We start from the raw sequence: 69,201 nt of genomic DNA on the forward strand, positions 1-69,201 counted from the left end.
CTGTCCCCAGTGAGCACGGATTCTCCCTCCCCCTCCCCCAGCCCCTGGCTCCCACCCATCCCCCTTCTGTGTCTACGGTTCTGCTGCTTGAGGTCCCCACGTAAGTGTCCCTGGTGTAATGTCCTCAGACTCATCGTGTCACAGCAGGCGTCGGTTCCTGTCCTTTTTATGGCTACTCTTCACGTGCCACCGGACATCACGTCCATCGCCTTGTCAACGGGTGTGTGGCTGCTTCCGTCCCTCGGTCGCTGAGTCGCCGTAATGAACAGAGGCGCCAGTGGGGTCTCTGCCAGAGGTCGGGGCCCACGCCCACCAGCGGAAGGACACGGTGGCTCTCGGTGGGGCTCTGCCAGACCGTGCCACCCTCTCCCTCGAGCAGCCCACGCGGGTGCTGATGGCAACCTCACATGTTTTTGTTTTTGGTGACGACCATCCTAATGCATGTAAAGAGACTGACAAACTTTCTTTAACCCAAAGGTATTTGCCAGGGAGTCAAAATGAAGGGACCCCTGTGCCCTGTGAGCAGCCACGTCTCTCTTATTGCTAGAAGTTCGTAAAGCCGGTTTGAAGAGACTGGGAGAGTCTGGCCGTGAGGGTCTTCCAAATGCTCGGTTCACAAATGGATTCGCTGAGCGTTACCGGGGAGGGAGGGAGGAGGAAGGAGCGTATGGCACCCTGGGAGGGGAGGAACCCACTGGAAACAGGCCGGGCTGGAGATGCCACCCGGGGAAGGGGGACCAGCAGGGCCGGGGCGCGCTCAGCCCCAGGCCGCCCCTTCCCGCGCCCTGCCCTGAGCGCCCAGCGCCCGGTGGGTCGCTACTTCCGGGGGAGGGCAGCTCCGGGCGGCCAGGCTGGCGGGGGAGCTGGTGCCACCGCCCCCTCTCTGAGATCTGAAACCGGAGGGCAGCGGGAGGAAGCGGCTGGGAAGGACGGCACTCCCACAGAGACGAGCACGGGGAAAAGGCAAGGTTCTTCCCCCAAATATTTTATTTAAATATTAAATTAAAAAAACATACACCCGCTAATCATTTGGCATACATTTCTCATGTTAACATAAGAAATAAAATAATTAATTCCGTTGTGGTAAAAAAAAAAAAAAAAACCAAACAAACCAAACTTTGTACACCTTAATCGGGCGCCGTGGCGCCTTCGCACAGGCTACGGCCGCCAGTCTGCGCACCGGCGCTGTGGAGAAAGTACAGAACGCACGTCGCACACACCTAAACACAAGACGCAGAGACACGACTCACAGCCGGAAAGAAAACCTCCGTGAAAGTAAAGTGCTTGTCACGGCTCCGAGGCCTTTGATCTGTGGCGTCACGACAGCAAGGAGTCTAACGAGGGGACCCCGGTCTCGGGGGGAGTCGGCCGCGCCGCCTCTGTGGATCCGGAGGCCCGGACGCCCCCGGGGCCCTCGTCACAAGTCAGCAGGAGGCTTTGGTGATTTCTCTGTGGCCAGGCGCGAGGACAGTGCCTTCCCCGACTCTCCGGCGACAGCCACGGGGAGGTAGCAGCAGCGGCCGTGGCAGGGCCGGTGGCCGGTAGCAGGAAGCCTGGCAGGCGCGGACACGCGGGCCGCGGCCCCCCGTGCACGCGGCCGGCCCCCTGCCCTCTAGGAGCCCGGGGCGGCGGGGGGGGGGCGGTGTCCTCGGCTTCTCCCAGCGCCCTCCTCTCCCCTGTTAATACTGTAGGTTGTAAGAGCCAAAGTGAGCTGAAGGCACCTGGGTCGGGTCGAGGGACGGGGACTGACTGGTGCAGAGGGGGTCGGGTGGCTTCTGACCCGAGTTCACCCGCCAGGTGAGGACGCGCCTCGTCTCCCCCCTCCGCGCCGACCTGGTGCCGGTGCTTGCTAACGTTACCAGAGAGCAAAAGTGACACCAGGAACACAGAAGTGTAGTAAAAAATATAAAAAATAAGTAGTGTCTATCTGTCTGTTTATATACATGGACAGTATCTGCTTTAAAAAAGGAACAAAGCTTGAACAACACTGATCTGACCTCTCACTGCGGTATTCTCGAACGAAAGCCTGACGTGTGCGGCCCGGATGAGGCAGGGCTACCACGGGCCACGGCCCGGTGGCGGCAGGCGGGCGGGGCCGCGCACCCGCGACCCCGCTTTGCGCCTGCCCCTGCCCGACGGCCACACCTGGCCGTATTGCACACCCCCCGCCCCCCGGCCCTGGTCAGTTGTTCATTTTGGACCCTGATAATGAAATGCATAAAAACTTAAATTAGCAGCGGAAATAAGATGGGCAGCAGGAAGAAACCTCTCCGGGGCCCTCCGAGGCACGTGGGGGACTGAAGCCACGTGATCCGGGCCGGAGCCCCAACCTCAGTCACCCACGGCTTCTAGTCTCTTCCTACGGCTCCTCTGAAGGATCCTGGAAACCGACCTCGAGCAGTTGATAGATAAAAGTTCTCATCTAAAATAAGAAAACACCGTCCTTGGGGTTCTGATTTCAGGGTGGAGAATTCCAGGAATTTGTAGATTATTTTCTCCTGGGCCGGCCAACAGAGCCTTTTTAAAAAAACTGATACATAAAGTAGAAAGTTCACAGTCCTCGTTCTGAAGCGTAAATGTTTCGGGGAGTGGAGAATCGTTCACCAAAACAAACAAAAAAGGCTACCGAACACACACGCACGCACGCGGATGGACACGCGGCCCACGCCACGGTCTCTCCCGAGGCAAGCCCCGCGTGGCCCCCGTGGCCCCCTCCCGCCGCCCCGACCGCAGTGGCGCTGGCCAGTCCAGCCAAGCCCTGTCGCCTCTCGCCCCGCCGCCCTCCTTCCCCTTCCCGTCCGCCCACCCCGGCACGCCCCTCCATTATTATTTTTCTTCAGAAAGTTTCCAGGCCCTGCTCAGAGTTGCATTTGCTCAGTGCAAGGGAAAAAGTAAAACCAAGAAGAAAGTAAAAAGCCAAAACACCAAACGTATTGCTTGTTTCGCTTCTAGAAACTTATTGGCTTCGAGTCCGGAAACGTCTTCACATACTCTGAAATTATTGCTTCGAAGGGCCGGCCGGCCCGAGCCGCAGGCGGGGGGGTCCTCACTGCACCAGCACGAAGGTGCCCAGCCGGCCCGAGGTCAGGTCCTCTATCTCACAGTCCGCCTGCGGCAGCCCCGCGGCCACAAAGCTCGGGGGCAGCGTGGCGGCGGGCGGCGGGGCTGTGGCGCTGCCGATGTGCAGGTGGGTGTCCAGCAGCCGGGCCGCCGCCGCCACCGGGGAGCCCCCCGCCTGCAGGAAGTGGGGCGGCAGCAGCGGGCCGGGCGCCAGCCCCAGCTCCTTCTGGAGTCCCGACACAAGGAGCGTGCCGTCGCACGGGGCGAGGACCAGCGGGGCCGGGGGCGGCTGGGGGGCCTGCTGGCAGCCGGGCGGGCCCGCCGGGTGGTGCTGGAGCTGGAGCAACCTGGAGGGAGGGAGGGGGCGGGTCAGCCGCCGGCTGGGGCTGCTCCCCACACGCGAGGCTGTGCGTGACTAATCCCTGAGCAATTCCTGACATTTCCATTCTCCGTCTTGCTTCTGCGGCAGCTCAGAGATGCCACCCAGACGCGACGTTCTTATTCGCTGCCCCCCCCCGCCCCCCACTCACGGGCGGGCCTCAAAGTGAGGAAGGCCGACTGCTCCCCCCCTCCACCCCCATCCGCCGGAACGAGGCCCCACCGGCGGATCCCCCCACACTAGGGGCCGGCAGGTGCATGCGTCTGATTCCACGGAGAGGGCGAGGAGCTCCCGAGATAAGGTTACTCCAGAAACCCAGACGTCCTCGAGCCCTCCCCAGGGGGCGGTCACGGGAGCGAGGCGGGGGGGGGGGGGGGGGGGGTGTACCTCTGCTGGTGTAGGACCTCTTCCAGCAGGCTCCGGCCCTCCCGGCTGCCGGCCCCGCCGCCGTGCGGGCCCGGGCTCGGCGTGGGCAGCTGGAAGGCGCTCAGGCCGCCCCTCGTGGCCCGGCTGGAAGAGGAGGGCGGGCACACCTGGCGAGCCAGCCCCTTGATCTTGTTCAGGCCCAGGAGCCCTTTGGCCCTCGTGCTCTTCCTCAGCTGCTGCCGGAAGGCTTTCAGCCCTGGGGGGTGCAAAATCAAGCCGGTCCGTGGGTGGCCCGCAGACCCCGGGCCGGCGTGAGCAGGGAGGGACCCCATGCAAACGTGAAGGCATGAACGGATGGCTTTCCCGTGGGGGTTAAGGGCACTCTCTGGTCATCCGATCGGATGACCCCTCCCGGGGCTAAGTCCTCTTTTCTTCAGAGTTTGATTTGGGGCAGCAGCTCCAACCCCGAACGAGTCTGGGCAGGGGTCCTCTGTGGACGGAGGCACGAGCGGGGCGGTGGGCTGAGGGAGGGAGCCCAGGCAGGCAGGTGGGGGCTGCCTCTGTGGAGGGTCCCTCCCTGACCTGTCCCCTCCTCCAGGTGAGGCGCTGTGGCCTGGCATCCAAGTGTCTCCTGGGCTTTTAGGACCGGCCACTAGGAGACCCTGTGAGTTCATCCCAGAAGACGGGGACATCTAGAGCTCCCCGGCCAGAGACTCGGGGCACGCCATCTGCACCGGGACAGGGTGACACCCTCCCAGGGGCACACACAGCACCTTCTGGGACGGGTAGAAGAGGAGCAGGAAAGGTTAGTCACCTTGAGTGAGCGAGGTGTCCGACGCCCTCCGGCCTTCCTGGAAGCTGATGGGGAGCAGAGTGACCCCTCCTGGGGCCCCCTGAGCCTGCAGCACTGGGGTGGCAGACTGGGCCCCCAGGAGCGGTGAGGCCAGTCTGAGAGGGGAACAGGTGCCCACCAGCCCCTGGGCGGCCAGGCGTCCACTGAGCCCCGCTGGGCCGTCGCCGGCCGAGAAGGTCAAGCAGCTGTCGGAACTGGTGCCCTCCGAAGGGCTCGCGGCGGAGGAGGAGACGACGATACCTGCAGAAGAAGCACGCGCTCCTGAGGGGCCTGACGCTCCCCACGGCCAGAAGCAACCCACCAGCAGCCAAGTTTTCACCGGAAGTCAGAGGAAAGAGCAGGCACGGACACTTTCTCCGTGCCTGGTGCACAGCCCCTGGGTCTTGGGACAGCCCGTGGGGCCAGCTGACAGGGGCAGACGGCGGTGCTGGCCTCCCTGTGCCTACCCTCAACACGGGGCAGGAGTCTATGACGGCCAGAGGCTGTCAGAGGCGTCTGGGAGCCATGATGGTGGCCGGCCACCTTGAGGGTGCGGCTGCCGCCGTAGCTGACCGGTGGGGCTCAGACAAGGACACACGGGGGCCTGGGCTGCGGACCGGCCCTTCCGGCCCCCGGGGGCAGCCAAACCCCAAGCTGTCCTGCCACCGGAGGACCACGTGCAGTCTCGAAGTAGGATCTGCGTGGCCTCGGGGTTAGAGCAGAAGGCAAATCCGGACAAGGGCAATCGGACGCCCACCAGCCAATAAGGTGCACTCTCCATCGGCCGGTCAGAGTCTCCACCGCACGCCCGCCCCCTGGCCGGTGCCCCGGGCCGCGTTCCTGCCCCACCGGGCACTTACACGGAGGGGCACTCGGGGAGAAGCAGGTGGAGACCTCGGCCAGCGTGTGCCTCCGGCCTGTGCCGCCGGACAGGGGCTCCTGCGGCTCCCGCTCCTCCTCCAGGCCCTGGCCCTGCCTGACCTCCTCACTGATGCTCGCGTCTAGCAGGCCGCTCGGGGAGGTGGGGCGATTCCGGAACACTCCGTTGCAGTTGGCGTCCAGGGGGAAGAGCAAGGGCTGGGGGGACAGACACAGACCTGTAACTCCTGGGGCTCCACGGGACGCGGGTGGGGGGTCGTCACCACGGCTGGGAGAGCCCCTCCCACGCGACGGCTGCCCAGTGTAGATCACACACCTGGAGTGAGCTGAGGGGGTCACAGTCTGCGTCCGCCTGCAAGACAGACTGCCCGAAGGCCTGGGGCTGTGGGCACAGCAGGGAGGGCTGGAAAGAGTCACCAGACAGGCCTTCCTGAGGCACCTGCGGGCAGACAGAGGACAGACGTCAGCAGGGAGGTAGCTTTGGGGACAACCGCAAACAGCGTCACTAGGAAGGCCCCACTGGCTCTGCCACGGGGCTGACAGGTCAGTCACCAGCTGCCTGGGCTCAGGACATATGCACCTTCCTCTCCAAGGCCATGCCGCCCAGGGTGACCAGGGGAAGGTGTCAGGAGGCCAGACCGGGGACAGTTAAGGAACAAGTGGCTGCAGGGTAGTGCCTGACCCGCAGCGGAGCGGCCGGCACCCCCTCTGCTCCATGTAGCCTCTGGTTCGTGGCTCCCACGGGAAACCCCCCCCAACCCCCATGCCGCATGGGCAGGAGACAGCACCCGGGGGCCGGCGGGCTCAGCGGGCGTCTCGGTCCCGGGCCCGTCTGGGTGAGGGACCGTAACTGGCGGGCGCGGGGGTGCACAGTCTGGGCAGAGCTCGGGAAGGAGGCCCCCCCCACCTCAAAGCCGCCGAGATCCGAGCTGCGCGGCCTCTGCTGCCGGGCCAGGCCGGGCCGCGCCGACGGCTGTGTGTGCCGATGCTCCTTCAGCCGCTCGAGGAGGAGGTAATAAATGGCAGCAAAGTGGTTGTAGCTGCTGTTCTGCAGTGACTGCAGGAGGCAGAGGGAAGCGGGGTCAGAGCGGGGCCAGCACGGGGAAGAGCGCGGCAACAGGGCTCCGCGGCGGGCGATGCCTCCGACGCTTCCCGAGCGGCTGAGGCTCCCTGACAGGCCTGTTCCCAGGGTTATTCCTGGGTGGCCGAGAATATCCTTTAGAGGAGTGGACAGCTGGCCCTTAAATTAGCCCATGTTCCCGTTTTAACTCGACTGGCGAGCGCCTGCTTTTCCTCGGAGTGAGCGCCTCTCCTGTCCAAGCCCGCGCGAGGCCGGGCGGTGGCCCTCACCTCCACGGTCCTCTGCCGGTCGATGCCCAGGGTGTGCATGATCCCCAACACCTGCTCATCGTAGCGGCCCAGGCTGGCGTTGTAGCTGAGCGCAGAGAAGGCCGTGCAGGCCTGCCGCGGCACCGGGGGCTCGGCCTGCATCCACCTGTGCTGCCGGATCTGGGCGATGGTGATGCGCTTGCTGGGGTCCACCACCAGCATGCGGCGGATCAGCGTCTCACAGTCTGGGGGGTGAGGGAGGCCCGCTGAGCCCGGGCGGCCCCCCTGCGTGCTCCCACCACCGCCCAGCTGGGTCCCGCAGTGGCCCCGCTGGGGACCAGGCTCCCCTCCTGAGCACGACACACGAGTGACCGTCCTAAAGGACGCCAAGACCGGGGGCGGTGGCCCCGGGCTGCCGCTCAGGACCTGCCACCAGGAGAGCCAGCAATCGAGGGGACGGGGTCCTGCCGACCTGCCCCAGACCGAGGACCAGGCCGGCCGGCATCCCAGAGACTAGGCCCTCTCGGGGGGACCGCAGAGCCTAGGCCCCCCCCCCCCCCCCCCCGCCCCACAAGTAGGGCACTGAGGAAACACCCAGTGGGCTGGGCTTGTGTCGCAGGCGGCAGGGAAACAGCCCGCGGTAACGCGGCGCTGACTCACGGACCTGACGGCACACCCAGACACCGTCGGGCAGGCGTTTCGGGAACTAAACCCCCGCCCCCTGTGCAAACCCCTCGTCCCGGGTCGCCCACCTTGAGACATAAAGAACGGGATACGGAAGCGGCCCTCCAGCACCCGCTGCCGCAGCGCCGGCAGGTTGGGTCCGTCGAAGGGGAGCGACCCGCACACCAGCACGTACAGCACGACGCCGAGGCTCTGCAAAGACCACACGGACGGCCTGGGGTCAGCGCCCGCACGCCCGCGGCCGGGGCCCTGGCGTCTGACGCGCGCCGCCCACGCGGGCTCCTGGCTCCTACCCAGATGTCCAGCTGGGGGCCTTCGTACTCCTTCCCCTCAAAGACTTCTGGGGCCGCGTACGGGGGGCTCCCACACCACGTGGACAGGGGCTCTCCCGACTTGTAGAAATTCCCAAATCCAAAATCTGAGGGACAGGAAAACGGACGGTGAGGTCACGGCAGAAACGGCAGGGCCACGGACACAAAGGCGCGTGCGCCAACAGCGAGGGGCCTCGTGGGCCCTTAGGAGACCGCGCTTCCTGGGCTTGGGGACCACCCCCCGCCCCCCAGCCCCGGAGGGCCCCTTGCCTGCCAGCTTGATGTCCATGCTGCCGTCCAGCAGCAGGTTCTCGGTCTTCAGGTCCCGGTGGACGATGTGGTGGCTGTGGCAGTACTCCACGGCGGACAGAATCTGCCAGAATTTCTTCCGTGCCTCGTTCTCGCTGAGGTGCCCGTTGGAGGTCAGATAATCTGAGGAGTGACAAGCCGAAGCTCCAGCCCTAACGTCCAGAAGTCTGGCCGTCGTCTGGAGCGCGAGTGAGGAAAGCCGTACGACTTAAAGACGGGCAGACCCAAACGCCGGAGGGCGGATGCCTGACCAGCTAAACCCTCCGCTTTCAACAGATGTTAGACACAGGCGTGACTTACCAAACATTTCTCCATTTTTCGCGAATTCGGTGACAATGTAAAGCATATCCTTTGTCTCCATAACCTAAAAACACAAAGACCCAACGTTCAACCACACGGGAAGAGAACATGCCAACGGTATAAATAATCTACTCGAACCCCAGTAAATTTTTAACTTCCCCAAGGACGAGTGTATCCATTATCTTTAAAAAGGAAAGAAAATAAACACTTCTGTGTTAAAGAAACAGATACGGGGGTTCCTATTCAGGAAAAGAATTTAAAACATCAGAGGTGAATTCCTCACTAACCTGTCTATCCGAACGCACTAGAACCTTCCTGTATCACCGTGTTAACGCAACTGCCTCACCCACCCGCCGGCTCTGTGAGGCCTCAGAGGTCTGACACCCGCAGCATGCACCGCTAGGGCTTTCTTCTAGAAGCCTAGCAGGCAACAGATGATTCGGGCCAGCGCAAGCTGAATAACAGATAACGAACACCCCTTCCCCCATGCGTTACTGACATGATGAATTGGGCGCCGAGAAGCGGGTTCTGCCAGGTTAAGCCACGACAGACCGCTCTTTATACGGCAAACTCCTCAGCATGTGTCAGTAGCAACAGCCGAGGTCAAACACACCCTGCAGGCTCACTTACGGGTCGAGAATTTTACTTCACTGTGCAAACAATTTTAAAAAAGAGTTGAAAATACAGCTAGCTAAGAAACAAGGTAAATTTCACATCTTTGGTCCTAAAAGAAGGAAATCCAACTCCTTCCCAGGCGTTTTACAAGATTTCAAAGGGAGACACAGAGACAATACGTGCTCACAGGAACAGATTTCTTTAGGGTTCGAAATACAGTTTTTCCATAAAAAAGACACTTCAAAGGCAACTGGTTTAAGCCGTAAATCTAACAAGACAGCAAACACAGTGTGTGTGACCAAGAATCTCCAATGTCCTGAAGTGTCCTGGCCCTCCACATGTGCGGTAGAGGCCTGAGCAGGAAGGCCGAGGTTCGTCCCTCTCCTCAGTTCAAAAGAGAGCCGGAGAAAGAATTAAGAGTAAACGTGTTTGGGGTGTTGGGAAACCTCCAGGCAAGAGTGTAGTGTCTCAGCAAGGTTCTGGGGCCTGGGCCAGCTGGATGAGAGTTAGACACCAGCGTAAAACCCCGAGGAATGACATGCATTGCTGTCCCTATCACGTCCGAACAGTTAAAGCGACCCAGACAGCACCGAGAGGTTTCACTCGGCCAAAGGACCTCTCACTCTGATGCTGGGGGCGATGTGCTGTCTAACTGGGCTGCTCCACACAATGGGCCAGCAGAGGGACAGGAAGACCAGGAAGGTACACTCTGGCTCATCCCTCCAGCAAAGTCAAAAACAGGGCTCGGGCCACTCCTGCGGAAACAGGCCAGGCACATTTCTCAGGCACTGACATCAGCGGCCACGGAGGAAACTTCTTATCAAAGCAGCACAACTAAAAATGACACAGAAACAAAACACAAGCCCGAGCGTATGGTGGAGGGCTGATGACTGCACTCAGTGACTCTAAGTGAACTGTCATTCAGGGGAACACAAGCCCGGTGACACTACTTCCGTGGGACAGTTTTCTCTTCTAACGCCCTCTCCTGCCACGCTGCCCGCCGAGCCTCGCCGTGGGCACACACACACCCGCACCGTCCCGTGTTCCTCTCAGATTCGGGAGGCTTCACGAGAATCCCCAGAAGGAACTTACACCCGGCACAGCTGGATGAAATACCGAGCATTTGCAAAAAACGTAGCAGCCGGCATCTCATCTGCAGAAGTGGTCGGGTAAGAGTTGCTTTACTGCGCTCATTAAATCAGCGCTTGTAATATTCCAAAGATATGATTTATTAGTTAAAACACGGTAACGACAATAACGTCACAAAACAAACCGACAGACGGATAGGGCGAGGCATGTTCTTAACGCGGATTCAATGACAAGTTCTCTGTTCTCACCACGGCAAAAGTATTTTCATCTCTCCGTTTTTGACGGAAGAGTTGAAACGGGAAGACAAATGCCTTTGCAAAGAGCTCACGGAAACTGGTAAACGCAGCCGGTTTTAAAGTTGAATAATCATCTGCAAAGGGGGAAGCGTCTCCTTCCACTAAAATCTGTCCTATGCTAAATGCTTGACATGAGACAATACCTACGTCTGGTTGTTTGTTTTCTTAGGAAAGTGAATCTAACAACCGACCTCTACGCATTTAAAACTGGAGCGAATGACAATACGAAATAAAATTTTAACGAGGCAAATCTCAATTATGATCCAAAAGCAAGAAAATAATTGAAAACGCATCTGAAGAGCTTACAAAAATCAATCTATTTACCTTACACAGCCAACCCCCTGCCTCCCACACACACCCAAAGAGAGGGGCAAAATTCAGAATCGCAGACTTATTGTTGAAAATAAAAGGTAATAAATACACTTGCCAGAAGTAACAGCAAAAGGCAAACTTGAGTCCTTACCTGATAAAGCTTTATGATGTGAGGATGATTCAGAAGCTTCATGATCTGAACCTCACGATATATTTTCTCCAAATTACTGGAGTCTAATCGAGTTTTATCGATTATTTTTATTGCAACCTACAGTTTAAAAGAAAGGATATTTTTGTCCCCAAACGCCTTTCATTGACATGTTTTGTTTTTTGCAGCTTAATTTCTGTAACACTTTATGTCCCCAAAGGTCACAAAAAGTTGGGGGGAAAAAAAAACAAGTCACCATTAATGGGACTTAAAGTTAAGGAAGTATCTTAAATGTCTTCTAGCTCACTTTACAGGGCCTCGGCCTGGATCCCAGAGCCCCACACTCCTGGGTCATCCGGTCATTACTCTCTCTGCTGCCCCCTAATATTTGTCAAAATTATTCAGAATCATAACATAAAGCATTTTCTCCTCGTGGAACTGAGAACTGTCAGCCCTGAGACATTGCACGATGAACCCTGAGGACAGGGAAACCACCCAGCCGCCCCCAGGGAGGGTCCTCACAGGCCAGGTCTGGCACACACCTGGGTTTTGGTGACTCGATGCCGGGCCAGCTTCACTACGGCGAAATTGCCCTTGCCCAGGGTCCTCTCGACGTCGTAGAAGCCCACCCGGAGGGGCTTCTGCTGGCTCTGGCTGGAGCCCGCGGGGGCCGCACTCAACTCTGACATGATCACCATGGCTCCGGGGCGCACCTGCGGGCCACCCGGGAGCGCACTCAACACCGGACCTGCCTGACCCGACCCGGGGCGGCGGCTCGCGCTCCCCGCCGCCCCCTCACTCTGCTCCTTTCTAAACACCTCACCTCGCCGGGCGCTTGCCCGCTCCCACGCCCGCTCCCACGCCCGCTCCCGACACTCCGGCTCCCAAGACCCCCAGCCCTTCGGGCGTGTGGACCCCCTCCACCCTGCGATCCGCGGTCGACTCCATCCCGACCCCCCGACCCCCCAGCCCCGCGGGGCGCGTGGGCCCGCTCCCACCCTCACCGCCCCCTGCCGGTCCTCTGCTCCATCCCGACCCCCGACCCCCCAGCCCCGCAGGGCGCCTGGACCCGCTCCCACCCGCCGCCCTGGGGACACTCCATCCCGACCCCCAGATCCCTTCAGCCCCGCGGGGTGTATAACCCGTTCCCCCGCCGCCCGCTCCATCCCGACCCCCGACCTGCAGCCCAGCGGGGCGCGGGGCCCGGCTCCCACCCCGCCGCCCGGGATCCGCTCTACACCGACCCCGGGCTCCCAGTCCGGCAGGGTGTGTAACCCGCTCCCACGCCGCCTGCGGCCGGCTGCGTGCCGATCCCCGGACCCCCAGCCCCGCAGGGCGCCGGGACGCGCTCCCACCCCTCCGCCCGCGGTCCGCTCCATCCCAACCCCCGGAGCCCCAGTTCCGTGGGGCCGGTGGACCCGCTCCCACGCCGCCCGCCCCACAACAAAGGGGAGCCCGGCGGCGGCGGGGCGAGCGGCGTCCCGCTCCGAGACCCCCACGCGCGGGCCTTCGGGCCCCGGAGCCCGGAGCGGCAGTCGGAAACCAGAGCCCGGGAGCTCCGGAGCCCCGGCCCGGCCGCCGCGAGCCCGGCGGCGGCCACCCCGGCCTCGCCGCCGCCTCACCTCCGCCGCCCTCCGAGTGCCGAGGCCGGGCCGCCGCTCTCCCCGCGGCCCCCGCCGCCCGCTCGGTCGCTCGCGCTGCTCGGGCGCCTGCTTCTCGAGCGCCTGCTTCTCGGGCCGCCGCCGCCGCCGCCGCCCGGGCCGCGCCGCATGTCAGCTCTGAGGCCGCGCGGCGCGCTCGGGCCGCACGCGCCGCCCGCCGCGGGCTCCGCCCCGGCCCCGCCCCGGCCCCGCCCCGGCCCCGCCTCCGGCCCGCCCCCGGCCCTGCCGCGCCGGCCCCGCCCCGCCCCGCCGGCCCCGCCCCCGCCGCCGCCGCCGCCGGATTGATACATCCCCATTGACGTCGCTTTGACGCCAGAGCGACGCGCGGCCGAGCGCCAGGCGAAGGGAGAGCGGGAGATCGGGCGGTTGCCAAGAGACTGGCGGCTCTGACGCGCGCGCTGATGGGGCCGTCGCCCTGGCGACCGCGGGGCGGTGACGTCAGGGGCGCCGGCCGCCCGAGGCCCGCCGAGGCCCGCCGTCCCGCCTGCGCTCGCGTTCCCGCCGGCGCGCGCCCCCTACCGGACGCCTCGGGCGCTGCAGGCGGCTCGGCCTCCAGTCCCGGGGTGCAGTTCTCCGCCTGCTAGCGCGCGCAGCCGCCCTGGCGCGGCGCCCCCACTTCTCGCGCTCTTCCCAAAGGCTTGGTTCTGGGGCATTTCCCAACCCCCCGGAAGTGCAGCACCGCGGTTGCTGCGTCCTCTTTGGACCCGTAGTCCGGGGTCCCCGTTATCGGGGTACAGGGCCCCAATTTCTGTCGAAAGTCCTCGGACTTGGCACCTCTATTAGGAGAAGTAGCAGGTGGGGCTCGGGAAAGCTCGCAGACTCGCAGAATAGGGCCACACGGGATGCCAGGTGACAGCCCGCCAGCTCCCACTCCCTGAATTGCCCCCCCCCCCCCACCGCAGCCCAGAGAAGCGCCAGCACCCCCAGGGACCCTCTGGGACTCGGCAGCTGCAGACACGCAAGACCTGGGGGCAGCCCAACTCCGGTTACCTTTGTTCTGCACAAATCTATTGTTTAGCGAGTGAGAAACTTAAACACAGGAAACCTGGGCAGCATCTTCTGGCACGGGGAGCCCCGGGTGGGATGGGTCGGCTTCTCGTCCTGGGTTTGCCCTCCGCCCCCTCAAGGCGCGCCAGTGGCGTGGTTCAGCCCGCCCGTTCTCCCTCAGATCTTCGGGTCAGCAGCTGGTGACAGACCAGAGGAGGCTTGGGGACCTTTGTAAGGGAATCCACGGGTTCTGCTTTGACGAAGGCACCTAGGGGGATGGAGAGAGGTGGAAAGGCCCAGAAGGCCGGTTTCTCGGCGGGCCAGAGGTGTCGGTGGGAATGGGTTCTGCCCACTGAGGTCTTCAAGCTCTTGGGACCAGCTATGGGGAGCCCAGTTAGCAACACCTTCAGTGAGGTGGTGATGGTTCTCCGACAAGTCCCCGATGCTCTGCATTCAGACAAGGGGAGGACTCTGCTCCTGGGGCCGTGGAGGGGTGGGGGGGGGCAACGGGTGGGGTCAGCTCAGGCCATGACTTCCTCCTTGGCGGCAGTGGACAGGGCAGGTCCTGTGGACTTAGTTACTTTCCTCTGCTGCCTGTTTCCCCAGAGCTGCCTGGGACAGTCCTGTGTCCCCCCACCCCCCCCCCCCCCCGGACTGGTGCCCGGCAGCCTATTCCCTGTTAGAGAAGAGGCCGGACAGGATGACAACGGCAATGGGTGACAATTGCCGTTGGTATTGCTGTTCACTTCATGTCCCCTTGTGCCTCATCAGAAAATAACACGTTCTCTAGGGAAGACAGAGGCTATGGGTGAATGACATTTTTTGAACATTAGGCATTAGGAAGGCAGTGGTTTGGGATTTGAATTTTACGTCTAGCCTAGAATCATTTTCCCTTGTGTTAAATGAAAACACTATTTCATAGGAGGGGGTGGGGAGCAAAACTTAAGTAAGATGGATGCAGAACTTAGAAGCCTTCTTCCAGAGGCTTCCATGCGTGGCCTGGAGAGGTGGCTGGACTGGTGAGGGCACCATGTAGGACTCGGATGTGCTTCTCCTGATGCACAGCCACCAGCCAGACCGAATATTTCCCAATCACCCCTCCCTGGGCGGTTCTTTGTGGGTCAGTTTGTTTTGAAAGGCCTTTCGGGGACACCAACAATTCCAGAATTTTCCTTAGTCTTTCAGAAGTGCCCTGATTGTCTGTCCCAGCTATATCCGCCGAGAATTTGGAGGAGTATTTTTACTTTCTTCCAGCTGAATAGTTCACAACTGCTTTTCTTCCCTTCTGGGGGTCCCACTAATCTCCTAGGAGAGCAAGATGCAGAGATCAGAAACCGGGGATCTGAATGCACTCACCTGCGGCCCCTCATTCTGTGACCCCAGAACGTTCCTCAGGCTCATCCAAAGGGACGCCCAGCAAACCGGGGCCCCTCCACCCCCTCCCGTCCCAGGTCTAGCCAAGTCTTTTGAAAGGTCATAGGTGTTTGCAAACACCTGGCTGGCTGTTTGGAAACATTGTGTCATCGCTGAATAAAAACGTGCAACCAAAAGCACCAAAGCTGCCTTCCCAGAGAAGGTCCCTGGACCCAGGTGCACTTGTCCCTTCGACCCAGTCCTTCCTGAGCTTCCAGCCTTCTGAACAGCCCCGCGTGGGCCGTGGCCACCCCTCCGCCCCAACCCTTGGGTGGAAAGTCTGCTCTGCAGAGAATGCAGGCAGGGCAGAGGCAAAGTCTGACCCCAGAACGGCCGCCACCTCTCCCAGTGGGACTCTGGCTGGCACCCCTGGGAACTTGCCGTTGACGCGTCTCTGCTTCCAAGGATCTTCGATTATTCTTTGCATCCTTGGCACACAGAGGCCATAATTCCTTCCAGAATCCTTGACTTCTTTTCAGATTTCTCGTCTTGCATGCTCTGTGTGCGTCATGAGGGGGGGGGATACACAGTGTGTGCTCCAGGAGAGGTAAGCAAACAATGGGAGGACTCCCCCACTCGCCATAACGGAAGAAACGCTCTCAGCGTCTGCAAGGATAGTGTCTGTTTTGTAGATCTTCGCGGATTCGGGAGAATCAGGAAGTCGGTTTTCTTTTCCATTTGGAATTTCTTAAGCCTGTGATCTCATGGCAGTCTTTCTGGAGTTCACCTTCCTCTCCTCAGGTCTTGAGACAGGAGACCCCGTCGGCAGCAAGTGGGTCCCTTCGATATTCACACTTTCCTGGCTGGTGTTCTAAACCCGTTCCCTCCAGACTAAAGGTGGTGGGGACAGCAGCGCCCCTTGTAAGGTGGCTTTCCCCTTGTCGCCATAGGAAGGCGAGGTGATTTTCTTCCTGGACACTGTCCTCCTAGATACTCAAGGTCCTTCTCTGTCCTCCTGGCTGTCTTGTTTGGTTTTATGTGGTTTATTTAAGGGGTCAGGCCAATGATTTCACATATCAAAAAATAAGATTGGCTGCCAGCAGCATTCTCGGGCTTCAGCGTTGGCCCCGGTCCCTTCTGCCGTCTGTTACATTTGCAGATCTTGACATGGACACAGGAATAGACACTCCCTCACTGCCTCAGGGAATCAGTGCCCCTGGCCTTGGGCTCAGCAGGTGGGAAGAAAGCACTCACCCTCCTCCGTGGACACCTCGGCTCCAAAGGTATCACCTCCTACGCCACGGTTCCTCTGGGTCCGTGACTGCCTCGTTGGTGCTCAGGTGAGGCCCTCCACAGGCTGGGAGAGGAGGAATCCTGGGTCCTGGGGACTCTGGGACTGGCATATGTGTCCCGAGAGGTCCCAGAGAGGGAGCCATGGGACAGGCAGGGCAGAATTCTAACACACTGGGCTTACACACACACCAGCAAAAACTTCCTATTAGCAGACCAGCTCTTGAATCCAACGTTCTAGGACTCTGGTTCCCATTTCTGTCTCCCACCAGTGAGTCCTCACTGATAATGGGGCTAATGGGGCTGCCTGATAGAAAGCAAGGCTGTGGTTGGTGCCACACCCGAGGACCCAGCAGGCCTTTGGATGTCTGTCTCCTGATGGGCGTTCTGTAGACAGCTGTCTTAAGGAGACTGGGGTGGGAGGGGCCGCAGGACTGGGCAAGGGAGCAGCAAGGACCTGAAATGTACCTATCGCGGGCTCGTTTAAGAAAAGCAACATCCAGAAACTTGGTGGGGGGCGGTCACATGTCCTGGTCGCGTTCCCAGAATAAACCAGCTGTCCTCAGGTGGAAGGAAGCCGCACCTGTAAATGCCTCAGTTCCCGCCGTCTTACTGGCGGTCCCAAGCAAGTGGGGAGAAAAGTTCCCACTCCTCCGTGTTGTAGAGCAGAGGCCTCTGGGGTGCCCTGACCTCGTGCAGACCAGGCACCGGGCCCAGGAGCCACAGTGTGGTCACACCCCTCATTCTGGGCTTTCCGCAGGGGCTGCACAGAGCTCCCGGACCCCTGCTGGGAGATGTTGGACTTCTAAGCAGTGATTCTCATCTGACTGTCATCGAGCACGCTATACTGTCTTCTTTACGGCTGTTCACTCATTCAGAAACGATGTGAGTTTCTACTCTTGGTCAGAACTGTGCAGGGGTGTGCCCGGGCACCATGGACAGTGACGGATGCGCTGGCAGCGACCGAGCGGGGGGCGGGGGGCGGGTCTGAGAGGGCGGGGAGGTGGCGAGGCGTGCGGTGCCTGGGGGGTCCCCCCTCAGGCGTCCACCCAGAGTCACGGAGCACCTGCCGTGTGCCACGCATATTGGGCACGTGAGCACAGCAGGAAGGGGACAGACAAGGTGCCTTCTCTCCAGGGCAGATGCCTCGTTAAGAAGACAGGCAACAGGGGTGCCTGGGTGGCGCAGTCGGTTAAGCGTCCGACTTCAGCCAGGTCACGATCTCGCGGTCCGTGAGTTCGAGCCCCGCGTCGGGCTCTGGGCTGATGGCTCAGAGCCTGGAGTCTGTTTCCGATTCTGTGTCTCCCTCTCTCTCTGCCCCTCCCCCGTTCATGCTCTGTCTCTCTCTGTCCCAAAAATAAATAAACGTTGAAAAAAAAAATTAAAAAAAAAAAAAAGACAGGCAACAGGATAAGGCAATAAGGTGATGGGCAGAGGGGTTTGGCAGGCATCCCACGGGGGGCTCCTTCTGTCTTCCCGAGAGAAGGTGGGGACACAGAGCAGGAGGCCGGCGGAGGCAGCTGAGGAGAAGCCGGAGAGGGGGATCCAGGCCAGCTCCGAGGCTGGAGAGGCAAACGTGGGTGGACGTGCTCAGCATCGTCAAACGCCCGTCTGCAAATTATTGCACAGGTGGCCTTGTGACTCTTCCCTGGAGGTGCTCCGGTGAGGACCGTTGTGGCATAAGTGGGTATCTGGGCTCAACCAGGGTTGGGGCATTGCCAGGCGAGGAGTGACGGCAGGGAAAGCAGCCAGGATGAGGGGAGAGGAGGTTGGGATGTTTGCGTGGAGCGGACCCATCCTGGGTGTGGCTTCCCCACGGGGGAAGGAGGGGGTGAGGGCAGCAGAGGTCCGCTGGGCAGCACAGGAAGTGTAAGTCGTTTGCCCAGCCCAGACCCTGGGGCGGTGGCAGACGACTCCCCCATTCCGGGTGTGAGCCGTGGGAGGAGGGACAGGCAGTGACACAGAGGCCCGGACACTGGGTCTCTGTGCGGCCTCGGGATGGATCCCAGCACGTTCAGCGGTGTCTTCTGGGCACACAATCGATAGGAAATTGAGAAAATGCGCAAGTCCGGAAAGATGAAAACAGAAAACCCTGGCCATGCTACCGGCAGTGTGATCTTTTTCCATCCAGTCTTTTGATGAAAACCGTGCGGAGACCCTGTTCCGCCAGCCTTCTTCACCAGCCGCGGACGGCAAGCGTCCTGCCAGGCATCACGGAGCCATCAGAGCGGTGGTTTTAGCGTCTGCCGGGAATTCCGCTGTGGAAGTGGCCGTGTGGTCCCCGATTTAACCCCTTGTTGTCCTCCCCTCCACGCGGACATCGTGGTTCCTGTGCTATGAAGCTTTCCTCTGACATTCCCCGGGAGGCTGGCTTGGGGGTGATGTGGCTGTTGGAGAGGCATCCAGGGTCAAGGCTGGACACCTGGCCCAGACAGCTCAGGACGGCGCAGCCCGGGGGTGGGGGGTGGTCCCTGGAGGCCAAGGGCAGAATTTCGAGAGCCTCAGGGCCTGCAGACACGCCTGGGGACCCGCAGGCACAGGCCACCGCAGCAGAGCTCAGGAGCACCTCGTCCCCCCATTGCCAAGGTGACACGGAGGCCTCTGATTGCCCAGGAGGAGGCCGGCTCTGCATCAGGCCTTTTCATAGCCTGCAAAGGTGTTTTCATCCCCTCTGACCTGGTTTCCATGGTTTCCGGTGTTGTTGTTACGTTGTTTGTTTAAAAAGAAAACACACAGACTTACGTCACGAGGAGGCAGAGACGTCACAGCCATCAGCTAATAAAAATGACCGAAAGCTAGTCCCCAGACCACGCACCCGCAGCGACGTCTCCCCAGTACGGCGGGACAGCTAATGAGCCGTGCAGAGACGGGACGTGGAACGGAGCCGGACAAAGTCTGGGGCGTTGGCACCCCGCGGTCCTGCTCACGTCTCCGTGGTGGTCCCTGAGAGACCAGAAAGGACAAAAATTTGGTCGGGGAGAAAACAAGACAGCTCAGGCCACAGCTGCTCAGAACATAGAGAGTTTGCAGGTGGGCAGAGCCTCTCGGGACCAGCCAGACCGGGAAGAAGGTCCAACCAGATCCCGGGGCCGGGGACTGGTTAGTGGCAGCTGAGCAGCGGGAGGAAGCTGGCCCGTCCGCTCCGGGGCCGGCCCGCAGCCCAGCTCCCGCTGTCCCCCCTCGATGGTGTGTGGTCCCAGGGCCCTCGAGCTGATGTGAAGGGTACCTGAGAGGCTTTGGAGAGCCCAAGTGCAGGAAAGGCCCAAGACGGACAATTTAAAATAATAGGGCAAGGGGCGCCTGGGTGGCGCAGTCGGTTGAGCGTCCGACTTCAGCCAGGGCACGATCTCGCGAGGTCTCGCGTGATCTCGCGTGAGTTCGAGCCCCGCGTCGGGCTCTGGGCTGATGGCTCAGAGCCTGGAGCCTGTTTCTGATTCTGTGTCTCCCTCTCTCTCTGCCCCTCCCCCGTTCATGCTCTGTCTCTCTCTGTCCCAAAAATAAATAAACATTGAAAAAAAAATAAAATAAAATAAAATAAAATAAAATAAAATAAAATAAAATAAAATAAAATAAAATAATAGGGCAAGCTCAGTAGTGGGATATTCCAGAGAAGCTGGCAGCAAGAGACGCCTGATCTTGGGGCCATAGGACTGTGGGGGCTGTGGGGTAGCGGGATAGTGGGGCCGGGGGGCACTGTGTGGTGAGGGAGAGACAGAGCGTATGGCTGGGGGAGGCACAGCTGAGCAGGGCAGACACGTGGACTGTGAGGCAGCTGGGCAGGGGCATGGGGGCCGTGAGCCAGAAACAGGAGTGTGCAGTGACGGGTCTTGTTTTTCCGTGGCCTCCGGCCCCTGACCTGAATTTACCCCGACCTTGACTGCTCCCCGTCTCTCTCCTCTGGGAGTGCCCTGCTCCGGGTCCCCCCACCTAAAGCTGAGCCACTCAGAGAGAGAACCCGGACAGCGACTGCCTCCCCTCCCCCTTGCCAGTCCCTCCACCCCTCCGGGGTGCTACCCCAAGCTCCTGGGCCCCAGAGTCAGCGCTGGGACCCTGCCCCTCCCAGGCCTGAGCCAGCAGCCCCCCAGAGTGGTCCCCGGGGACACTCCACAGCACCCCCAGCCCCAGCCGTTGCAAGGCATCTAGGACGGGCGCTCTCTCGCCCTCTGCCCCCAAACCAGATGCGGGAAGGGGAGGAAGGGTGAGCAGGCAGACATTCAGGTTCTAGAAACAGAAGTCCTTGGCTGGATTCCTACGGGCTGCAGGACGGGCTTCAGCGGCTCTCAGGACCCCCTTCCTCCTGGTGATTCGGGAGGCTGTGCCACACGCCCCATAGCCCGTGTTTTGAAATGTTGACGGTGAAGCTGGGTCATTCAGGCCGACGTAGCTCACTCTACCCCACCCCACCTGTCCAGTGTGTCTGAGGGTACCTGCCTGGGGCAGGGTCCCCTGGATGTGCTCCGTCTCAGGCCTCCATTCCAGGAGCCCCTCTCTGGTCCCAGCTGACACTCAGTCCTAGTCTGAAGGGGGTTGACTCTCCTGGCTGGTGTCCTTAGCCCTTGGGTCAAAGGCGACAGCCTCTAAGCCTGCTGACCTCACCTCTGAAGAGCGTGGACCCTCCGTGCACTGAAAGCCAGCTTCCCGGGGCAACCAGAGGGCTGGGCCTCAACCTTGAGTTGTTTCTGTACTGGCTCATTTACATACATACCCCTCACGTATAGGGGTGAGGCTAGAACAGGCGTCTAAAGACTTCTACACCTGCACAGAGTAAGCTTTCTTTCTTCGAGGAGGTCATGCTGAGTGACATGGGCCAGTCACCAGAGGGCAAATATTCTACCGATTCCATGCGGTCAGATTTGTAGAGGCAGAAAAGAGCACAGTGGTGGCAGGGGGCCTGGGAGTCGGTGTTTCGCGGGGACAGAGTTTCTGGTTGGGAAGATGGAAAGTTCTGGAGATGGATGGCGCTGAAGGTTGCCAAGCAATGTGAATGATTGTTTGTTTTTTTTTTTTTTAATTTTTTTTTTTCAACGTTTATTTATTTTTGGGACAGAGAGAGACAGAGCATGAACGGGGGAGGGGCAGAGAGAGAGGGAGACACAGAATCGGAAACAGGCTCCAGGCTCTGAGCCATCAGCCCAGAGCCCGACGCGGGGCTCGAACTCACAGACCGCGAGATCGTGACCTGGCTGAAGTCGGACGCTTAACCGGCTGCGCCACCCAGGCGCCCCAGTTTTTTGAAAAATTTCTAATGTTTATTTATTTTTGAGAGAGAGAGAGGGAGAGAGAGAGACAGAGCTCGAGCAGGGGAGGGGAGAGAGAGAGGGGGAGACACAGAATCCGAAGCAGGCTCTGGGCTCTGAGCTGTCAGCACAGAGCCCGACATGGGGCCCGAACTCACGGACTGAGAGATCATGACCTGAGCCGAAGTCGGATGCTCAACCAACTGAGCCACCCAGGCGCCCCGGCATTGGGAATTACTTAATGCAACTGAACTGCGCACTTAAAAATGGTTAAGGTGGTAAATTTTATGTATCTTTTATCACAACAACAAAAAAAAATAAAAAGCCACGTCCAAGGGTCCAGCAAGACCCTAAAGCACCACAGGACCACCCAACAGCCCTCCACCCCCTTCCTTACAGACCAGAGGCCGCCTGTGGTGCCGAGGCAGGCCCAGAACGTGTGCCCTCAGGCTCGTACCGGCCACCAGGGAGGTGTGCCTCAGACCCCACCTGCCACTCTGAGCTGACGCCCGCAAGGGCTGTTCCCAGGAGCCCAGAGCAGCTGGGGGACACCGCGCCTTGGTCTTCCCCACCTTACCCTTCCCTCCTTACCCTTACCCATCCAGAGTGAGTCTCCCCAGAGCCACACTGTTCCTACAGCGGGAGCCACTGCTGTCCCCTGCTACCTCTCCCCCGTCGCCTGTGTCCTGCTCCGGCGACCCTGCGTTGAGGCTGGAAGGGCCCAGAACCAGGGAGGCAGGCCCTGCTGAGCAGACGGAGGCTGGGTCCCAGCGCACCTGCTGAAGGACCTCCATGTACGGGAGGGAGGCGGCCAGGCTGGAGGCGGGGCTTTGGCTCACCCTGGACCTGTGCAAGTCTCAAATAGCACAGACGGACCGAGGCCCTTCCCTCCACCCTGGATAACACGCTCCTCTCAGGACCACAGCATCTGGACACGAGCTATGTGGACAGGTGTGTGTAGGTGTGTGTGGCTTGAAGGGCTGTGGTGTAGGTGTCCATAACAGTGTGCGTGCAATTTAATGTGTGATTTTCAATATCCTTACTAAGATAGGTTCTTGCTTTTATGTTTATGGGCCATTCGTATTCCTCGTGACTATCAGGCCTTCTTTCCTGCCCTGTTTTCTATCAGTGGGTTTTAGCCCAGACTCCCTTGGTTGCGAAAAACAGAAATGCAACCCAAATGGCTTTAAGCTAAAAAGGAAAGTTCGTGCTTTCAGGTCAGGCTTCAGGCTGAGTTAGATCCAGGTGCTCGTAAGAAGTTTCTCTGTTCTCTTACATCTTGCCAACTCCATCTCCCAGCTCAGCTGCCCTGTGTGGCCCTTCTTGTTTTCCATCAGCACATTCCGTCTTGTAGCAGTGATGGCCAACACCATGGGAGAGCCTGCCTCCTGCTCTGCGGTTCTGGCTTGCAGCCCAGGGTCCCCCTTCACCGGCCCGGACTCGGCCACACGTCTGACCTCTGGAGGGGAAGTGTAGGTCAGCCCACTGAGTCTCACGGGCTGAAGGTGAGAGAGGGGTGGTTCCTGAGGTGTTACCCGAGGAAGGAGCCACGGATGCCTTCGGGGGAGGAAATCAAAGCAAGTCCCCGAGTAAGGCAAATGCTCCTTATTTGTTCTGAGAACTCTTTACATATTGAGGATGTTAATCCTTTGCATCTTTGTTCCACATATTTTTCTCAAGCTCGTCTTTGTGAGTCTCTTCCTGGAGGCCAGTGCTGCCTTTTGGGTTGTGTCACAGCTCGGGCGCCCTTGCCCTACAGTGTCCTTGTGTGATGACATTGCGTGAGGGGGGTTGGTTAGGCCACATTCCCCGGGTGTAAATGATGCCATCCGACAGAAAAGGAGGAAAAAAAGCGTGGCTAGGACTTCCGTGAACGACTAAGCATTTGAAAGCTTATCTGGGCACAGACGTCACGGGCGAAGGCCAGAGGGAAGGAACCGCCACTCACCTAATAAAAGCGTGGCCGCACCTGTAACAGTTACTGAGGTCACGCAGTAAAAGAAAGGGCGCCGAGGACGGACGGTGCAGGTGCAGGGCTCTGGGCCCTCGCTCGCTCTCGGCGACGTGATAAGGAGCGTACTTGGAGCTCGTTAACCTGGTGACCGGGCTGTGGACTACAGGCAGATAGAACGGGCGGCCTAACCCTCCCACAGGCAAATCCCAGGCAGGCCCTGGATCCAGTGGGTCCGGAGGTCCAGCTCCAAGGCACCCTCCCCCCAGCCGGCCCCCTGCCCTCCCCTCCCCCACGCCCTCCCTCTGCTCCTTCCCAACCTTTCCAAGGGGTAGGTTCTAAAGTGCCAGGGAGGACGGCCCGGTGCACACTGTGCTTCCCCACCCCCACCATCAGGCTCCCAGGCCATGTCGTCCTTGCCGTGAGCTTAAATTCAAGGGCAACAGAGCGCGGCCGGGGCTCCTGATAAGGGGCTTCTGCACGGCTGCCGGGAAGGAGTGCCCTGGGGCCGGGCCTGCGGCAGGGAGAGCATCGGGGCGTGGGGCAGGCTCACGGGGCACTTGTGGCCCACCTTGCTGCCCGGAAGGACGCGTCCCTGGAGAGCCAGCCCCTCAGGGTGCGGGCCAGCTCTGCTAGGGGCGGTGCCCCTTTCCCAGCCTTCTGCCCGGGAAGGAGGGGTCTTCAGGGCTGACAGAACAGCCCAGAGAAGTGACCGCAGGGACCGGGGGAGGGGGCCTGAGGCCTGTTAGGATGGGCCTGCCGGCTCCGTCCCCTGGCCGCAGGGAGGTCCCGGGGCTGGGGCTGGGCCCGGCCGCCCTCACGGTTGGGGTCTTGGCCTCGCAGGGCCGGAAGGCTCGCGGAGGAGCAGGGCAGACAGGCCCAGGCCCAGAGGCATCCTCAACACCATCAGCCGAGGGATGTGAGCGTCCAGGAGGGAGAGGCTGGGCAGCCTTGACAGGAGGGCCGAGCCCAGGGAGCGGGGCCCAGGCGGAGGTGGGAGGGGGCCGGCGCCGGAGGCTGGGTGAGAGCCGGCGAGGAGGGGCCGGGGTTTCCTCCAGGCCTCTCCCCGGAAAGAGACCCCTCTGAAGGCCCCTGAGAAAGAGCCTCAACCTCAGTCCCGGGCCCCCTGAGGCGCGTGCCGTTCAGAAGCCCCAGTTTCTTCCAGACTGGCCCGGGAGAGCCAGCCGCCGCCACACGGGGCCAACGGGAGTGTCTGCTTAGACGGGGACGCGGAAGCCCGGTGGGTCCCCGCTGCCCTGTGTCCAGGCTCCCAGACACCCCCCCCCCCCCCCGAACGAGGTTGCATCCTCCCCCACCTCGCCACCTGACACCAACAGGCTCCGGCCGCTGCTGCCGAAGGGGCGTCTGGCTCAGGGATGGGCCTGTCTCTGGCCGCGGCCCAGTTCTGGAGGTGCTCAGCGCGCCCTCCTGAACGCCGGGCAGGCCGCCGCCATGCCCCCACGGGGGGCAATGAGGTCACCGTCTCTGACCCTTGTCCTTCCGCCCTGCCTGAGGGCGTGCTCGGTCTGTCTGAGCTCCAGGAGGACAGTTCTGCCGAGGGGGCTGGGCCGCAGCGCCTGGCCGCAGCCGGCCGCAGAGGCACCATGTGGAGGTGCGGTCTGCACACCGGCCGGCAGCCTGTGCCCGCACGGCCATACCCCCTCAGCCACCGTGCCCCCTGCTCCCTGGGATCCCTGGGATTGCCTCCAGATGAACCACCCCCACCCAAATCCTGGCCTCAGGTCTGCCTTTCGGGGACCCCAAACCGAGAGCCCTTGACTTTGCCCCCAGCAAAGGGGCCCGACGCCCAGGCCACTCCGTCTCCTCCCAGGGCCAGCGGGTTCGGGTTCGGAGCCAGGGATGGGGGAGCGGACGTCGCTAGGCGTGTGTTGGCTCAGCCACAGTAAAGAAACGCCTCCGAGAAAGGGAGAGGGAGGCGGGTCCCTCAGCCCCGGCCTTGGCCTCGGGTTCGGCCACACCGTAGGGAAGGCTTCTGGCCCCCGTGAGGTGGCCCTCCTCCCCCTCTCGGCGCGGAGCCCAAGAATCTCCACCTTATTTAGATTCGGTTGGAAATAACTTCAGCTGCAGCCCTCGGCTGATTTAATCAGGAGAGAAGTGTGGAATTTCTTAGAACGCTGCTGGTGATGATGTTACCCGCCTGCCCTTGAAAAGGGCTCTTAGCCACAGCTGCGACCTTGTGGGAACTCAGTGTGGGCCGTCCCCACCTGAGCCTCCGCAGGGAGGCGGGGAGCTGGGAACCCTGGGAAAATCCCAGCAGCATGCCTGCCCCTTCCCTGCTGTGACCGTCCGGGAGCTTCCTGGGGAATCCACCTTCAGGGAACCCGACATTTTCAAATCCAAATCTATGTTTATTTATTTATTTTGAGAGAGAGAGAGACACAGAGAGAGAACACGAGTAGGGGAGGAGGAGAGGGGGAAGGAGAGAATCCCCAGCAGGCTCCGTGTTATCCGGGCAGAGCCCGACATGGGGCTCGAACTCACAAACCATGAGGTCATGCATGGCCTGAGCCGACTGAGCCACCCAGCCTCCCCGCAAATACAAATTTAAATGAAATGCAAGTTACTGAGGATTTATTTTCTTTGCATAATGCTTCCCAAAAGGATTCCCTTAAACATGACCTGACCATTGAATACTCTTTAAAAAAATTTTTTTTTTAATGTTCATTCAGTTTTGAGAGAGAGAGAGAGAGAGAGCATGAGTGCAGGAGGGACAGAGAGAGAGGGAGACACAGAATCCCAAGCAGGCTCCAGGCTCCCAGCTGTCAGCACAGAGCCCGACGCGGGGCTGGAACCCACGAACCGTGAGATCATGACCCAAGCTGAAGTCGGACGCTTAACCGACTGAGTCACCCAGACGCCCCTTGAATTCTCTTTTAAATGCAGCTATCCTGGACACAAGTCACTGCAGATCAGGCATCCAGCAACATGCTAGGTGCCCGTGGAGACGAAGGGGGCTGGGATGGTCCCAGACTGGCACGTGTTGCATTGAAGGCCAAAGCATGGGGCTCTAGGCAGTGACGGGCACATTGGACACTCTGAGGACAAATAACAAGGCGCAGAGGGACCGTTGCTTCTAGATGCTTCCTTGTTGTGGACAATCTGCCGAGGCCAGGGCAACACAGCACTGTCGGCACAGAGCAGGGCTCCCCGAAGTAATCACGTGGACGTCGGGAGGGGTGTGCGTCAGGCCCGTGGTAGGTGGGGAGCTGCGGCAGAGCTGAGCCGGGAGCACAGGTGGGGAGGACTCTGCCTCACCAAGGCCACCAGCCTCCCCGGCCTGGCCCCATAGTGACGCCCCTCGAAGGAAGGTCAAAGGGCGATTTCCTGCCCCCCGGCGCGCAGTGGGACCGGAGCCCCTCGTTGTGGGGGTGACGTGCCAGCCTGCCGCACCCCACTGGAGTGCTGGGGGGATCACCTCCCAGGAGCGAAATTCTCTGTGATCCGTGCCACGCGGATGCATCCGTGTCTGGGCGGCCGAAACACAGCACAGCCGACCCGGCGGCTGCGACGGCACCTGCTTTCCCAGTTCCCTGGGGCCGGAGACTGGGATCCAGCTCCTCCCGAGGCCTCTCCCCTGGGCGCGTGGACACCGTCTGCCCCGTGTCCTCCTGCGGTCCCCCCTCTCAGAGGACACAGTCATACGGGGCCAGGCCCACCCCAACGGTCGTATTTTAGCCTCATCACTGCTGGAAAGACCCCATCTCCGAACGCAGTCCCGCTCTGAGGTGCCAGGGGCCTGGGCTTCCACACACGCATCCGGGAGGGACACGTGGCCTGTGATGACAGCCTGAGCGGTGGGGACTTCTGTAGGACAGTGGCTGGGAACTTGCTCTCGTGCCTACTGGACGACTGTGTCGTGTCTTGTTTGAAGTGAAGGGGAAGAAAATCAACATCTCTGCTCGGAGTCGGGGGCCTCGGGGAGCATGGGAAGAAGACAGTGGACAAACGGGGACTTCTCAGCCCCTCTGCTGTGTCGCCACTCCCCCCCCCCCCCGCCCCAAGGCCCATGGCTGCTGAGGGGAGGAGGGGCAGACCCCTGGGGCTGGGGCTGGATCCCCCGCAGGAGCACGCAGCCCGCACCCCAGGCCCGGCCCAGCCCAGCCCAGCCGCAAGGCCGTGCTCCCGCTTTCTTAGAAAGGCCTGCTGTGACAGCCGCGTCCCCCGGTGCAAATACCCCGCCAGGCCGGTCTGCGGCCCGAGTGGAGCCGATCCTGCTCCTTGTCTCCACATCCAGTGAAGAATAAATTGAGCCGCAGCCCCTACGCACAGCAGCCCTGCTCGGGGGTCCCTGCCAGACCCTTGTGGAAGGGGGAGCTCCTTCGGTGCCCCTGAGCGTGTTTGGGCCAGGCAGGGAGTCCCCAGCCTCCCGGGAAGGCCCCCACCAACCGCCGCCTTGCCAGCCGCCGCCTTGCCAGCCGCCGTGAGGCCAGCGGTGACCAGGCCGTGGCTGGAGCCAGGCGGAGGGGAGGACGGAGCCCCGGCTGTCCCGTGCTCCCCAGCCCCGCGGCGGGTCCTGGAGGACTGCCGGCTCCCAGCTACCCCCTGAGCCATCCCTGCTCACCTCCTCCCCACACAGCGGTGAGGAAGCCCCCCAAGCCCCACCTTGCAGGGACGCAGAGCAAGGGCGTGGGGGCAGGGGGTGTGCTGCATTCCCAGAAAGTTCTTTCCAAGTGCAGAGTGATCTGGAAACCCTGGGGATTCGCTCTGATTGTATCAGGTTTCTCATTGATTACCAAAGAGTCAGGGGCTGATGTCAGCAAGGCCCTCAGCTCCAGGGGAAGGAATTCAGTTGACCACTTCTGCCTGTGCTGTTTCCTCCCACCAACCCCCAAAAAATGACCTAGGCAAAAATCAGGCCTGGGTTTGGCACAAAATGTCCTTTTCAACATAGCCCTCCTGTAGCCCGACTGCAGAAGCCCAAGGCCTCCGGGCCTGGACCCCACCAAAATCAGCAGGCGTGGCATTGGGGAGCAGCCCAGGGGTGCCCCAGGGTGGTCCAACGTGTCCTAGAGTAGCCCAATGTGGCCAGGGTGGCCCAGCGTGGTCTGGAGTAGCCTAGTGTGACCTAGGGTGGCCTGGCGTGGCCCAGGGTGGCCCAGGATGCCCCAGTGTGGCTAGGGTGAGGCTAGGGAGGCCCAGCATGGTCTGGAGTAGCCTAGTGTGACCCAGGGTGGCCTGGCGTGGCCCAGGGTGGCCCAGGATGCCCCAGTGTGGCCAGGGTGGCCCAATGTGTCCTAGAGTAACCCAATGTGTCTAGGGTGGCCCAGCGTGGTCTGGAGTAGCCCAGTGTGAGCCAGGGTGGCCCAGGATGCCCCAGTGTGGCTAGGGTGGCTCTGAGTGGCCTAGAGGAGTCCACTGTGGCCCAGGGAGGCCCGAGGTGGCCCCAGGTGGCCTTGGCTCAGAGGCTGGCCCTCCTGCAGGCTGGGGCTGCCCTCCCTCCCTCCACGTGGGGCAGTCTCAGGCTCTGCTTTGGCCTTGGACCAGAGAGGGCCCCGTGAGCCCCGCAGCCTCGGCTCCCCGCCCTCCCCACTCGTGAGGCGTGTGGACTGAGGGAGACCCGTGGGTGGGTGTTTGTCCACACCCGCCGTCCAGCTCTACACCAGACACTTCACAGCATCGTCCCCTCGTTCACCCGCCAAGAGCCCTCGCTGCCCATGTCCACTTTACACGGGAGGAAACGGAGTTTCAGAGGCCCGGGACTCTGTAGGCCGCCGGTGGGAAGGTGAAGCCAGGGTTCACACAGAGCAGAGGAGGGGCAGAGAGAGGGGGAGAGAGGGCGAATCCCAAGCAGGCTCCGGGCTATCAGCCCAGAGCCTGATGCAGGGCTTGAGATCACGACCTGAGTCGAAATCAAGAGTCGGACGCTTAACCGTCTGAGCCACCCAGGTGCCCACAAAGCTAGATTTTAAACTACTGCGTGCACAGAGAGCAGTCAGGCCTGGCCTGGAAATTTCCCACCTTGGAATAGCGCTGTGTGTTGACCAGCGTGCTCCGGGGTGTAATCGCTCGGGTCCCCTTGGCCCTGACGGACACCGAGGTGTGAGCTCCAGGCCCCGGAGGCCTCTGCAGTGGGGGAGCGTTGCCTCCATGGCACCTGGTGGGAGCTGTGCCCTTGCCGGTGCCCCACCCCTGGGCCCTACTGCCCACGTCCCTTTCTCATCCTGGACAGGGTCAGCCACCGCGAGGGTCCACAAAGGGGAGCGGGCCACGGGGGCAGGGCTGTTTCGTACGTACCCCTGGGGTCTGCCCACACCCTGGAGCCACCATCTGAGCACCCCTGGGTCCCCGCGAAGGGAACCCCTGCCCCAAGATGGACCCCAGGACCAGCGAGATGGGCAGCATCGTCTGGGCCAGCCTGGCCCCCTTCGTGCTCGCTGCTGGAGCCTCAGTCTGGCTTGGGGCCCTTGTATTTCTCATTTCCATCCTCTGTCCAATGTGGCATCACCCCTCTGCTTCTGTTCCAGCACATTCTGGTAGAGCGGCTGCCAGAGCCACACAGCCAACGCTTCCGCGGCCCAGGATCCCGTAACAATCCCTCACATTCCCCTCCTCCATGCCGACCAAGCAGGCCGGCTGCCCCCCCAGAGGCGTCCTCACCTGCCATCCTGTCCTGCCTCCTCCACCCCCGCTGCCGGCCGTGACTCAGCATCCCTGATCCGCAAAGCTCTGTCCTCCGGAGAGCGGTGAGCGGCTGGGCTCTCTGCCGGTGCTGGAAGCCAGCCCCTGCGTCTTCACATTCCCCGTCACTCAGACTGTCCCTGCCCTCCCGAGTGCAAGATGCCCCAGGAACCCCCGGGGTCTGAGAAGTCAGCCCCAACCCGCCCCCTCCCCACCACATTGCCCACTTGACTCTCAGGGACCATTTCCCAGAATGTGCCAGAACAGGAAGGCAGCAGTGACAGAGAGAAGGGACAGGAGACCCAAGCGTCTGCTCACCCGAGCGAGGCCGCTCCAGGGGGAGACGTGCACCCACGGCCCGGGTCTCGCCAGGGGCAGGACAAGCACGGGACTCTCTCTTCCAGAAGCACAGGCCGGGAGATGCCCGGCCCTGAGGCTGTTCCACAATCCTCAAGAGCAAAGAGCGGAGCGCTCAGGCAGGAGGGGTCGAGACTCTGAGCTGGCGTCGCGATCGGTCACGAAGCTGGCACGGCGGACTCCTGACCCCGGTGCAGACGAGGTCACCCCCCTCCGGCCCAGGGGATGGTCGATGTCGGAGCAAACGGACATCCGAAGCGGCGGTGCTGGAAGCCGGCCCGCGCAAACCAGACTTCGCCCCGTTGGTGTCTCCTGGGACTTCCCGGCAGGACACAACTTGCCGGGCTCTGCAGAAAGGCGAGGGGTGGCTCGGGGATCAGCAGATACGACCTCAAAATGGTGGCAGCTCCCTTTCTGGTCTGAGTCCCCAGCACCCGAACCCGGAGCCCCAGGAGCGTCAGGAAATAGGTGACCCCAGGGGGAAGCCGCACACCAGCCTCTCGGAGCCTCTCCACCTGCTGCCGGGCTCTTGCTCTGGGGAGGGGTGATCCTGCGGGAGACAGGGAGCACCTGTGCCCTTCTGAGCAGAGGTGCCCACCCCCCCTCCCCACCCCTACCCCCACGCCCCCGCAGACCCCAACCCCTGTGGCTGTGGGGGGGCCTCTGGGCCGACAGCCTGGTCACGTGGGGCCGACGGTTCTGGGTTTGGCTGTCGACTCGGGCTCCCGCAGGTGGCAACTCTGGGAGCCGAGCAGCCACAGACCCCTCACCCTGGCCAGGCCACCCAGGCCCCACCCGGCACACTGCCCCTCCACTGCCCCAGCTTCCTCCTGTCCCCCCGCAGCCTCTCCTGAGGTATCGTTCACCACACACTTGCTTACCGTGTGTATAAAACGTAGTGCACCTTGTGTCAGATAGAGTGTTCTGGGGCGCCTGGGGGGCGCGGTCAGCTAAGCGTCCGATTGGCTCAGGTCATGACCTCGCGGTTTGCGAGTTCGAACCCCGCGACGGGCACTGTGCTGACAGTTCAGAGCCTGGAGCCTGCTTCCTAGTCTGTGTCTCCCCCTCTTTCTCTGCCCCTCCCCCGCTCGCTCTCTGTCTGTCTCTCTCTCAAAAATAAATAAAGATTAAAAAAATTTTTTTTAAAAAGAATGTTTCATTTTGCTTGACTCTGAGCTGATATGCTGTTTGAGGCCTGGCGCTTTTCTCATTGAGTTCTTGGATCACATATGACGGTAGGTTGAGCAATGTCCCCATCCCCTGCCTAGACTCATGTCAACTCAGAATGGGACCCTATTTGGAAATAGGGTCTTTGTAGATGTAATCAAGTTAAGTCTTGGTCACGGTGGAGCAGGGTGGGCCCCGATCTGATGCCCGGAGTCCTTCTAAGAAGAGGGTAATTCCAACATGGCGGTGAGGCCACATGAACAAGCCAAGGAGCCCCCGGAGCCCCCAGAGGCTGGAGAGGGCAGGAAGGTGCTCCCCTTTTGAGCCTTGGGAGGGAGCTCACGGCGTGAACATTCCTGGTGCCAAGGGAGAGAAGTTTCGGTTTACGTGACATCAAGAGCTGACGACGGAGGTGACGGAGGTCAGAGGTCAGAGGAGAGGTTACCCTGGGAGAGTGACTGGGAAGGGACACGGGGCACGAGGGGCTCTCAGAGGTGCTGGGGGCTCCATGTGGATCCCATTACAGAGGTGGGGTCTCACGGGCATAGACGGGTGAATGTGTAACCAGCAGGACACGGGACGTGCGCCTTTCACGGTGCCTGAGTTACACGCTCAGCTTCAAACACGTTCTTACAAGTCATTCTGGGAGTGTGCTCCTTTTCCAGAAGCCAAAACTTCCCGGAAGACGCTGATGTGAAGCTGGTAAGCAGACTGTCCAGGGCCTGCCAGGGAGGCCCAGGGTCCCCCGGGGGTGGAGGGAGGCCCAGCCACCCAGGTAGCTGCAGCGGGAGGCCGGCGGGGGACCGCGGCCCGGCACCTCCTTCCCTGGCCTCCCTCGCGGGCTGCAGCCCAGCAGGACTGAGCTGGGCTGCGTGTGTGGCTGTACAGGTGGTGTTGGTGGCTCTGGGCTCCAGGAACCTGATGCACCTGCAGCCCCCGGGGGACAGCGACCGTGCTGCCAGATTGGCCAAGGATGTGGACTCGGGTGACCCTTCTGCCTGGGAAGGAGAACGAGACAGGCCACGTGAGCTAGGTGACAGAAGCCACGGGGTGCTCGAGGGGTGATGGGAGAGACAGGGCCACGTGGGAAGCCTCCACACCCATGGACGTGCCCTCTCCCAGTCATGAGCCCGGTCCAGCCAGAAGCCCTGCTGTGTCCTCACCAAATGGGAACCCAGCACGGATCCTGGGCTCTTGGACTCAGTTTACCCTCCTGTGAAATTGGGGAAGCCGTGAGCCCCGCCTCTGAGTTGTAATGACAATGAAGCTATGCATGTGGCAAGCACTTGCGTGGTGCCCGGAGGTCACCGCCGCGCCTACTTTATAAAGAGGTGAGGAGCGATGCCTTCCCGACACCGGCTCACCCGCCACCAGGCGAGCCAGCAAAGCCTGGCATTTAGCAGAACCATGTGGGTTTTTCTGCTAACAGCCCAGACCAAGCCGCAAGCCCTCACTGTCTGCGTGCTGATAACAGGGTCCCCACGAGCTGGGACCCTCGCTGCTGTGTGTAGGTCAGCTTCCGCCGGAGGAAGGCGGCTGCCCGGGGCTTATCTGCCACACGGGTCTGGATGCCTTTCTAATTCCGGGCTTTCCAGGCAGCCTGGGGCTCCTTAAATGGCCAAACGAGGCCCGATCGTGGCTCTGCTCTGTGTTCAATCACCTGCCACATTCTGCTGTCCCCCAGGAGATGTCTCCAGGTGGGAAGGGTCCCTCCGGCCAGACCCGCGGGCGGCCCACACCGTCCCACACAAGCGGCCCCGGAAGGAAGGAAGCCGCCTCCTCTGAGCACTGAGAGCCTGGGCACCCGGCTGCACTTGGCTCCGAGCGCACCCCTGCACCCGGGGCCAGACCGAACAGCCGGCTTTAGCAATCCACACCCGAAGAGCTCCCCCTTCCTCTTAAAAAGTCACCTCCACTCCCCGCTAAAGAAAACACACTTCTGAAATCAAGGAAGAGTCTAATTGGAAAGAGGTGATTAATCTCAAGGGTTCCAGGCAGCGCAGAGGCAGGTGCGGCCAGTCTGGGAGGGGGGGGTCCCAAGCAGCCCCCCCCTCCCGGGAAGCAGCCGTGAGCCACAGCAGGGAAGGCCCATGGGGCCGTGGGGCCAGGGGACAGCAGTGAAGACGGTGACTGTGCGCCCGAGACTGCTCTGTCTTCGGTCCTGGTCTCGGGGTCCACAGCCCCCTTCTCTCTCAAGTGCCCAGTTGGGGTGGCGAGTCACCGAACCCCTCCGGGGATGTCACCCTCCGCGCGTTGCAGGGGCAGACAGACCGCCTTCACGTCTCCTGGGGGAGCAGCAGTGACGCGGGACGAGCTCCCAGTCCCGGCTGGCCGTCAGGAGGTCCCATCCCAGCAGGGAGGTCCCCGAGCTACAGGGGGCCTATGCTTGGCCAGGATGCCCCCGGGTGCCCAGGGGCTTAAGGGAAATGGAGAGTAGGCCCTCTTCTAGGAGCCGGGGGGACTCAGTCCTGACGAAGGGGTCAAAGTGTCCCCGTCCACATCACCCAGGGCCGGTTTCAGGTTCCCCTCCGTGAGAGCTCCGGTGCACGGCCTCCAGATGGCCGTTTGAGGGGTCACGTCCCCGGGGCCGGGCCCACACTCTGGCGTCCCCGGGGACAGGGCTGGCTGGGCCCCACTCGGCGAGCGGTCTGCACCACTGGTCTCCCACGCGGTCAAGGCTGATAGGGCGTCATCACGGCAGCAAGATCCTGGCTCTGAAGAAAGGCCCTCGACACTGCCCACACGGGCGGGCAAGACTGCTTGCAGGAGCCCCCCGAGGCCCTCGGGCCAGAGGGCTGGTGCCCCGCCTACCCGTTTTCGCCGCTCATCCTCGGCACCCCTCCATCGCTTTCGTGGCCCCTGACTCCCACTGAGGGACACGTGTGCCCCCGTGGCTGACCCCATCTCTGCCCTGCAAGGGGTGCAGAGGTATCTGGAGTCACATCGAGATGGGAGGACACATCCCTGTGAGTGCTGGGGTTGCTGAGTGTGGCCCCTGTCTGTCCATCCGTCTGTCTGGAGTGGTGCCCTCCGGCCTCTCTCGTCTCGTCGGGCCCCTGCCTCCGCAGGATGAAGGGCCAGAAGAGCCAGCGGTCCCCGCCCCGACCCCTCCTCCCTGGCTCAATGATGTTCCCTGCACCCACCCCCTCCCTCCTCTGCCGTCTGCCCTGGGGTCTGGGGCGTCCGCTTAGACCACGCTCAGGACTCCGTGCTTTCCCTGCTCGCTCACCAGCGCTGCAACGCTGGGGCCGGGGGGTGGGGAGGAAGATCGGCTGCCGCAGGTGCCCCGGGGCCTCGCTCTACCCTTCCCAGAAAGCCCTGGAAATGCAGTTGTGTAAGGCTCGACACGCGCCAAGCCAACTCTCCCGAGTTCCACTCTCCTTTCTGAAGAAAGCCTTCTGTCCAAGCCCCAGGAAGGCGGTGCAGCGAGCTCCAGGCAGGGAGCCTCCCCGAAACAGGGCCCAGTCCCTGTCTGCTGAGTCTGCCCCTAACCCGACCCCCCGGCCAGGGAAGCCCGCTGGGTCTTGACCCCCTTCTTTCTGGAAGCATCCTCCCAGTGAGGGGGAGGGACAAAGCCACGTCAGCCATCAAGGCATTAAAAAGGAAGAGGCCTCGGGACGGCGAGGGCACAGAGGCTGGCCCGGCTTTGGAGGGAAAGATGTCCTTGCAGCTTTCTTCCCTCCATCCAGAACGTTCCAGAAGACCAGGGTCAGTCGTCAGGGCTTGAGCATGCCTCCCACGTGCCAAGTGCTGTGCTAGAGGTGGGGGGTGTCCCGGAGAACCCAGGCACCCCGTGTCTTCCAGGAGCCTTTAGCCCAGAGGAGGACCCACCTGGGCCTCGGTTGTAACCGTTGGCGCCCAAACTGAGTGGCTGCACCACGGCTCTCTCCCCACAGGCCTCCCCTACGCTCCCGCCTCGCCTCCCTGCCCCTCCTGCCCAGCCCAGCACCTGCATGCGGGCTCCCTCCAGGGGAGGCTGGAAGGAAAGGGGGTCCCAGGGGCTGGAGGCCGGAGGAGGGGACAGCAGGAGCCAGAGATGACAGATCAGCTGTTATTTTGTCCCCTGCCCGCGACACATTCTGTTCTCAGGCACATCCTTACACAGGGACACGCACGTCCTGGGAGCGTGGTGAACACTGTCCCAGGGCCCTGAACACAAGTCACACAAGGCAGAACTAAGAACCCTGGACAAGCACACACACCAGGCACACATTCCAAGTCACCTCCCATCACGAAGGGTCCCAGGAATTCGCCTGTCCTGGCCCACCTCTCGGGACACGTGTCCCCTCCCAGCGACCCCGTCCCTCCTGCGGAACGTCCTGAATTGCGTGGAGAGAGCATGGGGCAAGGGTCGCTGGCCCTTTCCTGTGATTGAGGCCTAGAGACTGGCCGCTGGGAGCCCTGGCCACCAAGGGACACGCTGGCCACCAAGGGACACGCTGGCCACCGCCAGCCTGCTTCGGGGGAGGGGGCCTGAGAGGAGCACCATCCCAGGCACCGAGGCGGAGGGAGACCCCGCCCTTGCAACATGGCTCCGTTCCACATCCCTGCTGGCCTAGGCCACGCGTGTCCCCCTGGTGTTAGAGTCCCAGGGAGGCCGTGCCCTCTCAGCAGGCAGCCAAGAGGCCCCACCCACAAGGAGCCCTGAGCGGGACCACGGCGGGGGTCACAGAGACCCCCAGCGCCCGGTGGCCTGCCTGCTGATTACTCCCCGTGGGGGCACAGAGGTGACACAGACCCGAGTGCGACAGCTCACACAGAGCGGAGATGAGGGCATTTCCCGATGACCTTCTCCTCCACGAGCTCATCAGCCACGATCTCCCCGTCAGGGCCTCCCGGGTAGAGACGCGGGGCGCGTGGGAGCAGCTTGGGGCACGTTTCTCCGCGTGACGCTGCCAGATGCGGGTGCCCGCAGAGACGCTGGGGTCTGGACGCAGGGCGGCCAGGACGCCCTGTCGGGGCCGTGGCATTTCTCCGCAGGGGAGGTTGGGGGGCCCCGCGTGAGGGTCCTGGGGCCGCCCTGATGAAGCACCACAGATGGGGCGGCGTCAGCCGCAGAAACGCATCTTCTCCCAGTTCTGGGGCCAGACGCCCGACACCCGGGGTCAGCAGGGCGGCTCCAGGCCCTCCCTGCTCCTGGCGATCGATGGCCGTCTTGGCGCTCCTCGGCTTGGGGGAGCCCAGCTCCGCTCTGAGTGGAAGGGGACTGGGTGCTCCACGCCTGCCAGCCAGGACCCCGCCCCCCCCCACACGCAGTGCTGGTCTCGGTGACCGTGGCCTCGGCTGGGGGGGTGGGGAGCTCGGCCCTGTTTGAGCCCCGGCCACGCAGCGGGCCTGCCCCCCGACATTCCCTGCTCCCTAAAACCCTGTCCCGGTGACGCAGGCAGGCCACGGCGACGGAGCGGGGCCCGCGAGGACCTTCCCGGACAAGGGCGCCCACCGCCAGCCTCTGCCTTCTCAGTGCGTCTTGAATGGAAAATCTTCAGAGGTGCTTTCTCAAGATTAAAAATAAAGCAGAAGCTTTTGAGGGGTATTGTATAGTCATGAGATTTTTTAACCTGAAACAACAAATAAACTGAATTTGTTTCTTTTTCATTCTAAAAGGCGCACTCTCCCGCGAGGCCCTGAGCGTTCAGGGTGGTGGTTGGGGGCGGGGGGGTGGTGGGAACCAGGACTCTCGGGACACTCAGGACAGAGGGGTCTGCAGGCTTCAAAGCCCCCGGCAGCAGTGCGGCGAGGGGAGGCTGGGGAGGGGTGCAGCCTCTCCGTGGCGGGTCAGGAGGCCTTGGGCTACCCTGGGCAGCAGCCCTTCCCCTGGCACGGCTCACACCCTCCCCTCTGTTTGTGGGGTTGCTCTTTCCTTGGGTTGAAGAAGGCAGTCGTGGGCCCACTTTGCAGATGGAGACACCGAGGTGCAGGCAAGGTTCGTGCTGGGCCCCAGGTCCCGTGACCAGTGAGAGGCAGAACGGGGACCCCTTCCTCCTCACCTGTCCCACGTCCCCCACAGCATCCCCCCCACCCCAGCCCCGGCTCTGCCTCTCTTCCCCTCCGTGGCCCATCCTCACACCCCCTGCCCTGGACTGACACCCACAGTGGAGGCGACTGTTTACATGCTAAGTGGTTGGAACACCTGGGCTTCCATTAAGACTCTGAACCAAAAGAGAAAAAGAAACGTTTTAAAGATCGCCGAAGTTCTGAGAAGCTGAATTGTCGGTCTGTGTTCCAGGGACACCTCCGCGTCTCCGCCTCCTCGGCCCGGGGCGCCTGGCGGCGGAGGACGGGGACATGGGGGCTCGTGGGTCCTCCTTTCAGGGTACGGGGGGCAGCAGTGTGCATGGTGTGGGGGGACGGCGGGGGGGGGAGGACACAGGCCAGGCCCGAGGGGCGTCCAGCTGGCCTGGCCGCGATGGCCCTGGGGTCTTGTTGTGCATAGCGATGGGACTGCACGAGGAAAGCCTCCTGGGTCACTTGGGAGCCTGAGTCACTCAGGGGGCCTGAAGAGGCCCAGGCCAGGGCAGCGACCAGGTACCACCCAGCCCCAGCCGCAGCAGAAGGGTTCGGGGAGGGACCGTGGTGCCCTTTGTTACGAGCCCGACTGTCATTCCTGCCTCGGACCTCGTGCCTTCTGGACAGAGATAAGAGTGTCCTTGAGGGAGTTTATCTTAAAAAGACCCCTCAAGGGGCGCCTGAGTGGCTCAGTTGGTTAATCGTCCGACTCTTGGTTTCAGCTCAGGTCGTGATCTCACGGTTTGTGAGTTCGAGTCCGTACCCACAGCCTGGAGCCTGCTTGGGATTCTCTCTCTGCCTCTCTCTCTGCCCCTCCCCGGCCTGTGCTCATGCTCTCTCTCTCTCTCTCTCTCAAAATAAATCAATAAACTTTTTTAAAATAAAAATAAATTGGGGTGCCTGGGTGGCGCACTCGGTTAAGCGTCCGACTTCAGCCAGGTCACGATCTCGCGGTCCGTGAGTTCGAGCCCCACGTCGGGCTCTGGGCTGATGGCTCGGAGCCTGGAGCCTGTTTCCGATTCTGTGTCTCCCTCTCTCTCTGCCCCTCCCCCGTTCATGCTCTGTCTCTCTCTGTCCCAAAAATAAATTAAAAATGTTGAAAAAAAAAAAAAAAAGAAAAAGAAATTGAAAGACCCATTCTGAAAGAAGCCCTAAGTAAGTGACAGAGCTGGAGGACGGGCCAGGCGCCCAGCAGGTGCCCATGCGGCGATCATCTGCGCATGGGTGTGAGGGGCCACGTCTCTGCCACGTGCCATGCATCCCCCCAAGTCAGAGCCAGGGAGGCACAAGGATACAGGCCCAGCCGCCCACTGGGAAGACTGCCGAGGCCCAGGTGCCTCATTGGTCCACTGGTCGCACCGGGGGTCACAGTCAGCAGGGAGGCCTGGCTGGAGGGGTGTCCCTGGGCCTCGGACCTCATCACGGGCCCACCACCTGCTCCCGCAGCCTCCAGCATCCCAGATACACCTGGCACGTTGCTCCAGGACATTCTTTGCCCCATGAGTGACCAAGGCCACCTAGTATTCACTCTGGTCGTGTCTCCTTCCCTCAGCGCAGAGCCCACGGGCAAGCCGCTCTGTGCTTCGTCACCCCCCAACCTCCTAAGCTCCCATCGGCCCTCTTTCTGCACCTTCCGGAAAAGTGCCCCACGGGCCCCTGGGACCAGCTTCCCCGTCCCTCTGGGACGCCAGGCTGCCAATCCCCAGGGCCTCTCGCCGGCGGGAGGAGGCGTCCAGCCACGGCCTCTAGTGGGCACTGTCCCTGCTGTGGGCACCAAGGACACGTCACTCGGCCCGACTCCACCTTCCGCCCCCATCGCCCAGCCCGGAGCTGCCAGATGGGAGCCTGGGGCTCAGGCGGGTCATGGGGCCAGGGCTCCAGGGCACATCCATCGTGGCCTGGTCGTGCACTGAGCCGGCCTGCTCGTCCTCCCTGTGGCTGTGGACACGGAGCGTCTTCCGTGTCCCCTCCAGGCCTTAAGTAACTCGGCCTCGGTGACACGAGTGGAAAAGGCACAGTGTCGGGTGCTGGGACTCCTGGTGTCTAACTAGGAAGCCGTGCCGCTTGCTGTGGTCTCACGTTTGGGAAACCGAGCGTGAGGCTCTGGGTTCAGGAAGCACGTTGGTAGGTGTGGGCGGGAGGCTTCCCTTGGGAAAACACGAGCTCCCCGAGGGAACCCCTGGGCCGGTGGGCTGCATTTTAGGGAGAACCTCTCATCAAGAACGCACAGGCCCGCCGGGGCGGGAAGCCCAGGCGCGTTAGGGGAGCCACCCTGCTCCGTAGCGTCCCTGCTCGCGGGCGGCAGGCCCGGCCCAAGGCCCAGCCCGGGGCTTCTCCGCGCAGAGGACCCCACCCACCGCACGCTCTCCAGGGGGCTCTGGTGATCCCACCTGGGGCCCAGCAGCGTGGCCCCCACGATCTCTTGTGACCCAGGGGGTTCTGGAACCCCTTTTAGGTTTTACACCCAGGAAGTCCGCCTAGCTGTGTGAGCTCGGGCAAGTCACCCGCCTCCGTCCTCCGTAAAAACCTCAGTGCGGGAAGGACGCTCAGCCAGCTGGGAACACACGTCGCCAAGTGGATGCCCGATAACGAAGCGGACGGACAGACAGTGGGGCACTGGCACAGCCGCTTCCCTCCAGAACCTGGAGTTCAGCCAGAGCAAGCGCGTAAGGCCACGGGGTGCGGGTGGGGGCGGGGACTGGGGGCACCCGACCGGGGCCCTGGATGGCTGTCGGTCCTGAGGCCCACCGCTCGGTCTGCGGGGCACAGTCCGCCTCCCCGCGTGCCGTGCAGGTGGGCGAGCGTGGCGTCCATCTGCGTGGAGCGCCAGCCCTGCACCAAGCCCCCCACGCCATCGCACGCACCAGTCTCTCCGAGACGGGGCTGCGATCCCTCGCGGTGGCGGTGGGGAGACTAAGGCACAGGGCGTTTAACGACTCACCGCCCGAGACACGAAGTGTGAAACCGCCAAGCAGCGTTTGGACGTGGGCAGCGTGACCACCCGCGGCCCATGGGGCCCGGACGTCCAGAGCTCAGCCCCCGGCGATCAGTGGCGGCGAGGACCTTTTCTCGGAGCCGTCGTCATCCACCTGTCTTCTCCTTCGGGGGGACGTCCGTGCGTGTTTTTAATGCGATTGTTAGGGTCTCACGGTCGAGCTTCAGGGGCTCTCCCTGTGCTGGACACTAACTCGCTGCCGGGTCTGAACCGTTTCCGCCCGTTCCGTGAGCGAACGTCGCCCACTCTGCCGAGTGTGTTTGTCGCCGGGCAGCGGCGTCTGCGGCTGAGGATCCTGCGACCTCGCCTGTCTGCGTTTGCTTTCGATGCCCGTGCTCTGAGCGGCAGACCCAGGCCATCAGGCTCCGTGCCTGTCCTTCCCGGGATTGTGGTTGCAGATCTTAGTCTGGGCAGCACCGAGGCCCTCCTCCTCTCTCCTGGGGCTGGGGCTGGGGGAACCCCACCTGCAGCTCCGCGGCAGCTTGCCCCGGCCCCAAGGTGAGCCCGGGGTCCCGGAGGCAAGGTGGCAGGAGGCAGCGCTCAGCCCCACACACAGCTCAGGGCGCGTGGAGAGAGACCGGCGCTCCCAAGCCAGCCACCCTGGCACGGAGCGCAGAGGCCTGGCGGGGACACACTCCAGGGGGAGCCGGGTGGCCCTGGGCTCCCAATGGCCCACCGGGCTTTCGGCGACCTCGGGGCAGAGACACGGTGACGGCCCCGCGCAGCCCTGCTCCCCCCTGCCCTGAAGGGCACGCTCGGCCAGCGCTCTGTTACCGGCTGGGGCCGCACCCAGGAGAGGGGCAAACCCCAGGGAAACCCTCCGACCGGCTCAGACCGTGACTTCATCGGCAGATCACCCCCTCCTGAGGTCCCGATGAGAGCCGAGTCTGCGTCCCCATCCACGGGATGTGGACAGGACACACACCGCCTGTGGACGGGAGGCTCAGATGGGGAGCGAGTGGGGCACGCGGGTGCTCTCCTGGGGACCTAGGCCGGCACCTCCCGACTTCGCCCCCAGGGTATGGCAACCAAATCCCCTCGATTTTCTATTTGGCTGCTCTTTGCTTTGCTGCTTAAGGCCAGGGCCTTGCAAGGGGCTGCTGGTCCTCGGGGCAACCTCCCCACCGCCTGACTTCTCCCCGGGGCTGCAAGACAAGGGGAGAGGGAGCTGCCCCGGCAGGGGTCTTGCCACCCCAGACCACCCCCCCCCCCCCCCCCCCCCGCTGAAGACGGGGTGGCGGCTCCCAGAAGCAGATCCTTACATGTGATGGCAACAGGCTGGGACCATGGGACAGGAGGCAGGCAGACCGTGGTTCTGGCTGTGGCCCCAGGGACAGTGCCCTTCGGCTCACAGTTTCTTTGCACTGGAAGCTTGTCACCTCTCGGGAGCACGGCACAGTGTTCCGTCTGCCCGGGTGTCCTGGGGCCACCTCGATCGATGGCCAAATGCAGCCTGGGGTGTGCTCGGCAGGCAGCAACTTCTCCTGCTTTTCTGATTCTGCTTCCGGGATCATCTCCCTGATAAACCACATGCGCTCTGAATCCTTGTCCCAAGATGGAAGTTTCTGGGGCCTCAGAGATTTAGCAGTTGCTTACAGGCCCAGCTGTCCCTCAATCTGAAGTCACCCAGGGGTCCAGGGAGCCTCCCCACATGGCTGTGACCATAGTGACAGCATGAGCTCCCAGCTCTGCTGCGAGACCCTGCCTACTGTGTCCCTAGAATGAAGGCCAAGGTCCCATCAGGTAGCTTCCACGAGGCAGCTCTGCCAGGCCCATGGGTTGTTTGTTTTTTCTTTTTTAGTGTTTATTTTTATTTTGAGAGAGGAACAGAGCACAGGTGGGGGAAGGGCAGGGAGAGAGGGAGACACAGAACCGGAAGCAGGCTCCAGGCTCCGAGCTGTCAGCACGGAGCCCAGCGCGAGGCTGGAACTCACGAGATCGTGACCTGAGCCGAAGTCAGAGGCTCAGCCAACTGAGCCCCCCAGGCGCCCTCAGGCTCGTGATCTCTTGGTACAGAGAGTCTGTGCTCCACGCATTACACAAAGTCAACCCGTGCCGCCAACCTGGTGGCCAGCAATCACGCGCTTCACCAGCGACGTGGAATCCCTCCTCCCAGTGACCCCCTGCCCTTGCCCAGAGAGCTGCCCTGGGCAGCCCACGAAGCTCCATTCTCCAGCAACAGATGCCCAGCAGCCACCCCCCACCCGCCGGGTGACTCTGGATAGTTTGCGCTTTGCTGGTCCAGCGAGTCCACAGCAAACCACCCTGCACGCCCCTCCCCTCGACTGGGGTCAGTGGGTCCCCCAAACATTCCACTAACGCCACCGCCATCGCCAACAGCAGCTACACTGACCCAGTGCGTCTACATCACCACCGTCAATGCCACCATCACAACCCTCAGCTCTGGTGGGGAAAGCCTGGCACACAGAAATGCCCGGCATTCGTTTGCCCATCGACACCCGGGGTCTCCCTTCGCATTGAAAGTCCTCGTGGCCAACCGCCGGCTCCACCGCAGAGCCTCGCTGCGTCTCAAGGGCTGTGCTCCCAGCCGGGCGCCCCGCCCAGCCCCGGAGCGGTGGGGACCTCCGGGGACCGAGGGTCCCGCCACGCCTCGACAAGCAAAAGGGTGACCCAGATGGCCCCCTCCCGCTGCCTCACCCGTTGGAAAGGCTTCAGGAAGGGGCACGCTGCAGCCTCTGCTCTGGGGTCGCTCCCTCCAGCTCTCTCATCATTTTGTCCCTCAGGCCAGCAGTCACCGAGATGCCGCGGCTCATCCTCCAGTGCCCAGGGGCCACCGCCCAGCCGCCACACACATGCACATGACAGGCATGCAACACACTCACCCAAGACACACACAGCACACACGTACCTCCTGGCACGCTCACATCATAGACACGTGCACACTTGTGCTCTGTTACTTTGTGCATATGTGCATGGTGCTGTACCCTGGTAAGTTGTCCTGTTGAGACCCCAGACTATGGCCATCCCCTCTGCAGGGTCAGAAGAGACTGGCCCAGTGGCCCGTACAGAGGAGTTCTATCTGCTGCTAGGCCTGGAGAAGCTGGTGACCCTGGAGAAGCTGCTGTTTCTGGAGAAGCTGCTGACCCTGGAGAAGCTGCAGGTCCTGGAGAAGCTGCCAGTTCTGGAGAAGGTGCTGTCCCTGGAGAAGCTGCTGATCCTGGAGAAGCTGCTGGTTCTGGAGAAGGTGCTGTCCCTGGAGAAGCTGCTGATCCTGGAGAAGATGCTGGCCCTGGAGAAGCTGGTGACCCTGGAGAAGCTGCCTGTTCTGGAGAAGCTACTGACCCTGGAGAAGCTGTAGGTCCTGGAGAAGCTGGTGACCCTGGAGAAGCTGGTGACCCTGGAGAAGCTGCCGGTTCTGGAGAAGCTGGCGACTCCGGAGAAGCTGCTGGTTCTGGAGAAGCTACTGACCCTGGAGAAGCTGTAGGTCCTGGAGAAGCTGGTGACCCTGGAGAAGCTGCTGGTTCTGGAAAAGGTGCTGTCCCTGGAGAAGCTGCCGGTTCTGGAGAAGCTGCCGACCCTGGAGAAGCTGCTGTCCCTGGAGAAGCTGCAGGTCCTGGAGAAGCTGCCGGTTCTGGAGAAGCTGGTGACCCTGGAGAAGCTGCCGGTTCTGGAGAAGCTGCTGTCCCTGGAGTAGCTGCCGGTTCTGGAGAAGCTGCTGACCCTGGAGAATATGCTCACCCTGGAGAAGCTGCAGGTCCTGGAGAAGCTGCCAGTTCTGGAGAAGGTGCTGTCCCTGGAGAAGCTGCTGATCCTGGAGAAGCTGCTGGCCCTGGAGAAGCTGGTGACCCTGGAGAAGCTGCTGGTTCTGGAGAAGGTGCTGTCCCTGGAGAAGCTGTAGGTCCTGGAGAAGCTGGTGACCCTGGAGAGAAGCTCATGACCCTGGAGAAGCTGTAGGTCCTGGAGAAGCTGGTGACCCTGGAGAAGCTGCTGTCCCTGGAGAAGCTGCAGGTCCTGGAGAAGCTGCCAGTTCTGGAGAAGGTGCTGTCCCTGGAGAAGCTGCTGATCCTGGAGAAGCTGCTGGCCCTGGAGAAGCTGGTGACCCTGGAGAAGCTGCCGGTTCTGGAGAAGCTGCTGTCCCTGGAGAAGCTGCTGATCCTGGAGAAGCTGCCGGTTCTGGAGAAGCTGCTGTCCCTGGAGAAGCTCCTGATCCTGGAGTAGCTGCCAGTTCTGGAGAAGCTGCTGACCCTGGAGAAGCTGTAGGTCCTGGAGAAGCTGGTGACCCTGGAGAAGCTGCTGGTTCTGGAGAAGCTGCTGACCCTGGAGATGCTGTAGGTCCTGGAGAAGCTGGTGACCCTGGAGAAGCTGCCGACCCTGGAGAAGCTGCTGTCCCTGGAGAAGCTGCAGGTCCTGGAGAAGCTGCTAATCCTGGAGAAGCTGCCGGTTCTGGAGAAGGTGCTGTCCCTGGAGAAGCTGTTAATCCTGGAGAAGATGCTGGCCCTGGAGAAGCTGGTGACCCTGGAGAAGCTGCCGGTTCTGGAGAAGCTACCTCCTCCCACCCTTTCCTTGGCTCTCCTAGAAGGTGGCTGGGGCTTCTCCGGCTGCAGCCCTCCTTGAATCCTATGAGGAAAATCATCCTCTACACTAACTGCACCACCTGAGGAAAGGCAGGACCAGTTTGTACAGACTCGAGTGCAAGAGAAGAAAACTACCAAAGAAACCCAGCTGAGTCCGCACCTTTGCCTGGCCCTAGAATTTCACGCACCGCGTCCTCTAAAAAGAGTCGGGTCGGCTGAGTGTGTGTGATTCCAGCTCTGTGACGTTCTGGAAAAGGCAGAGCCATGGAAACAGCAAACACGTCAGGAGCTACTGGGGGTCGGGCGGGGAGCAGGGAGGATTTTCGGGGCAGGGGCTCCTCTGAGTGATTACGGGATGGGGCACACGTGTCACTTTACACGTGTCAAAGCCCACCCCAAAGAATGAACTCTCCAAGGAATGAATCTGAACGTGGGCCATGGGCTTCAGTTAATAACAGGACATCGAGACCAGCTCGTGGGTCTTTTTTTTTTTTAATTTTTTTTAACGTTTTTATTTATTTTTGAGACGGAGAGAGACAGAGCATGAATGGGGGAGGGGCAGAGAGAGAAGGAGACACAGAATCGGAAGCAGGCTCCAGGCTCTGAGCCATCAGCCCAGAGCCTGACGCGGGGCTTGAACTCACGGACCGCGAGATTGTGACCTGAGCCGAAGTCAGACGCTCAGCTGACTGAGCCACCCAGGCGCCCCGCCCAGCTCGTGGGTCTTAAGGAGCACACGTAGCGCACTTCCCACAGGGGAAGGGGCAGGGAATCCGTACTTTCCCTCAAATCCTCTGCAAAGGGAAAACTGCTATGAAAGAAGTTAAGTCTATTAATTTGAAAGGAGGAGGAGGAGGCTGAGGCCCGGCCACTCTGAACAAATGCAGCGTCTGCAGGCTACCGACTGCCCCGCCAAAAGCCTCCTGCACCCGCACAGACACGGCCCACCCCTGGAAGCTGGGCTCGACAGTCCGAGCCCGACGGTCTGACCAGCTGCCTGGCCACAGTCCCTGCAGGCGGGTGGGGGTCCCGGGAACTCCAGGCTGAGCCTGGGGCCGCCTGCTCATGTGCATTGGCTTCGACAAATCCCCGCGTAGCTTCGCGGTGCCAGGACCTCCACGTATGGGGCACCGCACCCCGGGTTTCCTGTGGCCGGGCCCTTCTGCGACGCGGTATCGGGGCCTCCCGGGCGAGCCTCACTCCAGGCCCTTGGCGGCGGACTTGGGCCACGAGTTGTAGTCATAAGGGGAGGCGCCGTGTGCACCGACCAGCCTGCCCGCTGGAGCCCTGCGCCCGCCGTGAGCCTGGGGCCAGGGCCGAGCCCTGTTGACTGAGCCCAGCCCACGCCCAGCACCGCCGCACCCACAGCCACCCTCGGGCCGGCCGGCTCCTGACTGCACGGCCTGGGGAAGGAAACCTCCCTCTTTCTTGCGTAAGGCCCATTTTTCCGAATAAACTCCTTTTCCTAAGCAAATAATCCACATTCCTCAGCCTCTTCTCTCCAGATCATTCTTTCAGCCAGCTTTTTCTCAAGCCGGGTTCCAGGGGAGAAGGAGGCCCTGACCAAGAAATGACCCCGGTGGCCATGTCCTGGATTCACCCATGGTGGCGGGAGGCCGGGACCTCGCCCAGTGGGGAGAGAAGGTAATCCGTGGGTGTCACGGGACGTGGGCTTGGCTCCCTCCCGGGTCCCGGGGCAAGGACCCCCAGCTCACCCTCCCCCCCAGCAACTGCTGTTTCTTACGGACGCACAGGTGCAGGCCCAGCTTCCGCTGGCCCACAGCCCGAGGCCCAGGCAAGCGAAGGACTCCCTGCGGTCCTGGGGGCGGTGGCAGGCAGGCGAGAGGAGGCTGTGTGTCGCCCTGAGGTCTCTGAGGGGCCAGCCTCCGGGTGACCCGGCTCTCGTGTCCTGGTGACGGGTCAGTTGATCAGTGACCTGAGTCCACTGAGAGACGATTGAGTCACAAGCCTGTGTGATGGACGGCGGCTGGGCTCACTGGTCTCTCACAATATATGCAAATGTCCCGTCACCGTGTCCTACACCTGACACTAATGTCATGCTACATGCCAGTCGCATCTCAGTAAAGAAAAGACCGGGGCGCCTACGTGGCTCAGGGGGTCAAGCGTCCGACTTCAGCTCAGGTCATGATCTCAAGGTCTGTGGGTTTGAGCCCCGCGTCAGGCTCTGTGCTGACCGCTCGGAGCCTGGAGCTGCTTCGGAGTCTGTGTTTCCCTCTCTCTCTCTCCCTCCCCCGCTCATGCTCTGTCTCTCTGTCTCTTTCTCAAAAATAAATAAACATTAAAAAAAGAATGGGGCATCACTGTCTTAGCTCTGGCTGCTATAACAAAAACACCACAGGCTGGACGCCTCAAACAATAGGTTGTATCTCTCACAGTCCTGGGGCCCGGAAGTCCAAGGTCAGGCACTGGTGGATCCCGTGTCTGCTGAGAGCCCACCTCCTGGCTTGTAGCCCACCTCTCCTTGCCGTGTCCTCACGTGGCAGAGAGAGAAGCAAGCTCTGTCTTGTGTCCCTTCTTCTAGGGGCACTAACCCATGCACGGGGACCCCACCCGCACGGGCCAACCCCCTCCCAAAGGCCCCACCTCCAGAGACCATCACACCGGGGGAGGGATTTCAACATATGAATTTGGGGGGCGCAAACGTTCAGACCGTAGCAATCACGAAAGCTTGGTGACCACCCTTCTGGAGAGTTCACGTGGTGGAGAGGCACCTCGCTGCCCCCAGGCCATGCTGCCCTGACACTGAGTTCCAAGCCCACCGGCCGCCACGGCCACGGTGGGCAGGCAGCGGCTGAACACCCATGACGTCTGCCTGGTCTCCAGCCAGCTCTGACCCGCTGCCGGCCGCTATCACCGCGATGGCCTTCCACACATCGCAGTCTTCCCAGGAGCTGCTGGTGCCACCCCAGGTCTGGGCACTGCGTCCCCAACAGGACAGAAATGCCAGGGTCGTATTGTCAGTTCTGTCTTTTAGAAATTACCCAGCAACAGAGGGCTGGGGACTAAAGCCCCCTGACACCCCTCTAGACACCCCGCAGGGGAAGCCGCAGGGTGACAGAGTGGCCCCCGACAAGGGGTCCCCGGCACACCTTCCGAGCTCCAGCCACAGACAGATCTCCCACGCGGACACGCATTCCCCACGTGGCATCCCTCTGCAGCAGAGGTCACAGGGGAGGCGCCTGGCTCTCCCTCTTCTGGGAATGAAAATGCGGAAGTTTTTAAGAATGGCAGGAATCACAAATTTCACCCAAAGGGCGCACTTTCTTTGATGTCATTTCAGATCACAAATCACAAAGTCCACGCGTGATCGGTCTTTGGAAATATCCAAACACGAGCACAACGTGGAGTGGTTTGTTTAACCGGCGCGTGGCCCACTCTTCCGGGAATCGCTTGGTTCTGTGGGGCCTCGGGCACAGACTCTGGAGGTGGCCGCGGGGGTGGGGACGAGTGTAGCCACGGCCTTCCTCCCTGGTGTCCCCCCCACCGCGGCCCGGCGCTGCATCACCATCGAGTCGTAGGGCTGGGGTTCTGCTGAGTCGTAGGGCCGGGCAGGAGCTGGGGAGCAAGTTACATAAACCAGGCAGGCAACCCCTGGCCCTGCTCGGACGCGGGACGCAGGCCGGGGCTCTGGGGTCAGCTCTACACCCAGGGGGCCTGTCCAGGTGGCGGAAGGCTTGCCCACCCGGAGTCAGGGACGCACTCCTCGCATTTCAGTCCCTGGTGGACGCTTCCTTAGCTCTGCTCCTTGGCTTGGGAACAAAACAGAAAGCCAAGCGGACATTTCAGGTGTCCGGAACATTCCGGAGCTCTGGTCCCATTGCTCAGGGCCAGGAGCACAGGCTGACCATATCCTGACCTCAGGACGGCTCCTTGAAGTTAATGTTGTTTTTTTCTTAGCTAAACCCCTTGCATTAAAAAGATTTTTTTTTGAGATTTCCGATGTTTTCCCTCTTAATTCCCAAAGTATTTATTTCAGGGCCAAACTCCAGGCTTCCAGCCCTTGGGAAACCCCATTGTCTGAACTTGGACCCGAGGATCCCAAGAACAGGAAAGCAAACCCCATACACGCGTGTCGCACACGCACACCACACACGCGTGTCACACACTCGCACACTACACAGGCACACCCACACACACACACACACATCCCCTCAGCCTGCCCGGACACCTGCACACCCACGTCCGTGTGCCCCCCCAAGAAGCCTCTGGCTCCAGGGGCATCCACGAGTCGCCCCACAAGGCTCTGCACCCCCAACCGCCTCCCACCGCCCCACCCCACGACCCTCCCTGCGCCCTCTGAGAAAGTGGGGGCCTCCAGCCGCCCCGAGAGCCTGGTTCCCCTGTGTCCTCCCACCCCGGGGAGCCCCTCCTCACTCCCTCAAGGGGACCGGGTAGGGGCTCCCCCCCCCCCGGCCCCTTCATTGCCACAGCAGGCCCCCCGTCCCCCCATCTTCCGTGAAAACCTCACGCTGAAATGTTTGCTTGCGGACGATGCCCCTCCCCGTGACGTCCCTCGGGGATCCTCGGACCTGCCCCACCCCCGGGGCCCTGGCACCTGCCCCTGCCGCTCTTCCAGCTCCACCCTGGCTCTCGGGAAGGCCAGCGTCCACCTGCCTCGCCCTCCCCACCCCGCCTGCTCAGCCTGCTGGCCTCACCCTGCCGCCCTCCCTGCCCGCTGGGCCCGAGATGGGGTCATCCCCAGGCACCGCCCTCCCGCAAGCCCCGCCTCCCAGGCTGGGCCCTCTGGGACCCCCGGACCGCATTCTACCGACCCTCCCGTCCCCAAGGAGACATCGTAGGGCCACCCTGGGGTGGACAGAGTCCACAAAGGCACAGAGGAGGGAGCATGAGAAAGGGCTGGAGTGTGTGTGTTTGTGGGGGAGTGTACATGTGGTTGTGTGTGTTATGTGTGCATATGCATGCATGTGCTAAGTGTGCACGTGTGTGCCGAGTGTGCTTGGGGTGTGTATGTCCGTGTGTGCTACGTGCACACGTGCTGCGGAGGACCCAGCATGTGGGGGCAGGGAAAGGAGTGAGGGGTCCCACGTGCCGGCTATCGGCCTCTCCTCTCTAGTCTGACCTGGCCCAGCCGACCGGCCTCGCTGGACCAGAGCCACCCGAGGAGAGCAGGGGCAGGGACACCGAGCCCTTATAGGTCCCCTTCGTTTAGCAGCTGGAAATGGCAGGAGCCCCAGTGACGCGGGGGAGGACTTGGCCCTGAAGGACACAACTGCTCCCCAGCAGGGGTGCAGACCACTCCCAGAGGGCACAGGGCAGGGCCGGAGCCCCTCTGGCCTGTGAAGCCCCCACACAGGGGACCTGGTGGAGCGGCCGGGGGGGGGGGGGCGTGGGGACGAGTGGTCAGCTGGCGGCCTCGCTCAGCGCCCAGCCCCGCAGAGGGACAAAAACTGGGAGAAAGACCCCAGCTGGGACGGTGGTGGCCACGTGCGGTCGAAGACCCCCCGCGGGCCTCTGCTTGATCCGCACGGCGACGCGCCTCTGGCACCGGCATCGTCGTCCCCGTGAGCCCGCTGACCCGGCTGCCCCTCCCCGGCCGCAGGCTGGCCCCCGAGCTGGCGGAGGAGGCCCCCCAGAAGGTGAGTGGCGATCGGGCCGATGCTGGCCCTGGCGGGGTGGGGAGGGGAAGGGGCCACACACAGACCTCACCGGTGGCAGGGCGGCCCAACACAGAAGCACAGAGGGGGCTCCTGGGACGTGGGGCAGGCCCGGTCCCCTCTCTGCTCACGCCTCCTGTGCCTCTGCAAGCCCTCGTTTCTTTCCCGTCTGCCCCCTGCCCAGACTGCCGTTCCCCACGGTCACATCACCTAATGCCGCCGCCCCCCGGTACCTGGTGCCAGGGGGCCGTCGACATAAGGGAGTCAGCGAACGGTGAGCACACTGATGAGGGTCCGTGGGGCAGGGTTCGGGGAGAGGCCGGAGGGCGGGGCCGGGTCAGCTGGACCTCGAGAGCTGGCAGGAGTCGCTGGGGCAGGCAGGCGCGGGCCTGGGGTACGGATGGGTGGCAGGTGGCTGGACAGGGTGCCCGACGGACACGCAGGGACACCCGGGTGGCGGGACTCTTGTGTGCACAGAGAGAAACCCAGCTTGCAGGGGGCTTGAACCAAAGGCAGCTCGGGGGCACGGGCACCGGACGCTGCAGGACGGGCACGGCAGCCTGGAAGCTCCCGGCAGGCTCTCCTCCTGCCGACCCTGGACCCGGGGGACGGGAGCCCTCACCCGGACCCCTCCTGCCCCGGAGCTTCCAGCGGCACAGCGTCCTGCGCTCCCGGGGCCGCGGAGACGCGTCAGCGGGGCCCCCCTGACCCTGCGCCCCGACCGCGGCCACGCCAGGTAGCGCCTAACGGGGCTCCGCGGCGGCCCGAACGGAAAGGGGGCCGTGCGGCGAGCGCGTGAGCTCCCCTTCTGCGGCGCAAACACGCGGACGGCACCCGTGGCCTCTGAGAGACGAGACGCGCCCTCCCACGCCTCACGCCCCTTTTGCTCCGAGAGTGATGACGGGCGTCGTTCTTCACAGAAACGACCTCCTGGGGATTCCGAGCCGGCAGGCCCCGGCTGGCCGCGACACGGATGTATTTACTGCGCGTGGACTTGTTTATAACCTTTGCGCGGTCCTCCCACGGCGGGGCCTCTGCGTCCCAGCGGAGACTCCCCCCCCCCCCCCCCCCCGGAGGTAACGGAGCGGCTTCGGACGTGCCCGGAAAAGCTGCCTGGGACTCCCCCTGACCTGTGTGTGTGGGACCCGGTGTGCGTGCGCGTGTCTGCGTGTGCTCCTGTGTGAGTGTGTGTGCGCTCAGGTGTGCAACGTGTGCAACGGTGTGTGAGGTCGTGTGCGTGTGACCGCACGCATCCGCGTGTGGGCACGTGTGTATGCACCCCGTGGCACGTCTGTGCCCGTGTGTGAGCGTGTGTGCGCGTGTGATGGTGTGTGCGCTTGTGCATGTGTGAGTGTGTCCAGTGGGTGTGCCTGGAGCGTCTCCGCTCAACGGCAGTGGGTTGTCACACGCTCGGCCTTCTCGGGGCCCCTCCTCTCCTGAGCCCCCCATTGGCACGGACCCACCTGACCCAGGTGCACAGGCAAGTCTCAGCTCCTCTGGGATGGGCAGTCCCCCCCGCCCCCTCGGCTGTCGGGGCCAGGCAGGCTCGTGGCCCGAAGGGCAAGGAGGTCGGAAGGGCCGGGTCCCCTTGCCGCCCTGGGCGTGCGAGGCCGGAACTCCCAGGCACCACGCAAAGAGGGGCCCCTGTGGCTCCAAACCCGGGCTGCGCGCTCGCGGGCACACGGGCGCTTCCCGGCACGGCCGGGCCAGCCGTCTGTCCTCCCAAGGACACCGGTCCCCCACGGGTTCCAGGATTCAAAGCAGAGAAGCCTCTTGCCATGCGTTTGCTCGTGGCTTCTTTTCTTCCCCCAAGAAAGCAAAAGGAAACAGGTCTTCCGACTATTGTGCTGGCGACCGCGTCCCTCCGAGTTTATCGCTGCCAAGAGGAAAGCCTGGGGCTTCGCCTCCGGATCAAGGCCCCGCGGCTTTGGAGCTTTCCCACAGATGCCACTTCCTTCACCACCCGGCCCAGAACGTGCCCGCCGGGCAGGGAAGGACCCAGAAGGCTCAGCCAGACACGCGGCAGCCTTCTCAGGCAGCAAAACCATCCTCCGGTGGCATCCCAGGGCCGCGCCTCGACCGCCCTCTTCTGTACCCTCTCCTGACCTCCCCTCCCCGGGCCCAGCTGTAAGACCCTCCCCTGCGCCAGCCACCAGCACCCCCTGCCGACACCCTCCCTCCTGCCTGCACACGCGAGCCAGCTCTGCCGCCCGGATCCCCTCCCGGAGCTCTCTCTCGGCGCTGCACTGTCTACGCCCCCCGCTGAGGAACGCGGTGTAGACAGTTCAGCAGGTGGACGTGTTTCCACGTTAAACCACAGGGAGCCGTTCTTACCGCTGGCCTGGAGCTCGGCTTCTGAACCCCGGCGCCCCCAACACGCATTCGGTGTCCACAGTAAGAACCTTCTTGACGCTCCAAGAGATCAGCTGGCTGGATCGTGGCCCTCACGGGCCAGGGTCGCGAGCCAGGCCCGTGTGGACCCCGATGAGCTGGGCAGTACGTGAGCCATGAGCTGGTCCGTGTTCCCGCAGCTCCCAACGTATGGGAGGCTGGGCAGGAGTGGAGGCTGCCTATGTAATAATTAACCGCTATTTACTTGATTTCTACGAAAACACACACAAAGCTTGGACGGCCAGGACAGGCAGATCACAGGGACAGCCGCCGGTTCCTGTCATGGAAACGCACCCCCAGATTCAGGGCAGACGATGGGCTGGACCAAACACCGCAACCGTCCCAGAACGTGGAACGGAACCGGGAGAGGTCAGCGGTGGGATGCCTGCGGGCCCCACGGGCCCAGTCCCCGAGAGGTGAGCGGGGCCACAGCTCAAGTGGACACACTGCTCTCCGGGCCCTGCGGTGCTTTGGGAGGGGCGGAGACCCGCGGAGAGTAAGACAAGGCCGTGTGTGGTCCCCGATGCGGCTTTGTGACTGGGGCAAACCCCTCCCGGCTGGAGCCCGGCCCAAGGAGCTGCCTCTGGAGCCAGTGTTGGCAGTGGCCCCCCCCACCCAGAAGCCCACCAGAGTCGTCCACTGACCATCCTATCACTAGTCCCTAAATGTAAGGCTTAAGATACGAATGACATAGTTTCCTTGGACTTGATTAAGATTATATTTCTTGCGGGGCGCCTGGGGGGCTCAGTCGGTTGTGTCCAACTCTTGATTTCAGCTCAGGTCATGATCCCAGGGTCGTGAGATTGAGCCTCGAGTTGGGCTCTGCACTGACAGTGTGGAGATTCTCTCTCTCTCTCTGCCCCCCTCCCAAAATAAAAGTTTAAAAACAGATTACGTTTCCGGCTCTCAGAAGGAATGGAGGTATAATGGCCTGAGAATCTCGCGCCAGCCGCACCCGTTAAAACGGCTGAACGCACAGGCGTGGACCTCAGTCCTGGTGCAGGATCAGGGCAGGGCGTCCGCGGCACCTCGGGGCCTCACAACAGTGAGCACGAGCAGGACAACGGCGGAAGGGACTCCATCCTTCCGGACAGAGGAAGCGGGAAAGGGGTCCTTGTGGGGGAAATCCTAGATGGGCAAGAGCTGGAGACCCTGGAGCCCAGCAAAGGCCGCGAGAGCTGAACCGAGGTGGAAAACGTGGCCCACGGCAGGTGAGACAGAACTGTGGTCTGACCCAGCTGGGCTGACCGCTTGCAGCTTTAAAATAAAAAAAGGGGGCACTCGGGGGGCTCAGTCGGTTGAGCATGACTCTTGATTTCGGCTCAGGAGTTCATGAGTTTGAGCCCCGGGGCAGGCTCTGTGCTGACAAGGAGAAGCCTGCTTGGGATTCTTTCCCTCTCCCTCTCTCTCTGCCCCTCCCCTGCTTGCACTCTCTATCTCTCTCTCTCAAAATAGATAAAATATTTTTTTTAAAAAATTAAAAAAAGAAGCAAAATAAAAAAAAGAAAGTCAACATTTTCCAGAGGATTTTAACAAGACCCAGAGCCTACACAACATAATACCTAAAATATTAAGGATAATCCCAACAATCCAAAATTACCTGGCGTCCAAGGAACCACAAAAACCCTCAAGAGAATGACAACTGACGGTGTCCCCCCCCAACATGGCGCACTGCTGGAGTCATCTGATAAAGACTTTGAAGCACCTGTTATAACTATGCTCCATGTGGTAAAGGAAAATACGCTTGAAGTGAATGGGAAGATAGAAATTCTCCGCAGAGAAACAGAAACTACAAAAAACTAAATAAAGATTGTAGAACTGAACGGCAAAATATCTGAAACTGAAAAAAAACAAAATACAAAACCAAACATTAGGTGGGCTTAATAAATGTCCGTGACTAGAACCAATCAGCGAACATATAGACAGATCCATAGAAAATTTCCAACCGATACAACAAAGAAATAAGACTGGAAAAAAGGAAAATGAACAGGACCCTGGGGACCTGTGGCGCACTATCAAGAGGTCACCGTTCATGCCGTTAGAGTCCCAGAGGAGGGAGGGACAGCGGTGCAGAGAAACATTTGAACTAATAACAGAAAGGGTCCCAAATCTGGGGAAAGACAAATTTACAGCTTTAACAAGCTCTGCAAATCCCAAACAGGCTAGACTGGAAGAAAACCACACCCAGACACATCACAATCTGCTTAAAAGCCACAACAAGGATAATGGGGACCTCGGAGCAGCTGGAACTTAATGATACAACGAGGGAGAGGCAATTCCCATGATCATGGATTTCGGATGGAAAACCAGAGAGGCCACCAAAGGACCCGGAGGAACCTGAAATGCGTATTTCCAAGCAAAAGAAGTCAGTCCGAAAAGGCTACAGGCTGTGTGCTTCCGGCGCAGATATTCCGGAAAAAGGCGGATCTACAGCGACAGAGACAAGGTTTCGAGGGGCTGGGGGAGGGATGACTGCACGCGTGGAGCACTGCGGGTTTTCAGGGCAGGGAAGCCACATGTAAGACACGGTATGGGTTATACATTGGTCCACACCGCAGGGGGGAACCCCACTATCAGCTGGGGGTTTAAGCTAAAGGTAATAGTGTAGCAATACCAGTCATTAGTTGTAACAAGTGTGCCTCATTAACACGGACGGAAACCAAGCAGGGGTGAGTGTGTGCACCTCTCTGTACTTCCTGCTCGATTTTTCTGTCAACTCAACCTGCTCTAAAAAAGACTGGCAATTCAAAAGAAGTCAGGCACGGGATAAACAAGTACGAACATTTTTTCAATTTTTTAAAATGCTTTTATTTATTTCTGAGAGACGGAGGCAGTGGGGGAGGGGCAGAAGGAGACAGGGAGACACGGAATCCGAAGCAGGTTCCAGGTTCCGAGCCGTCAGCACAGAGCCTGACGCGGGGCTCAAATTCACAAACCGCGAGATCGTGACCTGAGCCGAAGTCAGACACTCAACCGACTGAGCCGCCCAGGCGCCCCTATTTTATAAGTTTTTAAAATGTTTATTTATTATTTTTGAGACACAGCGCATGAGCAGGAGAGGGTCAGAGAGAGAGGGAGGCACAGAATCCGAAACAGGCTCCAGGTCCGAGCTGTCAGCACAGAGCCCGACGCGGGGCTCGAACCCACCATCAGTGAGATCCTGACCGGAGCCGAAGTCGGACGCCCAAACGACTGAGCCCCCCAGGCGCCCCCACAAACATTTTTTTAAGACAACACAGGGGCAGAAGACAGTGGGACGGCATCTCCAAAGAACGGTGATGTGGTCGGGGGCTCCTGTGCTCCGTCCGAGAAGCCAAAACAGAAACTACGCAGAGCATGTGAGGTCGGGGCAGAAGATGACGCTCTCCCAACAACCGCTGCAATAAACACACGGCGGTGAAGCCCAACAGCCAAGAGCGAAGTTAAAATGCAACGTGACAAAATACTGAGGTGGGAGCAGGGAAAGGGATCAGCGGGACGAAGCCAGAGGCCACGAACAGCAGGAGTGAAATGTGAGTCAGCCCAGTCGCATCGAGAGCACGTAACACACGGCCCGTGTCTGTCGGAAAACCACGCCTCAGCAAATCTGCGATCATGTTGCCGGGAGGAACGTGATGGCAGGAACCAGAGGGACAGCTCCAAGGCGGGTATGTTCTAGAACAGTGACCGTGGCACCAGGAGATGCACAGCAAGCCCAGCTTTAGTCCTAAACTAGGCTCACGGCGGGCTTCCGGGACCCGGGGAACCTGGTGGGGGTGCTGCTCAGGGGCCAGCCGGTGGGTCTCTGGCCACTGCCCCGGGGGGAGCCTGCCACCCCCGGACGGATTCCCTCCCATCCCCCTGCCAAGGGAGCAGCATCCTGGGGGTCAGTGCCCCCACACTGTGGTGGGGACAAGAGTGGGTTCCCACCACGGAGCTGGACGTCACAGAGCCTCCACTTTCCATCCTGAATCGTGTTTGGCTCCGTGCCAACAACATTCGTCTGGCCATTTGCTGAGGGTGAGACAGCCAGACCCCCTTCCAGCCGCAGAGGGAAGCTGGGGCGGGGAGGCCTCTGCTGGTGGGGTGGGAAGGGGTCTACGCACGCCTGAGGCCAGGCCTGGGCACCACCCACCCTCAGGCTGTGACTGCAGGGCAAGCGGGGGCTGGGTGGCCCGTGGGCACCACCTGTTCTCCAAAGGGACAGCGTGAGGCCGGTGGGGCATGTGCTCCGCACCCCACTGAGCTCCCCGGGACTGGCAGCGGGAGACGGGGGCTCACGGGGACTCGTAGCAGCTGAGGGCAGGGCGTGGCCGGCGCTGATAAACCGCAAACCTCCACCTGTCTGGGGGCTGTGCCCCAGGGAGCTGGACGGTGGGGGCCTGGGGGCCACGGGAGCACCTAGCCTGCCCCCAGGGAGCACGGTTTGGGTGCAGGCAGGAAGAGAAACGGGGCAGACCCCTCAGGAGAACTGAGAATAAGTAGACCACCCTCTTCTCTGGGCTCCCGGGGAACCGCAGGGCTGGGCAGGTGCTCCCTGGGGTCCCTGTAGGCGCCGGGGGGGGACAGGTGGGCTGGAGGCACTGGAGGCGGGCCGCCTGCAGGAGGCCTGGGGGGCTGCAGGGGGGCAGCTACGGCCTGGATTAAGCCCCTAGGGTTCCGGGGCTTCCGGTCCCTTCCACCTCCTCTGAGACTCAGAACAGCCCTGGGCCCCCCTGCATTCCCTCCCCAGGCACCAGCACTGGTGGGGGCAGACTCCGCCCCCATCCAGAGACGTTGGGGGACAAAGGGGAGTCTGGGTGATGCTCTGCGGAGACCCTCTTCAGGTAAGCGATGGAGATGTCCTCGGCGGGGTGGTTGGAGATGCCTCTTGAGGCAGGAGTGGGGCAGCGGGGAGTCTGGCTGGGACGGGGCTCCCGCGGCGGCAGCCCTGCTCCTGAACCCAGCTGGCTTCACCAAGTCCAGACGCCTCCAGGAGCCCCCCTGAGCTCGCAGCAGAGCCAGGAGATTGAGGGGGTGCCTGCCCCTGCCAACTGGGGCGTGACGGATGGTGGCCCCCCAAACTATGCCCAAGTCCTGACCCCCAGGACCTGTGAATGCGACCTTATTTGGAAAAGGGGTCTTTGCATATGTGACCAAGTTAAGGACCTCAGGATGGGAAGTCCCAGGTTCCCCAGGGGCCCCAACTCCAGGTGTGAAGAGAGGGACCAGCGCTGCCCTCCCCGACCTGGTTATGACAGCAGGTGACGCAGCCAGTCACCCTCCGGCCGAGGCCGAGGCCTGGAGGCTCAAGACCTTAGGCCGGCTGCAGGGCCGAATGGTGGTTTCTGCGTCCGTCCCTCTGCCGAAGCACTTTCTCCTCCAGGGCCACCCCACCCAGAGTCCTTTCCCGCCAGCTGGGGCTTTCCGACCAGTTACTCACCACTTTCCCGGTGTTTGTCCATCTGGGTTCCCCGCCCATTCATGGTTGTTTTGACTTGCCCGGGGCTTTTCGTGTGTCTTCACTGCCACTTATGTAAGGAGGGCTTCACGTGGCCAGCAGGTTACGTCGTCCCGGGGAAGCCGCGACCCAGGCCCCGGGCTGCACCAGCTCTGCGGCCCGTGCAGTGAGCACCCAGGCTTGCTCCCACGTCCGCCTGTCCAGCCCTGCCTGCCTTCCTCCCCTGCCCCCCGGCTCCAGATCAGAGAACAAGCAGGGGCTTGACCAAGAGGCAGGCCCACCATCTGCCCTAGACTATGATGCTTGAGGGGTGGAGAGAGGCAGGAGGGGTAAGAGGACCCCGAGAAGACAAGAGGGGGTGACGAGACAAGAGCAGGAGGCAGCCGGGGCGGAAGCAGATGCTGAGACCAGATTCCAGTTTATGTGGGAGGTGACCCTGACCCAGCAGGAGGGGAGTCGGGGAGGGCAGGGGATGGGGTCCACCCGTGGGGGCCTTGGGGACACTTGGCCCGCGGCAGGGGAGCGTCCTTGCAGAGTCCGGGACGGCGGGGGGAGCCTTTGCCGGGGCCGGGCTCCCCAACCAGTCCCCTAGGAAAGCACAGGCCCGAGCTCCCCGTTTCCTGTGGGCAGGTCCTGTGGGGCCCGGATGTCAGCACTCGGGGCCGGGCCGACCAGCCTCCACCCCGGGAAGGCCTCGCTCTTACGTGGGCCCCCCTGTTTGTTCCCTCGCCAGCTGCAGCAGAAACGGGGCTCTCCACTTCCTGAACGCTCCAGAGGCTGAGCTCTGGTTTATTCCCCAAATAGGAAGTCTTCTGCAAGCTTCTGGCCAGATACATAGGGAGCTGACTTCACTTCGGCCACGACTGACGGGCAGGAAGTGTCATTACCTAAATGGGCCGATGGGCCGATAAGAAGCCCAAGGAGAAAGCCGTCCTCAGGCCTCGGCCCTGGGGAACCAGCAGGAAAGGCCAGCGTGTCAGGGCCTCGGGCAGGGAGGATCCGTCCCAGAGCTCGGGCAGTCCACGCTGCCCCTCCCGCGTCCCCCGTGGGCCTCCGGAACACGCGAATGTACGAGGGCAGAAAAGTCCCTGAGTGTCAGAACAAGGGCCCCTCCCTAAAATATTCACACTTAAAAATATTATGATCAAAGCTAATAGTCCCACGATGGGGAAATCGTTCTAAGAAGAAAAGGTTTGAGGGCATGGACAGTTGCCCCATACTCAGCCGTCAAAACCCGCTTCGTGGAATCCCTCCCTCTGCCCGAGAACCACACCCGATCGCTGTCGGGCGTGTGATTAAGTCGAAGAATGTTAGCTTCACACCTGCATTCGGGCGGAGGACATCTTTCAGGCCCTGCAGGGCAGAAACAGCTCCCCAAGATGGAAGCCGCTGTCCTTGGCCCTGAGGGGGAGCGAGGGGGCCCAGCCCTCAGAGAGGACAGGCAGGCTGGTCCACGTAGAACAGCACAGTAGGCCGTGGTCACCGCTGTTATTTCCACAGCCCCCACCTCCCCGCTCCTGCTTCCCCCCCCCGGAGACACCAGGGGCTCCCGGGGCAGCAGCCACATCGCCCCTCCTCTGGCATCTAGAGGCCGCCGGGCCCACAGGATGGCAGGATGGTGGCCGTGGACACGAGCCAGGCCTCTGGGCCAGAGTGCCACAGAATTGCGTGGCCGCCCAGGAGCAGGGCCAGGGCTCGGTGCACACGGGCCCTCCAGCCGACCGGCCGTACCCACCTGATGTATCCGCATGCGGGAAACATTCCTCTCCTCTACCCAGCCCCCTCCTTTCTGGAAGGGCTCTCTGTGCCCCCGGAAGCCTCCGGCAACAACCCCCTGCCCGGCCTGAGGCTCTGAGTCCATCCGTGCTGTCCTTAAATGAGGCCCCGACGGCCAGGTTGTAGGTTTTGCAGAGAATCTCCCACAGCTTTCCTCCTGGAGTCTGTCTCTTTCACATAGGAGGATGCCGGGGGGCTGAGGCTGCCCCTCCTGAGGGCAGGGTCGGGTCAGGGTCAGCCCTGGACCAGCGACGGCAGAGGGCACAGCACGGTGCCGAGCGGAGAACCTCGTGAGCATTGCACAGAAGCTCCGTGGGGGAGAGGCAGCGAGGTGGACCTGGGGGCGGAGGACGGGAGGACGGGAGGGTAGCCTGGAGGTGGCCTGCAGGCACCAGGCCAGGAGGCTCACGCACACCCCTCCGTCATGCCCCAGCAGCCCCGGGAGGAGATTCTGGAGTTGCGGGGTGTGCCCAAGGCCACGCCACCGAAAGGGCGAAACCAGGACCCCCCACCCTTACCCTGGAGGCTCCAGCGCCACGGCCTCTGCCTACCCTGGCTGCCCTGTGCCTGCGGGGGAGTCTCCCATGTGCCCGTGTCACTGTGGCTTGCTCGGGGCCGCACGCGTGGTCCGTGGGGGACCAGGCTTGAACACGAGCCCGTGCGACTCTGAAAGTTACGCAGGCCCGGGAGCAGGCTGGACCGAGCTCGGAAGGAAGAGTGACGTGCTGTCTCCCTGGAGGCAGAGGAAGTGGGGTGCAGGTGTCGAGGGGCAGGCTAGCACGCGTGACAGAGCTCAGCCGGGGCCGTGGTCGGGGGTGGAGAGCCCCCAGGCGAGCACGTGAAGGCGGGCCGCGGGACAGGTGGGCAGAGGGGGGGAAGAGGCATCCGGGGGTTGGGGAGGTGACCGTGGTGCCCTGGTGAGGGTCAGGGCAGGCGAGTCACCCCGTGGGGGCAGACAGCCCGAATCTGCTGCTCAAGGTCACCATGGTAACCACTCCTGAGAGTGCCCCACGTGTGCGCTGAGCCAACGCTTAGCATGCGATATCATGGCAGGTTCTGCCGTCACCCCTGCTCCCAGGGAAGGAAGCCTATTGGCTCGGGGTTACCTGACCCAACTATGCCTTCAGCCGGAGGGACGAGCCCGTGAGGACCCCTACCGACATCGTCACATACAGACCCCAGGCCTGAAGCCCTGGCCAAGCCCCCGGCACTACATGGACGGGGTTGAGTCCTTCTCAAACTCCACCAGGTCTCAAGCTGCCTTCCCCATGCCTGGCCCCCAGGTAGGGCAGGGTGGCCGGCTCCAGGCCTGAGCTGGCCCCTGGCCATCGTGTGAGTGCAGGTGCCTGAGCTGGGGGGAGGGCCGGATCCAGACCTGCGCAGATATCAGACGCCCCAGGTGTGACCTCGTGAGTCACTGTCTCCAGACTCAGGCCTCTCGCCATCCCAGCCAGGATTATAGGAGGGTGACGCGGCTTCCAAGGACCCGGGGCACACCCCGTGCCTGCTCCCCACCACAGACAAGCCCGGTCCTGTCACCGCCGCCCCGCTCCCGGGCCTGGGCCGCCGCGGCACCCTGGGATCTGAGCCCCGGGCCTGGGCGGCTGCGCCAGGCGGACCCCCCACCCACGGGCCAAGGGCTCTGATCCGAGGTGCTGGGCTGGGTCTCCGTGGACCGCTGTCTACGAGAGGACACTGTGAGCAGAGCAGGAGTGTCCCCCGTTAACCCCAGACCGGGCACTGGATGGCACAGCCTGTGAGATGTGGCACTTAGGGGCCCTGGGCACAATGATTTGGCACGTGGGATGGAGTCCAGTCTGCAGAGGGCGGCATGGCCCGGGGAGAAAGGCTGACCCTGGGGGTGGACAGTGTTTGTCTCCCGGGGACCACGAGGGGCTCAGGCATGGGGGGCTGCAATCTAGACCAGACGTCCAAGCGAGCCTCTGGGTGTGTCACGTGCTGGAGCCTGAAAAGCCAGGAGCAGCCTGGCCACTTGGGGCTATGGGGGGTCCCGGGGGGCAGGGTCCGTCCCCTCTGGGTCTCAGGTGCTGGACTCCAGGGGGCCCACTGTGTCCACCCGCAATGCCAGAGACCAGAGTGGGCCCTTCTTGGGCTTTTAAGGGCAAGAATGGGCCTCAAGACAGCCCTCGCCATCAAGGGGTCCTTCCCTTGAGCCACCGTTGCCAGCGGCCTGCCCTGCCGGGTCACCCCGCCCACGTGTGACCTCCCCAAATGTCCTCGCAGGTCAGAGGCTCAAGGTCATTCCTCACAGCGGAGCAGGACCCCGGACAGTCAGAGCCCGGGGTCCTAGCGAGGCCCTCACTCAAGGGCAGTGGGGGGGGGGGGGTCCGAGGCAGTCACAGGACCAGGTGGGAGGCGGGTGGGGCACGGCTGCTCCCCCACATCATTGTCAGCTTCCGATCGTCGCCTACACGTTTCGTTACGCTCTTTCAACCACCAGCACGCGCTTCGAATGGCTGTGATCGGTCCCGCCTTTGTCCCACAGCCTCGCTCGCCATTCTCAGGCGGCATCTGCGGAGTCCTGGCTGTCGCCCCTGGGCCCGGAAACACCCGGTCTCCCTCCCGCTGTGGATCCGGGTAGGATGACAGATGGCGTCCTCCCGCCCCTGCGCCTGCTGGGTGCTGCCCTCCTCCTGCCGCCCCGCCGCTCGTCCTCACCTTCTCTAGACGTGTCTAAAACCCAACCCCACCACCCCGTGGCCCCGTCCCATCGGCCGGCTCTGCTCTGGGTCCTCCCGGTGGGTCTCACAGCTGCCCGCACCCTCAACCAGCCCCCTTCTGCCAAGACCAGCGCGACGGGGCTCCTCCAGCCGCCTCGACAAACCCTGACAAACCCAGCGAGCGCCCCCACTCTCCCTGCCCTACACCCTCCGTCCAAACGTGCTCGCTCGCTGGCCACTGCCCCCATCGCCCCTCCACATCCCGCTCCTCTGCCCCCTCCCCAGGCTCTTCTCTGGGGCTCCTCGAAGACACGTGCTGTCTGCACATCTCTCGGCGCCCCTGTGTGTGCATACGTGTGCGCACATGTGTGTGAGTGTGCACATACGTGCACGCATGTGCGTGTGCACGAGCAGGCGTGTGGGTGTGTGCATGTCAGCAGGCTCGTGTCTGCACGTGTGCATGTGGGCGTGTGCACGTGTACCACCATCCTGCGTGTGCATGTGGGCACGCACGTACATGTGTGAGTGTTCATGTGCATGAGTGTGCATGAGTGTGCACGTTTAAACCTTCATCTCTTCTTGTTCGCACTCTGGGCAGACCCCCTGAGGGCGGTCTCCTACCTCACTAATCCCCCGTCAGCACCTGCTCCAGCCCGTCCCGTCTTGGGAGTCTTCTGTATCAGGGACTCTATTGTTCATCTCTAACGTCTGCCATTTTCACACCCAGCCATTCCTCTCCTGTATCCGCCAGTTTGATTTTATAATTTTATTTGAATGAGTGCAGTTCCTGGGGCGCCTGGCTGGCTCAGTCGGTTAAGCATCCGACTCTTGGTTTCAGCTCAGGTCGTGAACTCACGGTTCGTGGGTTCAAGCCCCACGTTGGGCTCTGTGCTGACAGCTCAGAGCCTGCTTGGGATCTCTCTCTCTCTCTTTCTCTCTCTCTGCCCCTCCCGGCTTGCACGGTTGTGTGCTCTCTCCCATGCTCGCTCGCTCTCTCTCTCAAAACAAATAAACACTTGTAAAAAATGTATGAGTGTGGTTTCTTCACTTATTTCTTTGAGCATCTTACATTACTTGGGAGTTTTGATCAGACACTTCCATAAACTTAACTCGAATGGGAATGAACTCATGTTCTGAGCATGGGTTTTGTTGACTCTTTTTTTAAAAAATTGGAATGAAATCCATATAACATAAAATTAACATCTTAAAATGTATAATTCAGTAACACTTCATAGATTCTCAGAGTTGTACGACCATGGTTGTTTCTTAACATACAAAAGCTTGTATTTTTACATTTGGGTTTGCAGACTTATTTTCAGTAGTTTGCCTCTGTTGCTTTATTATTGGGATCTCTCTTCTGTTTTTTTTTGGGTGCGCGTGTGTTTGTTTTTGTTTTTGTTTTGCCTCTCCTCCCTGTCTAGAATTCTGCGCTTGTGGGAGCCTGTAGTCAGCCCCAGCCGCAGGCCTCCTGCAGAGTCAGGTGCTAACCTGTGGGGGGTGGCACCACCTTGACTCTCTCCCACCTCCAGGCCTGTCTCTGCCCCTCCCAGGAGTCCCTGGGGGGAGCGGGAGCCAGCAGCAGCCTGCGCGCCCAGCCCCCTCTGCTCAGCCCAGCCCCCTCCCTTCCTTTACTCATGGGCCGGGGTTCTGGGAGCTGGGACCCCAGAGGGCGAAGGCAGACCCACCAAGCTCTCCCACAGCCCGCAGGCCTCAGTTCCAGCCTTGCTCACGTCCCTCCAAGATGACCCCGCTTCCAGTCTGCAGAGACGCTGGTCGTGCCCACTGAGCCCCGTGGCCATCCGCCGTGCCCCGCGGTGGGCAGAGGGTGGGTGTGAGCTCACAGGGCCACCTTGCCCCAAAGCCCACACCTGTTTCCCTGGGGACCGAGTTTTGCTTTGTTTGGTAGAAGCGAGGCTCTCTGAGCTGGGCAGTGAGGGCAGGGCTGTCCTGAATGAAGGAGGCTACAGTCAGCAGCTGGGCCCTGAGCCGTCCCCACACTGACCCACCGAAACCCTTCGCCGACGTCGGACGCGGGACCCACGTGCGTACATTCCGGGAGAAGAGACTTGGTGTCTGACAAGGGGTGGGGACCACCCGTCGGTCTAAAGCAGGTGTGGGGGGAGAGGCGGGAGGGCACGGTGGGGCCAGGCCCCAGGCGTAGACACGGAGCAGGGAGGACCCATGCGCTTCAAGCCCCAGCGAGCCCAGGGGACAGCAGTGAGCTCTGTGCCACCCTCCGGGCAACACTTGCACACCTGGTGGTGGATGTGCCCGTGACCTCTTGTTCCCCCGTTCAGGGAACACTTCGTCCCCGAACAAGCCCAGGAAGGGCCTCCCTGGGCGCTTGCTGAGACCCTGAGGGGATGCTCCACAGACATCACTCTCTCTGGCATCCGCCAAGGCCCATCCAAGGCTTTGGGGAGCCCTGGACTATAGTTTGGAGCAAGATAGAGGAAATCAATTCTATGAAAGCCAAGAAACAAAATGACCTTAATGGACCCGAAGATCAATTCTCTAGATGATCCGTTTATCTAAAACTTCAGACACATTTTAAACCTGGTCTGGGCAGTTGGCCGCAGCCCTTTGCCAACAAGGGCACAGCAGGGGCTAAAAATTCTGGCCAAATGCCTTGGCCAGGATCAAGGGCACATTCAGAAGAAAAGATAGTCGGTCCAGCTGGACCAAAGCATATCGGCAAACATCGCTGCCATAAAGCAGCAAGGAAGAAACTTGTGCGGACATTCTCAGTTACTCGCCGGAAAGATCTCTTGGGGCCACCTGGCTCTGGGCAAACAGGCTTCGGCTGACTGATGTAATTCTGAAGATGCAGGGAGAGCAGAGGTCCAGAGTGCAGTGGGTCCCAGCAGCTGCGTCTCGGCCAGCTGTGTGGCCTCGGGCCGGTGACTCTCCCTCTCTGTGACTCAGTTTCCCCCCATGGGGTGGTTGTAAGGATTTGGCGAGATCACACAGCCCAGGAAGTGGCTTTGCAGGTCAGCAACGCTCCCGGTGAGAGAGCCCCTGTTCCTCTGACCCTCTGCCGTCCGCCATCCGGTACGGCCAGCCTCCTCCGCGTCAGGACCTGTGCTTGAGGACAGAGGGCCACTCTCCGCCAGGCCCCAGGAAAGGGACAGGCACACAGGTCCTCTCTGGAGTCCACATGGACTGCCAGCCCTGCTGTCCCCTCCCCTCCCCACCCCCAGTGCTCCCCACCCTTCCCCCTGCCTCCCCGCCACCAACAGGCACTCCAGGCTGCCCCACCCAGCAGTCCCTCCCTCCCTCCTTCCTCTCTTCTTCTTCCTCCTTCCTCCCCCCTCCCTCCCTCCTTCCTCCCCCCTCCCTCCCTCCTTCCTCCTTCCTCCCCCCTTCCTCCTTCCTTCACCTTCCTTCCCCCTTCCTTCTTTTTTCCTTTCTTCCCTTCCTTCCTTCCTGCCCCCTTCCTCCTCCCGTCCTCCCCTCTTCCTCCTCCTTCCTCCCCCCTTCCTCCCCCATCCCCCCGTCCTCCCTTCTTCCTCCCTCATCCACCACTATTAACTGAAGTGTTCCCCCAACACTTTCCTTGTACGTTGTACACGTACATCAGAGTTCGCACACCGTACGGGAGCGCCCAGCTCTGCGCCCACTCCATTCCTCCTTCCTACTTTGGATACATTTCAAAGGAAATCCTCGTAGCCGGTTTTTGAGAGAGAAAAAGCAATAAAGAATCTAAACCTCCGTCAATAGGGGAGTAAACGCAGCGTGTCACAGGGAATGCTGTGTGCACCTGCAGGAGGGGCTCCTCAGGACTGCTGGGCAGGCCGACGAGGGCAGCCCCGTGTGCGCTGGGCACACACACTGTAGGCACGCGTCCCCGCTTGTCCTCTGCAGGGCCGGTCCTCAGAGGGGCCGCCAGGGCGGAGCCCAGATGCCCGGGGTCAGCGTCGGGGTGGGCGAGTCCCTGCAGAGACCCTCGCTCTCACCCTTCTGGGGCCCCTCCAAGTATAACCCACCTGCACCCGAGTCCCTGTCCCCAGCTCTGCTTTCAGGGGACCCCAAACTAAGATGCGTCTCTGGCATGAAACAGTGATGGAGAGGTTCTAGAAGCGGGTCACACGGTCGTGGCTGCACCGCTTGGTAAAGTTACTAAAACTCACCAACTTCACATTTAAAACAGGTGGATTTTATGGGATATAAATTCTACCTCAATAAAGCTCTGAACAAAAGGTGCACGTTAGGCCAAGTGGGGCAGCCTGTGGGGGCGGGGTGGGGGCCGGCGGCCCCGCCCGTGGTGACCCGCCCGCAGCGCCCCGGCTACGGCCCTGCGGCCACAGGGCTCTCTCCTTGCTCCGGCTCATTCCTTCAGCTCAAACAAGAAAAACCTAAACAAACAAACGCGGCCGGCCGTGGAGCAGCAGCCGGACGCGGTGTTCCCCGCTGCGGTGGGAACATTCTGTCTCGGAGCCCCCGCGGCTCCCTGTGCAGGGAGGTGGCCGGCCGCCAGCACCCGCAGCTGCCAACCCCGCCCCCCCCCCCCCCCCCCCCGCGGGTTCCAGTCCCCTCTGAGGGGCCGTGACCCCAGGGGCACCTCTGCAAAGGGGGCCTGGCCCCAGGGAGGCCCGGAAGCTTTGCGCACCTCCCGCGACGCCCATCGTCCTGCTCAAGCCCCGGCCTCTCCCGGCCTCTGGCGGCCCGGCCCCAGCACCCCTCCACCCGGACAAGCCAGACGAGTGCCCGCCCGGTGGCCCACCCCAGCGGGCGGACGACCCTGAACAAACCGGAAGATGAAAAGGGACACGGCCAGTCCCAGAAGCGCATGAAGAAACGACGCTGAACGGCATCCTTTTACGGTCTTGGTGCCTCGCTTATCAAACTTCGTACAGAAATAAAGGGAACTTGGAAGCACTTTTCTTAGCCAGCCAAGGCTTGGTTACAAGCTTACGCAAATTCCCTCAAACCATTAAAACCGCAGGTACCGCGTTAGCGCAGGCAGGTGCTGCTGAACACGGGGACTTCTTGCGCGACACGCAGAACATTCGCAAGGGTGATTATCAGCCGAACTGGGGCCACAGCTGCACCAAAACTGGGTCTAAAACATCGGTCTTTGCTCTCACTGGTTATTTATTTCTGTACTTGTCTTTAAACCTCCCTAGCTTCTAACTCTGCTTTTCAAGTTTTCCTGGAATTTAAGTGGTATTAGGTTGCCTTCCTGGGGTCGCAGAATCCCATGTGACCCGAGAGGAAAATTGATGGTGATGATGGGACAGAATATCCACCTGTTGAATGACTGACTGATTGTTTACTTTTTATTAGGAAATCATCAAACATATACTAACGTGGACAGGAGAGCCCATCACCCCCACAGCCATTGTTGACAGTGACCAGTGACCGCCGGCCTGTGGCTCCCGTCCACACCCCACCATGCCGGCCAGTGGCTCCTTGTCCACACCCCACCACGCTGCCCAGTGGCTCCCGTCCACATCCTGCCACGCCGGCCAGTGGCTCCCGTCCACACCCCACCACGCCGGCCAGTGGCTCCTTGTCCACACCCCACCACGCCGGCCAGTGGCTCCTTGTCCACACCCCACCACACTGGTCAGTGGCTCCCATCCACACTCTACCACGCCGACCAGTGGCTTCCATCAACACTCCACCACACCGGCCAGTGGCTCCCGTCCACACCCCACCACGCCGGCCAGTGGCTCCCGTCCACACCCCACCACGCCGGCCAGTGGCTCCTTGTCCACACCCCACCACACTGGTCAGTGGCTCCCATCCACACTCTACCACGCCGACCAGTGGCTTCCATCAACACTCCACCACACCGGCCAGTGGCTCCCGTCCACACCCCACCACGCCGGCCAGTGGCTCCCGTCCACACCCCACCACGCCGGCCAGTGGCTCCTTGTCCACACCCCACCACACTGGTCAGTGGCTCCCATCCACACTCTACCACGCCGACCAGTGGCTTCCATCAACACTCCACCACACCGGCCAGTGGCTCCCGTCCACACCCCACCACGCCGGCCAGTGGCTCCTTGTCCACACCCCACCACGCCGGCCAGTGGCTCCTTGTCCACACCCCACCACACTGGTCAGTGGCTCCCATCCACACTCTACCACGCCGACCAGTGGCTCCCATCCACACTCCACCACGCCGGCCAGTGGCTCCCGTCCACACCCCACCCACCACCCAGCTTGGGTTTACCCTCAAGTAAATCCCTGACATCAGACTGTT

The 69,201-nt window shown here is 61.7% G+C and overlaps 1 protein-coding gene across 1 annotated transcript; it reads right to left on the reverse strand.

Annotated features, from left to right (window-relative positions):
• Window positions 1–965: 965 nt before the first annotated feature.
• SIK1 (salt inducible kinase 1) lies at window positions 966–12,714 on the reverse strand. Its single transcript, XM_086676077.1, has 14 exons — window positions 12,532–12,714; window positions 11,452–11,622; window positions 10,913–11,029; window positions 8,450–8,513; window positions 8,111–8,272; window positions 7,823–7,947; window positions 7,598–7,721; window positions 6,867–7,090; window positions 6,424–6,573; window positions 5,833–5,955; window positions 5,498–5,714; window positions 4,620–4,898; window positions 3,827–4,061; window positions 966–3,407 (listed from the first exon to the last, which is right to left on the reverse strand). The coding sequence occupies exons 2-14, from the start codon at window positions 11,605–11,607 to the stop codon at window positions 3,047–3,049; spliced, it is 2,337 nt and encodes a 778-aa protein (XP_086532203.1). The 5' UTR covers window positions 11,608–11,622; window positions 12,532–12,714; the 3' UTR covers window positions 966–3,046.
• Between the last annotated feature and the right edge of the window lie 56,487 nt (window positions 12,715–69,201).

Source organism: Puma concolor, chromosome C2 (assembly GCF_028749965.1).
Source record: "Puma concolor isolate L17-30 chromosome C2, mPumCon1.1.hap2, whole genome shotgun sequence".
Lineage (NCBI taxonomy): Eukaryota > Metazoa > Chordata > Mammalia > Carnivora > Felidae > Puma > Puma concolor.

Bases quoted from the DNA above. Each gene is read 5' to 3' on its own strand.
- SIK1 (XM_086676077.1), bottom strand. From the start codon at position 11,607: ATGGTGATCATGTCAGAGTTGAGTGCGGCCCCCGCGGGCTCCAGCCAG. The intron at 5,956-6,423 runs GTGGGGGGGGCC...GTCTGCCCGCAG, and splicing joins CGGATCTCGGCGGCTTTGAG to GTGCCTCAGGAAGGCCTGTC. The intron at 3,408-3,826 runs GTACACCCCCCC...CCCTCCCTCCAG, and splicing joins GAGGTCCTACACCAGCAGAG to GTTGCTCCAGCTCCAGCACC.